The following is a 72,089-nucleotide window of genomic DNA, read 5'->3' on the forward strand; positions in this document are numbered from 1 at the left end:
GACTCCATGCTGCAAGACAATGGGGTAGCTGAAGCCAGGAAGTAATTAATTTGAAGCACTGATATGCTTCAGAGACTACATCTCCCAGCTGCCCCAGGAGCTCAGGGGAACACCAGAAGGAGGAAGTAGGAGGCTGCTGGAGGGAAATGTGAAAAGCATGTTGTAGTCATTTTAATTGGAGTGAACTGGCCAAAGTGGCGGTACTGAAAATCAAGAATACTGCAACATTATAAAGGTTTAAAAAGCTTGTTGAAATAAACAAAACAAACAGACTTATAGACAAGCAAATCCAAAGAGCACACCAATTCAGCTTGTGCCAGTCCTTAATCTGGATAAAAGTTTAATTGTATTAGGAAGGGTATTGTCAAACTCGGTTATAAACCACCCCGTATTTTGACATGAATTGGTGTGGTCAAGCTAAAAAGAAAGTTGGCAGAGCAATGCTTTATTTCTGACAAGTTTGGCAGAAATACATTTCTGAAGCTATTTCCAAAGAGTGTGAGAAGATCTCTGAGCAGGATCAACGTATGCAAACACCGGGTCCGGACAACATACCTGGTCGTGTACTGAAAGGTTGCGCTGATGAACTCACCAAAGTCTTCACAGACATTTTTCAGGCTGTGGTCCCAACGAGCAACCAAGATCATTCCGATGCCAAAGATGTCTCCAAAGTACGACTCAAACCTCTTCATCAAATTTACAGACGACACAACAGTGGTGGGTCTCATCAGCAACAGAGACGAGTCAAACTACAGGAGTGAGTGCACAGTCTGGCCACACAGAACAATCTCTCTCTAAATGTGGAGAAGACAAAAGAGATTGTTGTGGACTTCCGAAGAGCGCGGGTCCAGCATGCTCCTCTAACAATCAACGGTGCTGCAGTGGAGAGGGGGACCAACACTAACTACATCACCGGTCAAGAAAAGTAAACAGCGTTTCTACTTTCTCCGCAAGTTGAGAAGAGCCAGAGTCCCAGCCTCCGTTATGTGCAACTTGTACAGACAGAGAGCATCCTGACGAGCTCCATCACTGTGCGGCACAACGCCAGCACTCCCACCTGCCGAAGGAGCCTCCAGTGCATTGTGAGAGCAGTGGAAAAGATCTGCGGAGCCCCTCTCCCCATTAAGGACATGCACTCCCACCCTCAAAGCCTTCAGAATCGCCGGGAACCCTACCCACCCATCACACAGTCTCTGCAAGGTAATGCCTTCAAGGAGGAGAGTGTGGAATCCACGGGCCAGCAGTTTTATCCACCAGGCTATCAGGAAGCTGAACTTCCTCCCTTCCCTGCCCTCCCTGCACTCCCAACCCTCACTCCCATGCTCCACACCAAGAACTTGAGAGAATTACCATTTCGATTCACATCAATGAACTGACAATAAAGTCTTTGAATCTTGAATCTTTGAATCCCCTTATGTTGCTTGTTTTGAAATCATTGCTTGGCCCCAGACATTACCATTATTTGATAGGATACAAAGCAGTGTGGGCCACTCTGATCACCTTTCTGATAACAGTAATGCAATTATTAATACATTCTGCTCGCTGCATATTTGCCTAATATTGTTTATGCCTCAAATTGAATTCCAACATAATAAAAGCATCAATTTCTTTTGTTACTCCACCAATATAACTTAGAGTAATGAACTCATTTCGCTGTTGTATGGAAATTTTTCTCTCATTACAATAATTTTGCCTGATTCTCTCAGCGGTGCAATATTAAAAGTAAGGCCCTACAGTCATTCACCAGGTTATTATGCTATACATCACAAAGTGCATTAGGCTCATAAAACCTGTCAACAAAGAGGTTTGGAAAGTTTGTGGCCTGCCAGGTTAATTCGACCAACGGTGACTAGAGGTCCATACAGTGCGTTGCCGTGAACAGAATGTAATTTGGTGCTAGTTGGGAATACCCCTCCCCCAAACACACCATTAGTTATCCCTAATCAAAACAGATGCTCCAATAACATGGACCTTTCTCTGAAGGATGTGTTGTGAGGCAGATTTTGCGCAATCAGATTTCAATAGCTACAAGGTAAATCACAAGAGAACTACGCAAACACAATATTTTTCTACGAAGATTTGAACATTTGTATCAACAAAGTAATTAGTCATACGTTTTGTCATCGCGCGGTGTGTGCTGTTTCATTCGCAGACTGAAACCACCTGCAGGTTTGGTAAGATACCATGGGGACAGAACACCCTATCTCACTTTTTTATTGACCAGTACAATTTATTGGACATAGTTGAAGATGTGAAATGGGGTGAAGAGTGTGGAGAGGCAAATTGTCAAAGCCAGGACTTACAAAAATAAAAAACAAGAAGAATGCATTACTATCTTGTTCCTGTCTGTTGCTTCGAAAAAGCCACTCAAGCATCCGCTTTCCTCTTTTAAGAGTGCGCCTATAGACTAAAGTCGATTAATTTATCTGCAAAAGAGTTTTCTGTAGCTACCTGTAAGAAAACCATTGACATGCTCCATTTTACCGACATAGCTGAGAGAAAAACACATTCCATGTGAGTTAATGTTTAATGTCTGTGGGAACATACACTTTTCGGTAGCTCTCTGTAGACTTTGTATGTTACATCTCACTGTGCGCACTGCAGTGACAACAGCATTTTAGATTCACTTAAAAGAGGCCGGAGAAAGACAACGATTGAACAACATGGTAATCGTTTTGCAGAAGGAATGTCAGTGTGAGCGCGAAAAAAGAAAAAGCCTTTCTCGAGGAGACCAATCTTTTGTAACAATCAATTACAATACAATTCCATCCCTCTATGTAGGCACTAATAGCTCCCGTCTGCGCGCACGGCCGGGCCTGTCTTGTAAATATACACTGTTTTCCTTTTAAATGTCGTATAATATGCATGGGGAACACAGAAACACACTATGATAGAGGGGCTTGAAGCTGTGGAAGCAATTCAGCCCGGTTTCCCAGTCAAAGAATGGAGAATGGAGCCGTTTGTGGCTTTCTTCCCATTAGCCAGATTGAATTACTGTGTTTTACTTTTAAGGGCCATCTGTTCTGGTTTAAATCATATTTCTAAATCTGTTATGTCGGGTGGGAGTGTGTGCGTAGTGGAAGCCTTTTTTTTCTCCCTTTTTTTTTTTTTGCCAAGAATAAAATGATGTGTAAATTCTATTGTGACATCTGTGAAACGCTTTTCACACGTTGCAAATCGTCAAGACGTGGGGCTCCGTTCCGGCACAATTACAGGTAGTCAACAAATGATCTTCCTGAAGGATGTTAATTACAGGACGGCCATTGCGTTTAATTGATTCGGCGAAAGCTTTTGATCTAAATAGCTGACAGATAATTACACGTTGCCGGATTTATCACAGTTGAAGTGGTAAAATAAAAAGGCAGAGGACTTTCTAACGCTTTTCTGGGGAGGGGGGGGGCATAAAGTGCAGAGATGTTGATGAAGAAGGAAGCAGGAACAGCTGTGTGCGCAGACAGATAAAGAGATGGAGAGATGACTGATGTGGTTCACTCAAAGGCCGGAGTGGGAGAAGCCTCATATTGAATTGCAATATGAAAAAGATTATTCAAATGCCAGACGCTATCAGAGGGAACGGAGATCTGACGCCGCTCTATAGTCAATTACTATTTCCTTAATTGATAAGGAATCCGTCCCATCATTAATCAAGTCTTTCAGCTTTTCTGTTTCTCTTTTTTTTTTTGTAACTGAGCAACTGTTGTAGACGGTTCAATCATTAGTGAGAAGAAGCAACATTTTTGGTCGGAAAATGAACAACTGGACTTAACATCATTACAAAAGTGTCTTATTTTTGTGAAGTGTTATAATGTTGAAAATATGTCATGTACCATACTGTCAACTAAATTAATTGAATTCTTCTTTATTCTTTATTTAAGTCCCATGTCCTTCTATCCAGGCTTGGGACTGTATAAAACTGTCTGTCTGATGACTCCCCTTTGGCTGATTTCGGATGTCCCACATTATGTTCCCAGGATATTAATTTGAGATATAGCGAGCTTTTAATTTATTCAACACTGTCAGGCATAAATTGATGTCATGTCACATTCCACCATCTTTCCCATCTTGAAGTGCTGACATCGTCCTGTACAATTTGGGCCTGGAAGTGGCTCTAAAATGTCAGAGATCCAGCGTGGCGTCTCGAGATGGAGGTGCACCGCTTTAGGGGACACGCCATTTCCCCGGCAGCGGCAGAAGATGCTCCCTGTACATCCTTTCTGTAGCCCAGCAGGCCACAGCACTGTCACCCACTCCCACTATTGAATTGAATGGTCCACAGATTACTCAATTATTTCTATATACCAGCCTTCCATGGCAGACTAAAGGCCTATTATTGGAGCGACTGAGACCATAGGAACTTATTACACGTGTGACCTTTTAAAGCCTTTCACCGTGATGGATCTCAGGTGAGAATTTACTGGAATCAATTTTTATCTGAAAGCTTGATGCTTGCTCACTGCCCCAACCCTGCTCTGTGTGAACCGTCCGCTTTTTGAAAAAGCAGATCTGGGCTCAAACTGGGCGTCTACCAGTTCAAGGGCAAACGCTCTCTCTCGTGAGAAGAAAATGTGTAGCTCACAAGACCTTCAAATTGGATCGTGCTACTGGCCCCTTGTGTCTGGAGTCGTCATCTTTGTGGATGTTTTTTTGTGGGTTGTATGACTTGAGGACATTTTGTCTCCCATCTTCTTTTTGGCTTCTTTTTAAATCTGCCACCCTGTTTTTGAAAGCAAAGGTCATTGGGTCATTCAGGTTTCATTTGCATTTCCCTACTGTTTCTGTGACCTAGATCTGTGAGGACAGGTTCAGTAACAGATCATGCTGACCTCGTACAGCCCTGTCCAGTTGACCACTTTGAAAACCTCTACTATGATAAGAACACCTGCACGACTGAGAGCGTACACAAACATGTTACCTATGCATTGTGAAGCAAAGGTTGCAGGACAGTTGTTTCTCAAAGCATGATACAGTTTAGCCGGAATGGGATGGGATAAAAAAATAAATGTTTGTAGCTCTGAGTCAGGAGTTTTCCATCATAGACAAAGGTTCTTAATAAGTTCTTGTCATCAGTTCATTTAGCAGCAGGCAGAAAATATATATATATATATATATTTTTTTTTTTTCTTAGTTTATTTGAGTCCTGGGCAAGATGAAGATGGCCAGCAGCAAACAATACACAATACCAACAACAATCATCACATCACAATCAATATTCGACACAAGCACTACACATCATGCATCATCACCGCCATGGACAATTACACACAGGCAGAATTACACTGGCAGCTGCAGACAGCACAGAAGCAGCAAGAAATAAAGTACATTAATGGTGATGTACACAATTCGGATTTTGAATGCAAAGCCAGTCAGAGTGGGAGGGGTTTACCAACTTATAATCAGTGCCACCCAACTTTACTCTGAAAACGCTACTCTCAAAAACGTTTGTTTTGTGAGTAAAAAAAAGATTTAAAGTTGTCATAGTTGCTGACGAGGCTTCTTGGATGAGAGGCAGAACATCCTCAAAACAAGAATTTTTTTCTGTGTGTGCCGTACAACCTATTTTAGCACCAAACCACTGCTCCATCATTACATTGTGAAACATATAGCAGGAAATAATCTAACTCTCATTGATCAGAGATACTTTTGTGATCCATTCAAATCTATATCTTGTAGTGCATTTTTACATTATCGGGGAAAAAACAGATGGAAAGCAAATCTGGGGACAGACACACCCCTTGACTTCAGGAAATGGGCAGCATTATAAAGCAGCTCCATTGCCTTTGTGTCCTTTCCTCCCAAATTAAAGAGACTTTGAAACAGTGGGGCTGAGAGGAAGTGCGGCGGTATTGTGCTTAATCAAGGTAGAAAATACAAAGGCAGTGCTGGATCCCCAAAGGTTCACATCAAAAGGTGCATCCCACTTTGTGAGCTATTTAATCAGTTAAAACACAGATGGCAGCCCGCCGCAATTAATTAATCATATATGAGGCATGTGGTACCTGCAGCGGAAAGTATGTCAGCGCTGGAGAGATCTCATTTGGATTTCACTTGTGTTATATGCCACCAAAAAATCAGGCCGGGAATGTACACGAGGCATAGTGCTCCATCTGAACTGCACTGTAATGGAGGGAGTGCATGAGGCATTAAAATGCATTAGATGATATTTGTTAATGTTAAGTAAGTACCACTGCAATTTGAACATACTTGTCAGAGTGCAGCCTCAGCAATAGTACAAGAGAGCTGAATGTTCATGCTGCATTAGGATGACTGATTAGCTTGTTAAATTTGAAAGGGTACATGAATTTCAATGAAGTCTCCAAATGTGTGGGTATCAAAAATGTCTGATGTTCACTCATTGTATTTATTTCTTCATTTATTTCTTTATTTAAGATCCTGATTAGTTTTACTAAAGTAGTTTACTAAAATATTCTATTAGTATTTAGAAGGTGTTTCAAGCGGATGTTTCACAGACATTTGAAACATGTAAAGTTTGATCACAAATATGAGAACGTTTGTTGATTTGGAGTTTGTGCCTTCCTCTTTGACCTCCCATATGTGGGTATCAGTGTACATTATACTGTCTTTCTAAAAATGCAATGTTGGATTCTCACCCTTGTCATGTTTGAGAGCACCTTACGTATTGGTTAGATACACCAGGCCAAGATGTGGAGAAGGGTCCACTGCGCTCTTGACAAATGTGCTTTAACCTTTACACTATGGGAGGGTATAGAAGTGTCTTCTACAGTGGCGAGAAAAAGTAAGTAGACTGTTCTTTCTGCCTAAAATGGTCATAAAATGTGGTCTGATCTTCATCAAAATCACAGGAATGATTAAACAGTGTCTGCTTAAGCTACCACCCAAACATTTACATTTGATCATATGGGTTAGGGGCCACAACATGTAATCATTCACAGGAGAGCAAGTAAGTACAACTATTCAACTTTGGTTTGCGAAACTTGGATGCTCCACAGCACTACTGGAAAAATATTCAGTAAACTGTTGGACCCAAAGTTGAATAGTTTGGGAAAAACAAACAACGTCATGTGTGGAGGACAAATGGAACAGCACACCAACATCAAAACCCTATCCTTAATTTGAAGTATGGAGCAGGAGAATCATGGTGTGGGGCTGTTTTGTTGCCTCAGGGCCTGGACAACGTGCTATCATCAATAGAAAAATTAATTCACGTTTATCACGATATTTTGCGTGGAATTTAGTAGTAAGTAAGAAGTAAGTGAACCCCTGTATTAGATAGTTGGCTGATCCTTCTTTTGCAGCAATAACTGCTTTTCTGTAGTTACAGATTAGACGTTCACAATGATCAGGATGAATCTTGGATCATTCCTCTTTACAGAACTGCTGCAGTTCAGTGAGATTCAGACGGTGTACTTGCATATTCCACGCTCTCTTGTGAATGTTTACATGTTATGGACAATAAAAATATGATCAAATGTAAATGTTTGGGTGGTTTTAGTTTCAGCAGACACTGTTCTTGTGATTTTGATGAAGACCAGTTCACATTTAGTGACCAATTTAGGCAGAGATGTGAGAAATTCCTTACTTTTTCTCGCCACTGTATAAAGTGAAAAGACATTAACAAAAGCAATTGTCACATGTGTAGAATAACCATTTTTGTTTGGTTGGGATCAATAATACAATATCCAAGCAGAGCACTTTGTAGTGACTAAATTGCCCTGTGCTAAGAGCCACTATTGGTTGAAGGTGTAGAAGTTCTTTAAGCACACGTGTCTTCCAACATGCCAAGAGTGTCCAGACAGTGAAGTTATTAGAAAATTAATTTACTTGGCTCACATTTGCCTTAAATCATAACATACATAGAACATCTGACTATAGACCCGGTCAAATATCATGTAGCCTCTGCACCTTTTAACGCCTGGTGCCAATTTCCTGTCTTTTATGCCTGATATGTCTCTCTCAGTGGATGAGCCCTTCTCTTTGGTCCTCATGGCGGGGAGCTGACATTGCTGTAATACTGCCCCCTGGTGGCCAGGGGCGACTCCAAAAGACACTTGGTAAACAGGATTCCAATGGTGACTTCCCACCTCCCTAGCACTGCTTAAAAGCCTGGCTAAAAATTGCTATGACCCACCTGACAATGCTCGGACAGGTATAATATTTTTAGCATGAAATTAAAAAGTGGAAGCTTAAATCTATAATTGACAGGCTCTGGAGGAACTGGCTTCTTAGGAGGATATTGAGCAGCCATGTTAATTTCACAGACCACTCGGGATCTATGTATGTACTATGTATCTACTTACTATGAATGGGGCTGAATGAAACACCAGCTATCTCTTGTATACTATATCTCCCTACATGAAAGGTTAACCACAGTGAGGCACATAATACATAATGTACAGTCAAAATGGCTCCAACACACTTGTTTAAGGCCAAGAGGTACAGCTATCAATAAAATGTCACACATATCATAACTTTGGCGTGCAACTCCTGTGACATCCAGATTAATCCAGTGTGGCGTGGACCTTTTGATCGGCTTTTGTTTCCACTGGTCCCATCGCGTCTTCCAAGCAGCACAAAGACACTGCATCAAAACTGCAGATAATGGAGAGGAATATACAATATGCATCCTCTGTGGATCAGCTACTCAACAAGGTGATGTGCACGCTCTCGCTCTATTTTCATGAGGCGAAAATTGCACATGTAATAAAATCCAATTTTATATTTCATTCTGAGAACTACAATAAATACAAAACAAGCAGTAAATAAGCTTTTCAAAAAGCTGATTACCAAAGCAATTTAGTAGCAAGTCCAGGACTGAGCAGAGCTGGAGACGAGAGCTCTGCATTCCAAATCTTTTCTCTTTTGCTCTCCGTGTTATTAACTGAGGCTGCTCGGTGAGGGGCCAATCTGATCCACTTCTTTTACTATACAATAATGCCCCAGCAACAGTGAAAGCCGCTAAAGGAGGATGCTGATTGAGGTCATTCTTAGATGCAGTGGCTGACTCTGATATGTACATCAGTACTGCGTTTGCCGGTTGCTAAATGACTTTATTTATTTATGTATTTGTTTTTAAACTCACAAATTTACTCAACTTGATTTAAGTTTATGACTTTGTGTTAGACCGGGTATTTCCCATGATGGCCTGTTCACACAGTTGTAAGTGTTACTATACCCTGTACCCTCTCTTGCCATGTATTAAGAGAAATGAATCCAAGTGACACTTAATTAGCATCTGTTGGTGTACTATAGTGTAATAGAGTAAACATTTAAGTATATATTATATACTTACATGTTTTTTCTACAACAAAAGCAATTCTTCCTCGGTCAAGTGGAGTTGAGTAACTTTCCTTTTGTGTCTATAATAATCTCTGATCAGAATAATGCTACTAAATGAGCAGTAACTTTAGGTAGGAATCGAAGAATGAGGCAAAAGTGAAAGTCTGCATAATATTTTGAAATCTAAATTGAAGCGGTGATGGCACAGGAGAAGCGCTCTGTGCGGATTATTCACACTTATATAATGTGAGGAAGAAAACCCAGCGCTTCTCATTTTGGTCACTTATCCCTCATTGTAAAGGTCTGTATATTTCATTGCTGGTGCAGCAGCTTAGGGGATACATTTCAAAGCAGCAAATAAAAATTGGCTAAACTTCCAAAATTAGCACTTCAAAGTCCAACATGATTTGCGGCAAGGGAAGGGCCTGAAATGGTGTGACTGTGAAAGTGTTTGTGCGTGTGTGCAGTGCCGCTGATGTACGGAGTTCAGCATTAGGCCCGAGAACCAATTTCTAGGCAAATTGGTTTCATTTAAGAATGAGATCACAGAGTAAGCAAACCTCTTTTAGGGGAAGTTCATGCATCTGTAGACATTTATTTCAGTTTCATATGCATTGGCCGGCACAGACAGTGAGTAGGTAGAATATGTAGAAGCTTAGCCATGGGCACCACAATTTAGTTAACATGTTCACATTTACCTCTTATTACCATGAAGCTCGATACTCTCTTGCTTTTTATTGCTTTCTGTCAAAAAGTATCAAGAAGAGTAATTTACAAAGCTATTTTCTCTGGTCCTCCCAGCAGTTGTGGAATCAGGACTAATCAAAGTCACATGCCACTAATTGGCCTCTCCACTCTCTTTAGGCACAGACACTAGAGAGCGTTGGTCCATTAGCCATCAATGAAGCACACACTGGAGTTTTTAGTGCCGTGAAAAAGTGTTTATTCCATAATAGTCCTTGAAAAATAAGTATCTCCGGACATGTTTAAAAATGAATGCTGTTTTTAAAGGCTCTTGTCCACAAGTGAATACTCCAGCAGAAAAGTGGCATTGAATCGACTTTATGCATAAAATGTTTTGTTGCCAGCTTTAAAAGTGGCACAGCATTTATTGGTAGAAATTGCACAAAATGTTGACATCCATGTGCACTCGTATCATTCAACAAGCAACACATTTTAAAAAACTGACAATGAATTTTCATTGTCTGTATGACCTGCAGTAGTACTGACATGTACATTCAGCCATGGCTCCAAACACTGCAAAATAAAACGTTTGGGTTTGATGACATGGTTGCGAACTACAGTATATAGGACAACTCTCCTTTAGTTTTGTTGGTCACACGTTTCTATCACTTTTTATTCTAAGGTATAATACTAGTAATAATATTTTTTGATGACAAATGAGCAGTGTTGGGCAAGTTACTTTAAAATTACAATATATTCTATATTAGTGATTACAGCTTCTTCTTTTTTTATTTATTTATTTATTAACGACAATAACTACACACAACTGCAGATCTTATACACAAACTCCAACTTGATTTGGTGCTGCATTATATTTGGGGGGAGTTTTGTTTCCTACATTTAAATGCACTTGAACTCGAGTTACTTGAAATGTAATGACTAATATATTCCTGTATTTTGTGCAAGTAATATGTTATACCTTAGTTACTGAAACAACGTATACATTTTTGTAACTCATTACTTTTGTTACATGTCACCCCAACACTGCAAATGAGGCACAAAATTCATATCCTGGCCAGACTACATCCTTATCCTATTCTGTACATAGACGAGTTGTCTGGGACCAAGCATGATCTTCCTATGAGGATGATTGAAAAGTGGATTAACCAATCAGAGAAAGGCATTCGTACCTAAACAAACATGGCGGTTTGTGCGCATACAAAGAAACGAAAAAGAACTAATAAAACAAGCCCAGAGAAGACTGATAAACAGGGCCATGTTATGCCAAATTAAAGGCACTAAACAGGTGAGAGAAATTGTGCAGTTCGGGCTGAATGATGCAGGATTTGAGAGTCTTCCACAAAACTCAGTTCAGAGTAAATGATTTGAGGAAAAAGTATGACTTGGACTCTTCTTTAAACAATTTCCAAAACGTAAGCCATACCAAGTGGACACTTTATCATATGTGCTGATAGTTGTTAAATACACAATCATTAAGCTCATGCTGCAATAAAACTGTAGTTTACTTCATAAAACCCCTGCTGGAACTGCACTGATGCTCGCTTATCCGTGCCAAGCCTTAAAACTATATTACCTCACCTTATTAACAAGCCACAATTTTGTCCAAACTCTCTCTATCCCATCAAGAAAAAGTTGCAAATCGTGGGATAATCACCCAGAAGCACGTTGCAGATAATGATTCGATATTCCCGCATGGCAATAATGAGGTTGATATCTCGCCAAGAGTTGGACAGCAAACCAATTTACAAAACACACTGGCAGGAGGTTCTACTTTGAGCATTACCTGTAGTAATCAAAATGCACCCATCTCCCCCCAAAAAACCCTCATCCATAAAATTAAATCCAGAGTAATTAGAAGTGTTGCAGCATCGACAGATCCGAAATGAAGCACAGAGTTTTGAGTGAGGATTTTGGCTGCGTCTACACCTATGTGCCTTTTCCTTGCCTTTTTTTTTCTTCTTCTTCTTTTTTTTTTTCCTAATGTATTTATTTTGTGGGCACGCATCACTGACAGCTGTCCTCTATGTCAATACCGATGTCTGTCAGGAGAGATTATCCATCACATGAATCGAGGCAGATAATGAGCAGGAGGGAAGGGCATTTTTTACCACCCCCAAGTGTGCAACATACGACTCCAGCCAAGCTAATTAAGCAGATGCCATAATGCGGTAATCAGGAACACAGAGGAGGTTGGAGAATTCCACAAAACTTGAGTCGTAACGCTGCAACATTTGGTGCTTAAGAACTTCTCCACCAACACAAACAGATGGGCTGCCAGGCTATAACGGATGTGTGTCTGTATTTGTATGTGTGTTCCAGTAATTATTGGGCAATGTGTCTTAATAGACTCCTACCTGTTATATTTCTAAATGATTAGTGCTAAAACGTGGCTAACAGACAGGCATACTGGTGTGTGTTCATTTGCAGCAGGGGAACGGCGCTACCTGGTGAGGTGTTTTCCTCATTATTTTTCCGGAAAATGAGCAATCAGCCATATTGCATGCGGCCTGATTGTTTCCCCCTGTAAATCAATCCAGGAATTGCAATTAGGATGTTCTCTTATGTGGTATAATTGATGTCTAGCTAATCCTTTATTTGCACACCTGCCGCTGAGTCGGAATTTTTAATGAATTTCTAATTAATGCTCTTTGCACACTTGATTTATGTGTTAGCAAATTATATTTCTGTTCGGTGTCCTGCTGCTGGAGGATGCCTACACAGTGTCACACCTGGGTTAAAAATGGAAGTTAAATGTGTCTCTGGAAAAGGAAAAACACCCTTTATATATTTGACGATTATCACTGGCCGTATGTTTCATATATTTAGTGTATAATACTGCTATTGTTGTAGGCCTTTGTACCCCTGACGACTCATTTATTTATTCATAGTCTGGCCTGATGCCAACATACTGTTTTTGTTGTGACAAACCCCCTACTCTGGCCACCACATTTTTCTTTAATTATTTCTTTTGGCTTTTCCCTTCTGGGGTGGCCACAGCAAATCATCTGCCTCTTAGTGTGAAATAATTTGCATTTGTGAGTTTTATGCCTGGTGCCCTGACACAACTGCATCCTTTCACTCACTTACGCCCATCTGGCCATAATTTGGCCAGGTGCACTTCCTGTATTGAAGTAGTAGCAGTAGTCTATAGCACTTCATTTGATGTGTTCAAATCTCATCTTTGCCCTCTGATTTATAGTGTTTAGTGCTTTCCTGTTTCATCATCGGGTCATTGTGCTGAAGTCTGCTTTTTTCCTCATTCCAGTGTGACTCTTATTCATTCTGTTTGAAAAGTAATTAGACCACAGTGATCTGTGACCTAATGATGCCATTAAGATGTTTCCCAGGGTGTTTTATAGTAAAACTGGCAACAAAACTGTTTTGTTATTTCACCTGTGCTCAGCAAGGAGTCCAGATGTTTCATCGAGGCTATTCCCAGATAATCTTAACATTAATAACTTAATGCCTTTCATGGGACAAACTAGATATATAAATAAATCTAGATATATTATTGTTATATACAAATCCATACAGAGAGGACCAAAGTAAAGAGGCACTTTGGGTGAGAGGAATGGGTTGTATAAAAAGTTATAAGTGTTGAAAATATGAAAGAATTAGTCACATGATCGTATAGAAGTGATATGATATATTTCATAATGATATATTTTTAACGCAGGCCTAAATAACATTTGACAACACACAGTTTTGATTTTTTTTAATAAAACATTGTAATTCCACCATGTGTTACAACATCTGCTGTTTGGCTGCAGAAAAATCAAAGTTGACTCTGTGAAGTTTGGTACATGGCACTAATGTTGAAGAGATGTCCAGTGTCTTTGCTTTACACGGCCAACCATGACCAGCGTCTAACATCAGAGTTTGTTATTTCTGATTTCCACAGATTACCGCTTTCCGTCCCCAAAAAGCAGACGCTTCCATTTAAAGTGCTCAACACAGATCACATATGCACAGTTAAATTGATTCTGGGTAGGCTACTCTTTGTTGTAGCTTAGGACCAAAATGTGTTATTGATTCTCAGGTCAAAGCCAAGTCTTGACCAATTAACAAAGAAAACAGGCTTTTAGTGTAGAAGTTGCTCGGTGGCGATTGAAAAACACCTTTGTAAAAGACTTCTACTGCATCAACCTGATACTGGCACTGGGCACCTTCCCCAAATAATACCTCACCGAAACTTGATGTCGTCATAGTTTTAAAATGCAAAGGTAATGACATTATCAGTGCAGTCATCTCCATTGTGTGACAGCTCGGCTTGTGCTGGTTTATTATTTGTTTCGCTGCGTGTATCAGATCTAACCTCATCAGACAAACAGACAGTGTCAGACGGCTCCATTAACTCAATCTTTTGGGAGAAGGACTTTTGAATCCCGCATTGCACCCCTGACGCCTCGGAGTTTAAATGAATCCAAAACCGCACAAGCCTCTATTTTCTCTTTCATTTATTTGCTGTTGCATTTCATTTCCAGGCCAATTCACCCTCATAATCAGATGGCAATTAGTGACGCATGAATCACAGAACAGCTTGGCTCAGCTCACTGCCTTTTCATGACACCTGCTCAAAACAACACAGTTTGGTGAATCATTCTTTTATTCCAAATATTCTTATTTACTTCGGTTTAAACAGCATTTCAAATTCCATCAGAAGTCTGCAAAATGTAATAAAACATCTTCTGTTGCATCACGTCTTAAAAGAGCGACTTCAAATGCACTTTTTTTTTTTTTTTTTACTCCTGCTCGACTTTCATTGCAGTTTGAAGACATGATCACTTTTCAACACTTGGGTCCAACTTTGGTTTTTCTTACAAGAGAAAAAACTCACTATGAACATTTAAGAATCTTTTTAATTCACACTAGTAATAAAATTGCATTACATTTCATAAAATAAATGTTCCAGTTTATATATACAGAGAAAACTGACTGTACATACCCTCCAGTGACCCGCAGAAAGAATAATAAAAAAAAACAAGTCTTAAACAAACTTCACAAAAAACATACAAGCAATACAAGTGCTCAGCAAAGCAGGCACGACTGTACATCGAAAATTAGTAACTGCTCAGTGTTGGGGGGCGTGGGAGGGGCCAAAACATTTACAATAGAGTCCTCAGGGACCGATAAAGGGCTCTTCTTCAAAAGTATTGCAGGCAAGCCGACCAACGCTTGTCTATCCCAAGTGCAGCAGAACATCTGTGAGAGTGAAGTGCGGTTCCTACTATTGCACCTGTGTCTCGAAGCTGCCGTTCAGCTGCCCCTCCTCATAGTCCATTTGACACAAAATCATGTTGTTCTTTAGGAAAAACTTGTCGCCCACGCAAAACCTGTCGACACACACACAAAACACAACACAGAAGACGATTAGAGAAACTCAAATAATGATTGGCAACATGACAAGCGCTTCTCCACCAGCTTAGAATTCTACTTTATTAGTTTTGTTGTTTAGGTTTTAATCATTATTTCATTATTTAATCATTATTTTTAATTATTTTAAGTCATTATTTCATTATTTAATCATTATTTTTAATTATTTATAAGAATATATAGTAAAAAAAACAAAACTTCAATTGTTTCTTTATTATTAGGCATAGATACAGACGGCATTGCGTCATAGAAGGGGGTGTGTCATAGCTAGCGCTAGCTAACGTTAGAATTAGCACGATGCTAACACGGAGCATCATGTTAGCATTCTCCGTTATTTATGTAATTATGGGCTGTTGAACCACTTTGCCTGTCTTTGTATCTTTATTTAGCATAAAACTATATTCATAATTCAGCTTTTGTTAAAGTAGGCTAGTTTTTAAATAATTAGAGAAAGTATCGATTTTTCTCCAAATAGTTTTCCCCCTTAACTTTTTTCAAACATGACCATATATGGACAATTCCTAAGATGCCGTCTGTATCTATACAATAGCGTTCCAGTCATCCCCTTTATTGCCAATCACCGCCATAGACTGTATATATAAATGGACAGCTTCTGCTCACTCCTCCCCGTTTACCATAATGACCACGGTCGAGGGGGAAATCATGGCTGATTTACAGACTCCCCCTCCCCAGCTCTGACGAAGCATGTTCCTAAAAATGACATACGGGCGGGATCTTCACTGTAGACTCGGCCCTTGCGCGACGTGTAGCTCCAATGCTAACAGTCCGGCCCTCATTAACTACAAGATTTCTAAAATTCCGGCCTGGTTTCTTTAATTGTGACTAACCCAGCGTTATCTCAGGAGGAATATCTAGCCTAGTCTAGTGTTGAAAAAATAGAAACCAAGTTGTTTTTAATGTATCTAAAGTCCAATGCTTTTCAATGGGGAAATAGCGGCGATATGGAGGTACTACAGCAATGGCGGAGCAATGGCGGCCTCTAGGGTCATGGGCATAAAGCAGAGCAGCCAGCGGGCATTGATCACCGCTCACCTACTTTCTATCACATTTAAAACAGAAACTAAGTAACTCATGCCCCTAGAGGCCATAAGCGCCACTGCAGGTGTCGTAGCATGTTGCGTTTTTTATACTCATTAATTGTCCGTGAGAGTAAATACTACGCTGACAGAAAAGACAAAGGGAGAGAGGGATATTGTACATTGTGCCACAATCGAATTACACAATGGAGATCGTTTTTGTAAATACTGCTAAAGTGGTGCTGTTAGCTTTGCCTGTTAGCTTCTTGATGAAAGGCCATCCCAATCATCCCTTTAACAGTTGTATTACCCTCAGAGGGACTATGAAAATGATTTATTAAGGTTAACAAGTTACTTAGTTCTTCTTAAAGTAACCAGAACTCCAGGACCAGGAGCATAGCTAAAACTGCTAATGTTGCTTATATTGTATTTGAGTAGCCTATAAGGTGTGCCTTGGCTTGTACTTTTGTCCTTTTCAGTATGTATCCCTGAGACATTAGCATGTAACATGAAATACCTAAAACTTTTACATTAGATAAATGTCCTATGTTTTCCAACTATTTTGCGACACATTAACCTCGGTATAACCTGAAATATGATACATTTATAGACTTGGAGTCGTTTTTTTAATGAGGGGACAGGTTGAAAGATTTAAGTAATTTGACCATAATAAGGGCCCTTTAAGGAGGTAATTATGTAACTAGGGCAGAGTGTACATATCAGGCAGCGGGTAGAAGTCTTTAATAATGAGTGGTAATGGTGCAACAGTCAGGACACGGCAGGACTGTGCCAGATGAGTCCTGGTTTGAGGTCTGAGAGGAGACAGTGCGCTCATGATTTCCTTACAGCAGGTGTTCACTATGGAAACTGAACGTGGCCCGCACAAGGTTAATGGGCTTGTGCTGTGTGAGAGAGCAGGGTCACAGCACCCCTGACAGCCGCGCTCCCCGCTGCACCCATTACTGACACCGCATTAATGGCAAAAAGCAATATTTGGATATGTCAGATTCACTGTATTCCACATCATGGGGCATAGGCCTTAAACAATTTTATTAGGGCTGCATATAACAGTATAGTTCGAAATTGTTATTAGAGCAGACAGGGAAAAATGTAATATTCCTGTTGTTACATTTTGGAAAAATATCTATTAAATTTGCAATTTCTTTATCAAAATACACTTACTGGCCAATTTATTAGGTACACCAGTTAGAGTTCCTACTAAACGCACAAATGACATGAGTCACACAGTGCATTTAGGCACATGCTGAAGTCCAAACCAAGCTTTTGAACTGGGAGAAAGGTAGACGGTGACTTTGAAATGTGGCATGGACTGCCGTATTTCAGAAACTGCTGAGCGACACAAATTTCCACACACAACAATCAAAAAAAAATATCCTGTAATCGGCAGTTTTGGGAAGAAGATAGAAAGGCAACAGGAACTCAAAGAGCCACTTGGTACAAATAAGATCTGCAGAAAACCATCATACAATATGATCTACAGCAGGGGTCACCAACCTTATTTCAGCTGAGGGCTACTTTAAGAGCATTAAGTTGTTCGAGGGCTACCAGTTAAAAACAAATCCTAAAGACTTAAACGTACACTGTTCACTTATAGGATATTGACCCCATATTATATGAAAATAGCTTTATTTTAAACTCATACCGAGTCACAAGAACCGAAATAACTGTCATTTTAAGAATTAGATTCAAGAAAATGAAGTGTTTTACACTTTAGAAAAAGTCCCAAGGGCTACAGGACATGCCCCAAAGGGCCCCTGGGTGCCCGCGGGCACCACGTTGGTGACCCCTGATCTACAGTAAGTACAGAGGCATTCGCAAGTGTAGCACTAAAAAGTGGCAAGTTTAAACCAATGTAGTATTTTCATTTGTTTATTAATGACTCATTGTTTGCTGGATGCCTTTAACGCTTGTTGGTCCATAGTTTTATAGAGTGTTTTGTAGTTATTCTCACACTCACACTGAGCACATGAGCTCATTTAACACCGGCTTAACTGACTCAAACAGAGCCAAACTGACGGCAATACCTCCTCATGGTAAATATTTAGAATAATAACAGCTTTCACAAAACAAGAAGATGCTTTTTTACGGAGACTCCCCTTCCAAATATTTGAGGGATTGGATATTTTGTGCTTATGATTTTTTAACAAGGCAGTGTTTTTGTGGCGTTCTGATCTCCATTCTTACCTCTGGTTACAAAGCTGACAGGCAAAACAGTCCAAATGGTAAACATTATCTCGGGCTCTCATCACCATTTCAAAGGCGGGGATGAGTTTACTGCAGGCTGCGCAGTTCCCTGTTGTACCGAAGAGCCTGAAAGACACACAGACGCACACAGATTAACCCTCCGCACTCCCGCTCTACCTTCATTCAACGAAAGAGCAAAGAAAAATCAGCAAGAAACAACAATGGTAGAAAGACTAAAAATCCACACCAGTGTAGCACAAATATTTCCGTGGTAGGTATTACTGGTAATGAGTTGTTAAGACACAGAGCGTAATTCCCCACTAATGGCCTAATTAAAATGATCACATGGTTTTAATCTCCTTCAAAGGGAGAGCAAATCCAGAAACATTTGAGCAAAACCGTAATGAAGCTGTGCTCGTAAGGGCAAAAACAATGAGTGCATGAGTCTACGTCCAGCTGCAAGCAATGTCCACACAGCATAACACAGCTAACAGGTCAATAGTGCATTTGTGCCCGTCCCAAGCCTGGATTAACAAGGAGATCCGGCTTGGATGCAGAAATTTAAATATTGCTCCACATTATTGTTTGATGTGGCAGTCGTGATGTGGAAGTGCAAATGCCAAATGAAAATCAATGGCAATCCATACAGGTATTATATTATATTATGTTTAATGTGCAAATGACAAGTTTGACAAACAATTTCACAAGAACCTGGTTGACACAGTTAGCATTAAGATAACAAAAAGAACATTCACAGGCTTGATATATTTTGTGATATTATTTTACTTCCCTGTTGGAAATGGGCACAGGATGTAGCATAGGAAGAGGTAAATGTTTTAGAAATCAGGTATTACCACACACTGCTAATGGGCCATAAAAGAGTCCTCAATCCTTTTCCTTGGAATACGGGCCATACTGTTTCATTAATGCCCTGTAATTGCTGCAGTTTAAAGGGGCTAGATGCAAGTTCGCCATTTTATACTCACTACTGCCACCTGAGGTCATACGTGTAACTGCACCTTCTATATTAAGCTCGTGCATGATGGCACTTCGGACCCGAAGTAACACGCTTTTGAGTGACAGTGCTGGATTTTAGAGGCAGTTGTGGTGAACAGGTCTGGGCTCATTCTACACATTAGGACATTGTTGGAGGAAAATACATCATTTTAACATGTTTAAACTCTGTATAGTCCCTTTAAAAGAACCTGATCTCCTTAAGTTGCACATATTTAAAAAAAAAAAAAAAAATGTATAAAATGAAAAATGTATACTCACTGCTAATAGCATTACCTATTATCAGTTGCCATAATAATGCCAATCTTTTTCATATATTTCATTGCTCAGTGGGCATTGTCTGATTGTAATGTAGGCCTATTTCAGATGTTCGTATATCATAACTGTAACTTATAAATAACATGATCTAACTGCATCCTATTTGAAATGTGGCATATTTTCAATGTTTGCCGTTGCTGCCTGTCTTAAATTTACATGAATATATATATATATTTATACAGCATTTTGAGTACAAAAATGTTCATTGTTTTGCAAAAGCAGGTAGAAGTCAACAGCTCCTGCCATAACAATTTGTTCCCCAAACTTGTAGGGCTCAGACACAGTTGCACAGTGCTGATATGGTGCCTCGTTTGTGCCTGTCCCATTCAGTTGTATTTCACCTTGTTAAAGAAAAGCGTCTATCCAGCAGCCCTGCGTCTAATTAGGGTCCATGCCCAGTGGAGTCAGGGCGACAGAGGCTCAGGCACTGGGCTGTTATGTTTCATGAGAGAGATTCACAGGGTTTTAACACACACTCTGTACTCTGGTTACTGTTACAATAAAACATCGCTGTGCACAGGCTAGATACCTGCCACCTGATGGGCTATCTGCAACTTAAAGATGTTTTTTTTAATACTGCAGAGGAACATAAAACATGACAAATCAGTGCAAAAAAATATGAGGGAGATGAACTTGCAATGAGCGGCACAGTTAGCTTTGTGCTTCACAGTGAGAAGGTCCCGGGTTCGACCCCAGTGTGTTGTTTGCATGTTCTTTTCGTGTCGGTATAGGGTTCCCTTACCACTAAAAGCATGTTCAATAGGCCAGGATGAATGCTGTGTGTGAATGGTGGTCAGAGGGACCGTTGGCGCAGATGTGTGCAGTCGCGCTTCTGTCAGTCTACCCAAGAGGAAACTGTAGCCACAAACTTACCACCATGTGTAGAGTGTGTGAATGTATGAAGAGCAAATCCCCTACACAGTGTGTGGGTGACTTGTGTCATGTAAAAAGCGCTATACAAATAAGCTACCATTCCATTATCCTAATTTAATGTTTTTTCTATTCATGGGTTTCAGTCACTTGACTTTTATGGATGCCATTTTGAGGACCATTCAAAAGGTTGAATGTTTCATATTATTTGCTTTCCATCACTTGACGCTCTCTAATTCTCTGTACAATAGTGTCAAACATTCGCAAACGTTTTTTATGTCTATGTTGAACAACAAAATGTGTTTTCAAGGGACTTTTGGCCGGTGGGTTTTGTTGGATTAGACAGTACTGAGTGTTGAGAGATATTCTGCAAATTGTCAGAGCTGGATATGATGCTGTTTGGTATAAGCATCGGCCTTACCCACTAACGTCAAGGCGCGACTACAAAATGTCTGTACTTCACCACAGCTATTCGAAATTTCTTGATGTTATTTCTTCATGATATTTTAGTTTTATGTTGGTTACAAACTACTAAACAAGTTTGATTTACATCCCAAAAATCTACATATTTTGTCAGCAGTTATGCACAGCTGGTGTTTAACATTGAGAGTGAATTTAACGCGTGACAAACAATTGCATTACACCACTGGATCTAGCTCCCTCTAGTTGCTAGAGCGAACATGGCGAACACCTGGAACAGCCCCTGTGCTCCCAGGATGATTGTTACATCTCCATTACACCTGCTGGGTGGTGGACATGAGTGTACTTGATCTATACAGCTGGTGAATACACTCGGTGGGGAGTCGCAGCGTGCTCTTTCACTAATGTCTGCCCTCAGCCGAGCCGAGTCTGACACCTGTGGATAAGTTTCCCTTTTCAGCTCAGTGTCCCTCATGACCTAATGCTGCAGAGAGAAATGTGCCAAGGGCTGACCTTTACTACTCAAAGACATACACTGCATTGTGATTGTGAAAAAGGCAAGGGTTGTTTTAAAAACTTGGGTTTGAGTTTGTTTCTTATTTATTCATTTCCTTTATTTCATCAGGCAAAAACATTAAGAACAAATTTTGTATATTTACAATGTTCTATTACTATTATTATTATTATTATTATTATTATTATTATTATTATTATTATTATTATTATTATTATTATCTACAATTCTACAGTATCTGCATCCTCAATCACTCAAAGCATAGGGCGCTGACTTAGAAGAGTGGGTGGAATAGTAGATGACAGGTGCCGAATTATGACTTCCCAAAGTCAAAAACATTTCATTAATCATTTCATTATTTATTTAGCATCATCATATCTCCCAGACCTATTGCTGTGATGTAAAATATTTTTTTATACACGGACAGTAAAGACAAAGGGAGAGAGGGATATTGTACATCCAATTACACAGTGGAAACTGAATTTTTTTCCCACTCAAGCTTGGCTGTAAATACTGTTTAAATGGCACTAGCTCACAGTTAGCTTTGCCCGTTAGCCTGTTAGCTTCTTCTTCGTGATTCCATTAGTGTGTACTGGTGGCTCCGACCCGTAGGCAGGAAAGTTGCAATTGCGGTTTTCTGGACAGAGACACCAGGGGGAGATGAAAGACCCTCCAATCAACCCATTAACACTTGTATTACCCCAGAGGGACTACGAAAAGGATTTATTAAGGTTAACAAGTTACTTAGTTCTTTTTTAAAGCTGGAGTACCTGATTTTTCCTCTTGAAACTGAAATTTTTAGTTTTGACCCAAACTCGTTTCTAGCTGTCACTATCCCTCTGCACTAGGGCTGCACGATATTGAAGTGACTTGCGATATGCGATACGGCTGTGCAATATCGCGATAACGATATTATTGCGATATTTCACCAAACACGATATGTTCCTTTTTTTTAAAGAAAATTTTGTCTGAAGTTGTTGAACGACTTTAAAAACGCCCCATCAGGACCAAAACAAGGGTAGAATTTAACAAAGCTAGTAAATGTTAAACTAAAACTGAACTTTTACACATGACTTCAATGCATGAGTTTGAGTTTGCAAAAAAAATGGGTCGATCTCAGATGAAGACTATGGTAATGTTGCGATATATTGTGGCTTCTCGCGATACGATATTTTTCGCGATATATTGTGCAGCCCTACTCTGCACATCCAAATTGTTCAAGCAAATTAATTATATACACATTTCACACCCGTGCACAGCTTTGAGTGGTGCGTAAGTAAAGCAGGGGGATTACCCCCAAAATAAATTTAGATTTGACTTGACCTCCATCGCTCAATAAACATTTGGGTGAAGACAATGCAACAAATTAATTTGCTGTGTTTACAACATACTCTGTGGTGGCAAAAATAGTACATTTACTCTGCAACAACAAAAAGTCACGTACTCCAGCTTTAACTAAATGTATACGCGAGTAACAGATCAGAACACATTTCTGCAATAAGCTCTGGCTCAAGTCATTTAGATGTCTAAACTTGTTTTGTAAACAACATCAATAATTAATTAACTTTACAAATCAGTCCAAAAGTCGGTTCTGTAAAGCTGCCTATTCCCTTTAAAACGATGGATATTTAAATCATAAACCACTTCACCTGTTTTGACCTCATTTGATTTATCTGTTTTTCACATCACAGACACATTTGGCTCTGAGATGAGCTCTTTGTTCTGTCTTTATTAAAACATGAATGTGGAATGTACAAAGTGACTGCGAATGGGACGTTCACACAGTTCTTTAGCCAACGGTTGATTCGCCTGGGTTATAATGTGGCACCGCGTTCAGCTTAATTGGGCTCCTTGTGCTAAGAGCAGATTACAGCTGCAGAGAACTGTTCAAAGACATTACGATCTTCTCTGGCTCAGTCTACGAGGCTAAAGGCAACCCAAGATGAACTAAGGATGCAAAGCTGCTTTAGAATGCAGTGAAAGTTTATCATAAGTTTTGCTTTTATCATCCACAAAAGAGTTGGAAATGACATTGAACGAGCTGTATGCCCACGTAATTCTTCTGATTATGTCAAAAATATAGACCTACAGAGTCAGTTATTGCCATCACAACTTGTTTGCTTACCAAACAAATGTGACCGAATTGCCAGATACAAAATCCCATTATTGCAAGTGCCATGATGAAGAGATAAACCGTGAATCCTTTGCTATCATTAGTATGAGAAATTGCTGTGAATTTTCTGATCATAAAAACTATACACTTTGTCTACATTACTATACTGTTGAACCCATAATCCTTAAATCTCCCCATGATGTAAAATCTACAGCAATTCCTAAATGACATTGAGGGAAATATAACGATAAGATGACAGTGGTATTAACAAAGCCATACAGTATTACCTGTTTTCTTCATATTGTAGCAGCACTACCCCACATTAAGCCGCTGGTTTTAGTGTCTTTTATCTGAATACATGTACTGTAGGAGCAGGCTTTTAGCATAACACAATAATACAAAACCCGGTGTGACACGGTGGCTTTGGAGAGAGCGGAGAGAGAAACAGAACTCCATTAATTCATTTCATTTAGCTGACGTTTTTGATTGAATGGGCTATTTTGTGCTGAATTTCCAGGTATTGTTCCGACATATGTCATGTATTGTGAGAGTGCACTGGCTCATGCACTTCAATTTCCATGGCCATTAGGATTAAAGGAATCAATATTCTCTGACCCAAAGTGAAACAAAATCAACATAGCCACCATTTCTCACTGGTATAAAAGTATGGCTATAACCAAGCATTTATGTTACTATTGTCTTGGGCACAAAGGCTGAAAATTGTTTTTCTGACTGGTGACTGGTTGAATGATTCTAAATAATTTGAGGCCCAAACATATATAGGTACAAGTGATGTCAGTAAAGGAAATAGTCAGGGATTTTTTTTTTGTAATTCAATTAATAAAAAGTGACAAATATGTGGACATTCAAACACAAAAGTACACATTCCCTGCATTTCAAGTATGTGGGACTTCTTCTAGGTCTATTTCTTATATGTATTTTTGACTGACATGCTTTTTTCCCCATAATTATCTTTGGCAAAGCTAAATAATATATATATATATATTTTTTCCATCAATAGTAATGGACACAAAGTTGAAAACTGGAGCTGGAGCCTTTACAACTTTACGACAGAAGGAATCCAAATGATTTCCTTCACAGCGCACCTTACATGTACCTACCCTATGCATGCTGAAATCTTTTATTATTCTGGAGGAAGCATATCTACAATGGACTTTCAGAGGATTGAGTGAGTTGTTTTGAAGCACCGCTCTATAAAGTATTTCTCCTTTTCTGTTATTGAGTTATTACAATAGGTCTTTAGAGAAACCACGCTCTTCTTTAGTTCTTTCAACTCGGAGCTTTGCAGACTTCAAACCCTCAAAGCTCCTACGGTGGATCACGTGGCGCTCCGTACAGCCGAGATCGGGCCGGGCTGCGCCTCTTGAAGTTTTTTTACCTGTTCTCTGCGCTCTTTGAGGAGTCCCCGTCTGCAGCGGGTTTGTCAGATTTCATAAAAGGCTAAGCTGTTAATGCATGCATCCAGTGGTCCGACCTTCACCAACAGTGGTGTCTTTTTGAAAGTGCAAACCAGAGTGTTTAGATCTCCCATGCCCGACCACGAGGGAAGACGGAGGAACTTTTTCCCAGTAATGTAGTACTGACGGGACGTATTAGAAAATTATGTCGTTTTAACGTGTAAAATAAATTGTCACATTATTTGAGGTTTTTCAGTCAGTGACAATCACAGAATATGTCAACTCTCTGGCCAAGTTCTGACGCCACTGACATAATACTAGAGGTCTATATCTCGGGTTGATATTTCGGTACTTTACGATATCGGCTATCGGCCAATCTAACGCCAATAAAAGGAACCAAAAGGGAATGCACTGGACAGCTCAGTCAGTTGAAATTGGTCAACCGCTCCATAATACTTGGTACCACTTAAACAACGCAACACATGGGTACAAAATCATGAAATATGGGGCCTGTTGCTATAGGAAATAATAATCCAAAATGGTAACTGGTGGAAAGTTTATGTGACCGAAACCCATCCAAGTTATTTTACATTCAAATGACTTTATCTTACAGGGTAGCAGATGATTGTTTGTCTGTCTGTCCTGCTGCTAAATAGTGATTGCGTACCGCTTGAACCATAGAATAACTGAGGATACATACTGTATCTTTATGCCTTAACCTCTTAAGTCACTAAAATGAGATGAATGAGATGAGGATGAAAAAGTGGCAAAAATGTCAAAAAGGCCAAAAGAGAAGTGACAAAAAAGTGATGAAAAATGTGATGAAAAAGTGACAAAAAAGCCACAAAAGAGCAACAAAAGCAATGAAAATGTGACAAAAATCCAACAAAAAAGCGATGTGTAAAAATGTCAAAAAAGTGGCAACAACGCGAGGATAAAGCTCCATTTGCATGAGCTTTGTAGGTCTTACACTGGCCTATAGCCTGCAACCTTTTAGATTTGGGTAAAGCTGAATTGGAGAAAATGCACTTAAGGCGAGGGGGAGGTTAAAATAGCATACATTTATAGTAGCTAATACTGTAATATAAAACAAAAAGATTGATAACACAACTGACATAACTGCAATAGGCTGGACATATCACCGAGGACAGTGACAATAGAAGCTGAAGTAGTAAAAGCAGTCTGATCCCTGTCTGATCTTCAAGCTTCATTACTGCAGGTAACCTCCTCTCTGAAAAAAAACGAAGGTCCGGACGGAGACTGCATCGACTACTTTCAAACACTGCCTATTCGTGAGGCAAGGTTTTTAATTTGTTCCATAATAGAATTCATCTCAAGCATCTCTAGCCATTAAGTGTGCTGCATTTATGGCAGGCTGAAGAGCAGGCGAGTGGGATGGATTTCATTAGGCAGTCGGGGCCACCACAGGAGCACACAACTTTCTCTGCCTCTCCTCTTTTAGTCCTATTTTAGATATTGTAAAATCTGATTATACACGTCATTCACTTACTCTCATTCTCTCCCTGACCTCTTTGTCCCTCTGTCCTAATGTAGAAATAGTCTCAGCTCTAGTTTTGACACTTATTGCTTTGGGGTTGGTAAAGCTGTGCTTTCCGAGCATGTATTCTATCAAGTGAAAGTCTGAGCTTCATCATTTTTGCTTTCTCCTAGTCATTTGCCCATTTATGATTACCTCATCTGCTCTGTGAGGCCCTGCAGGGTGCAGGCCCAGGTCGGAGTGGACCTCTCACTGCATCTTAAAAGCATTAACAGTGGGTAGGAGCTGATGGATGGTAATGGCCAGCTCAACACAACGTCCCTAAGCGCCTCTCAAGTGGGATATGACTGCTTTTAGGTCACACACAGTGAGATGGGAGATGTGAAATGTCACAGACATCCATAAGTTAAATCATCTTCACTCAGGTCCGTAATGCACAGTTTGGGAAAGATTTAATATGAAGGGTTTATGATGTAGTGATTTCACTGAAGGAAAGATAAGGTATGTTTTGAAGTAATGTAGGGTTATTAAAAGTTGTTTGGGCGACTCAACAAGACTGTAGATCACTATGTAAAACACGGACAAACAAACACATTAACCTCCTAAAAATGTATGTATTAAAAACACCACTCTATATTTCTTATTACAAAAGCCTGGAGCAAACTAGTTGTTAGAGCGAAACACATCAACTTGAAGGTGGAGGGACACAGAGCGAAGGGAGAGGAGTGAGGGGGAGGGGGCAGAGTTTTAGGAGCATGGAGGCTTAGGACAGTGGCATCGCTAAGTCGTCCCTGAGGGACTTCTCTCTCAGATAAATGCTCAGATCTCATTGAAATTTGTGACTTAACGCCCAGGAAATGGTCATGTTTAATTTAACAAGCAGATGGTGGGGGCATTTGAAAGAGGGGATAACCAAAAAAAAAATACCCAGAGCTCTCTGTCAGTCTACAGACACAGGCGTGTGTACATGCAAACAACACACATGAGCATCAGAAATATCCCGGAAATCTGAACTGAGTTAACATTATCCAAACAAGTAATGATCTAGAGGGTAGTCTGTGCGCTAATGTAAGTCTTAATGGACTTGCATTTCATGTACTAAGAATGAGCACCCATACAGGGTTGAATCACAGTGTATATTTCTATCATATGGAACCCACTAGACTTGTACAGAAAATGCACTGTAGCTCTGTAACGAAATGAATCACATAATGATTTCTCAGAAACAAATGATGGAAGGGCTGCTGTGCACTAAACTGGCAAACAGCTTTAGTCTCCACTGAGACATTTGTATTGTACATTTTGAACAGCTGCAACTCAATTCTGCAGCAGCATGATGCCTGTTTTGATGGTTGAAAAAATATATTTTTCTTGTTATAATTTAAGACCTGCGACAATGTTGCTTCAGCTGTGTGGATGCTCTGACAGAGGTAAGTAAAATATTGTCAGTACTGAGTGAAACTGAGAGGACAGACAGACATTTAAAATGTGTCATGCTATCTATGCACCAGGGTCCCAGTAAACAAAATGTTCCATGTTACAGAACATGGACAATGACCGGGTGTCACAGAGCCCTGAGTGCTTGTGTGCGTGTGCTGTTACCTCAGGTAGTCCCTGCGACACAGGATGAGGTTGGCTTTGGTGTACAGGGTGGAGCCCACCTCCCCCAGGCGGCAGTCGCAGCAGGCACATTTCAGACAGTCCTCATGCCAGTATTTGTCCAGGGCCTTGAGCAGGTAGCGGTCTTTAATCTTGCGATTGCAGCCAGCACATCCCTTCTGTTTCCCTTTGGGCTGGACGGAGAGCATGGGCACACCTGTAGTGATAAGAGACAAACAGCCATGCGTGATTTACGGCCGGGAAACACGAGTGACTTTTCATGTTCTCTTTTTGATAAGCCACTGCTTCTTCAGGCACCTCAGGCCGCGCTCGCTCACGGCCACAGTGCAGCGCCTCGCCTGCTTCATATGCATTAAAGAAAACACTCTTCCATGTAGATAGGCACACAGGTCACATTGGACCATACAGCCCTGACTTACCTGTTCCACTAGAACATGCTGTAATACAAAAGTTACATGATCACTGGCATCCAGCATCACTAAAGGGCCCTGTCTAGAGCATGCACAAGATAAGAGCACAATGCTTATTCTGCTTACTGTAATATTTACAGCATACTCTGCACTACATTAGTTACCTACCATTTCATCAAAGCCATTTCACTCAACTGTCCACAGCTGTAAAAGCTCCTCATGGGCTTTGTTTGGTATAGATTAACATTAACCTTTTAAAAAGCCTCTGACCACAAAAACGCTGCTACCAGACCCCAGTGAGATATGTTATGGCCTAAGTGCCTTTTAGCATACACTCAGTGTGCTCTATGCACTCACAGTGGGACTCACTCAGGCTAACACACACACACACACAGCTCTGGTCCCAGCATTACAGCTTTCCTCCTTTTACACTTATCTGTACTCATGTGTCTGCAACCAGCAAACCTTAAGTTACCAAACTCGCAAATTGCTTTGCTGTCACACAGGTCCCCTTTAAGTGCGCCTTTTAGCCTCCTAAAGGACAAATAAAGTCCATTTAATAACTGCACTAAACACTAATAGTCTATGTGTGGTTGACATTTGTGTTTGGACTAAAAGCCCCCCTCAGGCCACTGCTGGTAGAGGCTGGGGCGCAGCGCTCCCCTCTGAAGCACTAACAGGTCTGCCACAGCTGAAAGCACAAGACAACAGCTCTTAAGACACTCTCTCACACACTGAGCTATTGATCCGGCTAAAAGAACACACAGTGGACGCCACTTGCCACTCTACTTTCAAAACACATTTCTCCCTCTCTTTTGCTCCGAAGAAAATACAACTAACTGGACACTTTGTATCGCGGGGGGGCGACGCCATGTTTAGTAAGTGTGGGCATCCATAAAAGAGCTCTGGCTGGAAAGTAATGTTGAATAATATGTTGAAATGTCACTACTGTAGTCTTGCACTGCACAATACAGTGTCTAAACTTAGTCCAGGGCCTGCAAACGCTATTTATTGGCAACTTTTATTTTCTTGCTGCATAACGTAGAGTGTCTCGACCTTACTTTCAAACAACCCCAGCTTTTTTTTCAGTACTAAACACTGCCTCACTGCTCCAGTCTGGGCTGGTCTCTGTGTACGCCCTATCAACTTTATTCACCTACACAAACCTTTCCTCAAGCACCTCTTTCAAACATGAGAACATACTTTCCCTGACAGACTAAAAACAAACCAGCAGAGTCCCCTATTGTATCCAGATCTTCATGTTTTTTTATCCAGAGCATCAATGATATGCTACATAATTAGCATTTTGCCCCGTTAAGAAGGAAGGGAGAGAAATCGCAGCTTGTTAGTCAAATTTATGGCTTTGTTTTATATGTCAGTGCATGCTCCGATGGTGTTAAGCAATCTTATTTCTTTATCAGGAGTGAGAAGGAGAGGCTAATTGGTGCGGTGTGCGTGATGGGAGCAATCAATTAGTGTTTGTGCCAGCCCTCCAGCTCACTCACCCTCTAGCCCTCAAAAACAAACCCCTGGAAGCTTGTGCATTAAGATCACAAAACCTGCTATAAATACCAATGTTGAGCGTAAATGAAGGTAAGGGGGGGAGAAGAAAAAAAAAGCCTGGAGTTAAAGGCACAGCGGCTAAGGACAGACTATACCTGCATTTCATGGCTTGTTAGGGGAGCTCTCTGCAGGTATGCCAACAGTGCTCTGCTGACAGCCTTCCACAGAACTAAAAACACTCTTAATGAGGAGAGAGAGGAAAGGGCTATAAGTGTGTCTGTATACATGTGTACGTGCAAGCGCTGGCACAGGGAGAAAGGGGACCGAGTCGCCGCCATTCCCTCGGGGATCACAAAAACCTTTAATTTGCCTTTTATGACACCTAATTAGTTATTGGACTGAAAATCTTCGCTTTAAATAAGAGAAACTAATTATACAAAAAGGTCGCTCTCTCACCTCCAAAAGAACCACTCCTAATTGGTCAAGACCACCAGTCACCGCGTGCTCCTTAAACATATCACGTGTGTGTTTTACATCAAGTTTGAAAAGGCCAGAGCTTAACCTATCCCAGAATAACAGCAGCCGTCTCCCCCAGCAGCCCCGCTTTGGAGGCGCACTTTACTTAAAGCTCCTGCTCAGCATCATTAAAATGACACACACTCTGCCTCCTACAGTCCATCCGCGGCATTGTGTTTGCTGTTAGCTTGACATTTATTTCTTCTTGCATATGTCCTGCTCCTTCAGGCCTGACTGTTGGATAGAGCCATCTCAATAAACATGGGAGTCAAGCTGTAGTTATTTCCCGGGAACAAATGTGTTTTTGATGTTTTCTACCAAAAGCGGCCTCAAGCTAACAGATTCAACAGTCGTGTTTGGAGCAACAGCTGAACAAAAAGCAGAGGTATTGTGTAAAGTAAACGCTACTTTGATTCCCTAAAGACATTTCGCCGCACCTGTCAGTGGCTCTTAGCGCTGGGTGAGGGGGGACAGAACTTTCTCGTGTTCGTCACCTCGCCACCCTCCCAAAAAGAAAAAAAAAGAAAAAGCAGCGCCGCATTATAAGAGGAAGCAGCATCCACTTAATCCGATCCATTTAACAGATACAAGTGCTGCTGACCTTCTAGTGTCATTCGGTGTCACCAAAGGCCTGTCCTGTCCACATCACGAACCAGCCTCCAACAGGGGTTATACATTTTAGCCCCTCGAAGTGAAGGAAACAGCACTTGTCCTGCCAAACATCCTCGGTGAGAGTGAATTTAATTTGCCATTAGCGCCCGTGTGTAAAGTGCTGTCATCGCCCTCTTCCTCGATCCATCAACATTCTCCACAGATGCTATCGCCCAGAATATGTACAGTTCTGCTCAGACCAAGGAGTCCGTCGGAGCATGTAGTTCCCATTATAGAGATAGCATCCAGTTTTTGTGCAGCCCCATTTAGGCTTCCATCTTTACAGCTATCAAACTTCACACGACTTCGCTGTAACCCCTTTTTGATCCTAAAGGATTAAAAGCAAAGGCGTACTGGAGCACTCAGGGAAGTGTTTAAAAGTAGACAGACGCAATGATCGCGCAAATACTTCCAACAATGTCTTCCAAGAATATTTAAAAGGGATGTTTTTTTTTTCATGGTATTATTTGCAAGTGCCTGTATCTTTTCCTTTTTTTTTTGTTAATTAATTTTGTTTTATCTTTTTTGAAGGAAATCCATACATGTCTTGTCCTACATCCGTCTTCTATCAAGTATAAATGCTACCGAAGTTCTTTAAAATGTGGACTGAATCTTTGTTTTAAAGCATGAATACTAAAAGTGACACCATCATATATATATTTTTTTTCCTCCAAAATCGTACAGCCCTAATCTGTATAGTGGTACATCCATGTTTCCACTGAGAGAAATGCATTGGTTTACCTTCTGCCATCTGTCCCGTAGCTTTCCTAGCACTTAAACCATACGATTGCTGTATAGCATCAGCCAAAGGGGCACTTAATCCTCTGTTTTACTTAAGGTATCGAGATGAACTAAAAGCCCTGATGGCCTGATGTGACATTGACTGGTGGTAAGGTGATCCTGACGCTCTCCCTGACACATGTGGAGACAGCAGGCTGCGGTGGCTCTGGGAGGGCCTCCTCTCGGGGGCCTCGTAAGTCTTTCTCACAACTGCAGCAAATGAGAGGGAAACCTTCTGGTAACTAACAAATGGACAATAGGGAAAAGGGGGAGTTAAAGGAGGAAAGATTGTGTTTCGCTTTCAATGTACAGCCATTTGATTGTTGATTTGGCATACATTTTATGCTAGATGCCACAACACAAAAGTGTCTCTAGCGAGGTTCGAGGAGTTCAGGGTTTTAGAGGGGGCTGGGTTGGACCAGCCCACTCCAGCCCCCTGCAACCTGGAGTCAGAAGAGTAACTATTTCTTTTCACTCGCAAGTATAGGAGCACATCAGGAGATATAATTACAATAAAACGTAACTTGAGTGCTACCCGCTGGTGTCTTTGCCTCTTCTCTAACTGTAAAGGCTGTGTCCATAGCGATCCCAAATAAAATGTGTCCCGGGGCCAAGGTGTCTGCCACAAAGGTTAATAGGACCTCATGCAGATGTTTTACCATTGTGTGCGCATGAATCAAGCCCTTTCATTCAGCTTCCGTCATCGCTGTAATTGAGCCCATAGACGTGATTCTCTATTGCCAAGACAAAACACAAGACATCTGGTTATAATAAGAGGAGCTGGAGATCTCGGGCAGCTGAAAGCCTGCTGATGAGTTTATTCTGAAAGATAAGCACAAAATCCCCTCATCTCATGCTCCAAAGTTAAGCACAGCCAAAAAATATTGTTGCTTCAAGATATTAGTCAAGTGCGATCTCTGACAATAATACACCAAATTGTATAATGGCTTTGAACAAAGTTTAGGTGTACTTTATTGTCCCCTTAGGACCCATCTTCAGATCTTGGGTTAGGCTCGTCGTCAGAATCACCTGACTGGAGGATACATTTGTTGTACATGTTTTGGGTTGAAGGGGGAAAGTGAAGCATGCCGTTTTCACACAGAAAGTCTCAAATTGTGCCGGAAGCAAAAAAATATCGTATTGCGATATTAGACGATGCAATATCCATATCACAAGAAGCCACAATCAATCGCAACATCATTAAAGTCTTCATCGGAGTGAGATCGACACATTTTTTTTTTAAACTCAGGCAAAAAATGCACTGAATTTATAAATGTGTAAAAGATGTTGGGCCCGATCTTGTGCATCAAAACGGAGACGATAGCGTGACATTTTGCGCTCAGTCGGAGCGCACTTTGTGATCTTGCCACTCCAGACTTAGCGCATTTAAGTGGGAGGAGACACAGATTTTCCTCCAACCAGATCGACTCCGCGTCCAGGAGAGTGGTTGTGGGGGGTGAACATGTGCTTTTGTTTTGCTTCGCGTTCACGCCGAGCGCGGCCGATCCGCGCCACAGCGGACGCTGTAGCTCTTTTTCTCTCGAGACGTGAACATCGTTTAGCTCACGATGGGGTAAATAAAGTTTTTAGTTTGAACTGTGAGAGCCTAAGGCTTAAGAAAGAACGCAAGACAGCGCAATGTAAATGAGGAAGTGAATGTCAGCCGTGTTTCCATCAGTGCAGTCACCTCCTCTTGTGACGCCCCCTCACAGGTGGCGGAGGCGAATGGCACATATAGCACCGCCACTCGGAAAATAATTCGCCAAGAGCCTGCGCCGCCCCGTGCGCCGCCACAAGATCTGGCCTGTTAAGTTTAAAGTCTTGGTTTGACACAATTTGCTGAAAAAATGAGTTACTTACAATTTGTGTTTGATTAGAATGAAACATGTCATTTTGAAATGAAGCTTCAGCGTGAATTCAACCTGGAAGACCTACCTGCGGCCTTCATTATCCAATCATCCAATCACGGCCCCAGCTCGAGGTGCCCCTTCGCATCAGGCAATCACAGCGGCTGCTCATCCTGCTTCAGCCAGTCACCGCACAGGAGCCCCTTCTTAAGCTCCCCGGTCAATCACTCGGCCGTTTCCCAATCGTGCTACGACCCTCCTCCACCCCTCCTCCGCCTGGCTCTGCTCGTTGTGTCAACTGACCACCACGGGTCTCTTCCTACCGCCACCAGTGTCCGGGCTCCGGGGAAAGATTCTGGCTATCATCCATCATCGCCATGTATTCTATATCATAATCGTAATCTTCCTACATTCTGTCTCTGTGAGTCTTAACAGTTTGAAATGGTTTTGTGACATAGCCCAATAATATCGTTATCGCGATATGGCACAGCGGTATCGCAGATCGCAAGTTACTCCAACATCGTGCAGCCCTAATATCCGCTATATGAATAAGAAAAAGCAGTGTTATTAATCAACTAAATATGATATTCCTATAATTTGTTTTTTTATATTTTCAAGATATTTTTCTATAAGAGCCCTCACTGTAGTGCTACATTTCCAGATGGCTGTGCATGAATGGCGCGGTCTGTTCGGTGACTCTGGGCCTATACTCCAGCTATGATTATGACATAATTAACACCCGCAGCCAAAGTGAGGGAGCAGACAGCCCTGGTGTGGAGGACCACTACCTCTCATTAACAAGATGCACTCTCTCTCAAAGTTTTCGCAGCTTGCCGCGGCTAATAAGGCCCGGTGAAACGCTGGCCAGTCCGTTCCCTTGCATTGACCCTGGCACTGTATGGGGATAAGGGAGGGTTTTGTCTCCTGGAATAATTGCTCTTTTCACATGTTACAAGTGTCCTGACCCCCACAGTCGGTAGGCAGACACTTTCCCTCCCATAATTACTGCTGATCCGCTCCAAATGAGTCGGCCGTATTAGGGGCTGCAATAACACTGGCTCAGCTTCAAGCGCAGCATAGGCATATAGGGAATCTCGGTAGAACAGCGCTGCCTTTTCTAGCAGCCCTCGGTCATTTCCATCGCGTCAGAGGTGCATTGCTAACACTTGAAGTCAGCACCAAGCCCTGGGCACTTTTTTCTAATACAGGAGCGGATTGTAAGCTCCCGGTGTTCTCCCTCTCTACCCTCTCGCTGTGGTTTGGCTTCCAGACACTATCCCAATTAACGGCAAACTTCATTAGGGTGTTTTTCCACACTTTTCAGCCCCCTATTATTTTTAATTTATTCACATGGGGTTAATTAAAAGAAATGTATCACAGAGATATGCAACAGCTTTCTAATTAAATTCATTGCCGCTTTTTTGTGAGACATGAAAACTGGCAGGGTTTTCCAAATTATTACAGGAGGAGACTTGTTCCAATGCTTGGGTTCTCAGTAGTGGGCCAGGATTAGAGCTCGGCAAGGTAAGCTGTCTGCAGTGGGAAAGCATGAATTCAAATAGAGAAATGAGAAACTGCAAGAGTAATGAAATAGGAAAACAAACTTGGCAATTCATGGTTTTATTATGCAAAATCATGCATGTAAAAATAAGATAAAGGCAATAACCCCAGAAATGCTGCTCAAGTGGTCCCGGACGAAGCTGTAGCATACAATCAGTGTGATGCTAACCGAAAGTAAAGACCAAAAAAACGTATGGTCAGGATCTAAATGAAAACCAACCATACTATATTTCAGTCATTTCGCACAGTCGAGCTCTCTGTCCCGTCTTATAGGGCAAACTGGGACAAATCCTAGAGCAGTTAATGATAGGGGCAGTATATTTATAGACTGTAGGCTTGTTTGTATAGCGCTTTTCACATGACACAAGTCACCCAAAGCGCTTCACACAGGTTTTAGGGCATTTGTACTTCATTCACTCCACACATGGATATGCAGACTGACAGAAGCTGACCACCACCATTCATTCACGCACACGCATCAGAATCATCGCACTTGTTTTTAGTGGTTATGGAAAAACCAGAGTGCCCAGAGGAAACCTTCGCAGAGAACATGCAAACTCCAATGTGCCTGTACTGGTTTGCACCTGTGCGAATGGCAATAAGTTCTATGCAGAAATTGAACCTGGGACCCAATAACAAATGTCTGACAATAATCACATAGACTGTCACAAACTGCAGCTCCCAGGTGTATATGCATGGTTTTCCTTAATTCTTTGGAACACGACGCCAGTCCCTGAACCTCCCCACAGTATCGCAATATATATTGTACCATGACATAAAAACCATGATGTCATTTCTGTATAAAATAAAATATATGGTGTTGAAAGTTTGCAAAGGCTATAGGTCATCAAGTAAATCTGGACAAACACTAATTGACAATAGCAAAGTTTTCAAAATGTACTCATCTGGACTGGGTTGCTTTTGATTGCACTTTTAATCTGGACATAGTTTTAAAGCTGCAATATACAACTTTTTATGTGGAAAACAAAGTTGATATTTGTGTGTATTTCACTTGTAGTGACCCAGCGGCTGTATGAGTGGTCAGTGTGGCGCCATTACTTTCCATCATGGTGGCCTCTAGGATGCTCCAGGATCATTTGTTCGGAAGGTTTTCAATGCTGACCGACCCTCTCACCAGAAAACCTACAAAATAATTGAGCCTGGAGCGTTGCAGAGACCACCGTGATGGAAAGTAAAGGCACCATGCTGATCATTCATACAGCCGTTGGGTCACTAAAAGGTGAAATACGCTCAAATATCAAGTTTTTTTTCACATAAAAAGTTGCATATTTCACCTTTAAGACATACGCTGCTTTTCCTCTCCCAAAAGACTTATGAGAAAGTGATCAGACTTTTCATTCGAGTGAAAGGATGTGGAGCTATCAGCCAATCAAACGTGAGCATGGTTTTGGACTGGGCCAGTAACCTGCCATTTTACAATCTTCTCTTAAGAGCTAACTGTCAATAGCCCATAAAGGTAAGTGGATCTTTCATCTGAGACATGGAGAAAATCCATCTTTTCCAAAACTTTTACAGTCAAAGCAATCTTATCTGGCACTTCTTCTTGATTCCTGACAATAAAAAAATTGAACCATTAGACCTGTCACAGCCACTTTCCGCACCATCCGGAACAGAGTAATGCGCAAACACTTTTATGTTCACATTAAAAATGCATTTGAAGAGAAATAAATGGTAGCCCTCGAAAGTTTCTGTCACTCATGAGGTCAGGAAGTGATGTACTAAAATCCCCCCACTCTCGGGCAATTACTGCACACTTATTATTTTAAAAGGATATGCCAGGAGACAGGTGTGCCATTCAAGGTCCTCAGTGTGTGGAAATGGAGGGGCAGAAGAAGGAGCAGCAGAGCACTGTGCACTGTGTGAAGCTCTTTAATCTTGAATAATGCAAATTCTCCACAGGGGGAGAGTTATTTGACAGCATGGGCCTCTAATGTCATTCGCGCACCCACTCCCACTCCTGATGGGGCACATCATCAGAGAGGTGAGTCTGCGGCACAAAAATTTGGAACTTCCACAAATCGGGAACGTTTTGTTAAGATGAATGAAGCCGTTCACTCGACAAACAGTATTAGAATGCTCAGGCAAGCGCTTGGCAAAAGAATACACTGTTCCACACTCAATCTACTGTGTTTGCATCAGTCCAGGACAATGGTCAAATGGAATGGGAAAGGTTGTCACATGACACACAAGTCACCCAGAAATGTAAACTTTAAAATGGCAGTACTGGATTAATTAACTTTGTAACCATTTTAACCGTTGCATAATATTTGAAAATTCTCAGTGTTTTCAAAATAACAATGAAGAATTTAATCCAAACATTTACATCTGTTAATCCACTAGAATGGCATGTATAAAGAAAACTTTAGAGAATGGTTCGGTCATAATGAGTTCATTAAAAGCGCTTTAGTCAAGGAGTCATTCTTGGTATTAGGGTGAATGAAATTGCAATCAGGCCATTTAGAACTGAATAAAATGAATGGGAATGACCGGGCTCGACCTTTGGTGTGATTTAAATATTACTTTAGAGGAAACATGTGAGTCATTTGTCTCATGTTTCTGCCTGCAGATAAACACAACTATGCAGAGATTTAATTTAGTGTATAAATACGAAAGCTTGTTGCTTTGAAAACAAATGCACTTTTAATTACAGCCTCCGTTAGCTGCTTAAATGTAATTTAGTGAAGGTCAGTCATGTTTTGTTGTACGATGCCAGTGACAGAATGCATAAGCTCTTTCTGTTTACTAGCAACAAAAAGAAAATGTCAGGGGAGAATAGAGCACCTGCCCTTGGATTATTAAGAACACAAACATGAAGCATGAGGTGATATTTCTTCTGTTACAACATGAATATGAACTCAGTAGCAGCCCCTGCAGGTCATAATCCAAAATATACCAAGACAAAAATCTCATTGATAGTACTCGAGATCAGGGGTTCCCAAAGTGGGGGTCAGGGGACACTTGTTTCCAAGACAATATTTTGCAATGTATTAATTCATTTGATGTATTTTTTATTGAAAATAGTATTTTTTTTAGTGAAATTTGAGTCAAATACAAAAAAAAACATGCTATCAAAACAAACATTACTAAACCAGAATTTAAATGTTAATAATTATATGTTACACTGGGGGTCTCGAGTTGTTGGTCTGGTGAGTTTGGGGGTCGTGGCCTGAATAATTTAGGAACGCCTGCTCTAGATCAGTGGTTCTCAACCTTATGGAGCCGCGACCCCCATCATAACAGGTAAAGGGGTTCGTGACCCCCCGCCCGGGTCACACCGTGAGAAATAGGAACATTAGCCTATATAATTCTTAAAAAATAAAGAGAAAAAACAAATGGCTGAAATAAAATTCATCAAATGATCTGGCGACCCCCCAAATTTGTCTCGCAACCCCCTTGGGGATCCCGACCCCCAGGTTGAGAACCACTGCTCTAGATGACCAGGAAGACTTGTTCTATATGAGTATTTACAATAAAGCAATTCATAAAAAAGTTTGTGACTTAAAAACATTTTTCTTCCCAAATGGAGTATATATTATGCTGTTGTTACAAAAGTTTATCATTTAATCAGTTATTACATTTGAAAGACTCTTTATATCATGACAAGTTAAACCACTGTATAACATTGGGCGAGACTGTTTTTAATGTCTTTTTAAACGTAAATAATAATAATGTATTAGTCTTATATAATGCTTTTCCAGACGCTCAAAGGCGCTTTACAATTTCGCATTATTCATTCACACCACATACTAAAGCACTTTGTGACGAAAAGCACTTTATAAATAATGTAACACTGAAGAAAATAAATTGATCTATCTATCTATCTATCTATCTATCTATCTATCTATCTATCTATCTATCTATCTATCTATCTATCTATCTATCTATCTATTCTATTCTATTAGGGCTCAGTTCTTAGCAAATTTCACCTATTTGAAGAATATTTTTCAAAACACTGTTTACCTGGGCTTGGACCATGTACTGTCAAATGATTGTTATTATAATATTAGGTACAATATCCATATCGTAAGAAGATGCAAAGTCTTCCATCTGACTGTGATTTATTTTTGAAAGAACAGACTGAAACAAACACACACACACACACACACACACACACACACACACACACACACACACACACACACACACACACACACACACACACACACACGATAACTTCAAAATGTGCAGAAGCTCAGTTATGTAAGTCCTAATTATTAGTTCCATTTTAGCCTTGTTTTGGTCCTGGTTTAGAATTGTTGTATTGTATTGTATTGAAATATCATTATGGCAATATCCAAGACAGTTTTCAAAAAATGGCACTGTTATCTCATATCGTGCACCCCTATTGTTGACATGATTTTAAAGAGCAAACAAACACAAATTTCAGCCATACGTTAAGAGTAAGAACGTCCATTCCCGGCGGAGATCTAAGTGGCAGTACGACCTATATAAACGTGTATGACATGATGGCCCTGTGGCTTCAGGCTACAAGAACAGAGAAGGTCTCCTGTACCAACGCCATTTACATAGAGAGAGCAGGTGAGCACGGTTGCTAACACGTGTCCGTTAAGTCTCTATTCAGCGCCTTTGAATTTGACAGAGAATAAGCTAAATGATAGGCTCCACACGTCTTGGCACTAACAGATGTAAAACGATGAGCGCTGATCAGGATCTGAGGGTTTAGTGGTGACAGACAAAATTGTCTCTGGTGAGAATTGTGCATTTGTATGATCAGATTAGACGGAATTAAACACACACTACTCGACATGTGAAAATGGGATTTTGAGCTCATTTCGTCCGTGTTTAGCTGAAGGGAAGCACAAGAACAGCCCTGCTAACAATAACGTGGGAATGATTACGGCTTTGAAACATTCACATTTTTTATGATTGTGATATCGACAATGAAACCAAGGGAACACTACGGGAATGGATGACACTATTGACAAGTAATGTGTCATTTTAGATTTCTAAGAAGGGAAAAACAGACAGCAAGGAAATAAGAGAGAGTCTATATCTCTGCCAAAGCACATGTCCGCCAAGTCCGGAGTCCAACTCAGAGGTCGAGGGGTAAATGCTCTTTACAAACAGCTACAAGATCCACTTTGTAAAGTTACTATTGGTCAGTCACTCAAAATGATGTTTATAAAAACATGCTAATGTTGTAACTAATACAGTACTGCTCAGTAAAGCTTTTCCCTAGTGCTTGGTTTTATTACTCTGGTTTATTGGCTTAATTTTTATCTTGGCCCCATGCAAGTATGAAGCCAAATCAAACTTTTAAACAGCTCTATCACAAGATAAACATCAGGAAAGTGCGCCAACTGCAGCAGAGGTCTCAAAGAAAACTCCTGCGACATTAGAAACATCAAACGAGGCAATGTGGTTTGTAATATTGCTGGGGCCGAGAGCACAAAAATGAGACGTAATTTCAATATTTGAAAAAGGCAAGTTTAATTTTGCGGTAAGAGCAAAGCAATAAGCTAAGAAAAATAGCAAATAGAGGAGAGCAAATTGCATTCCTTCAGAAATGCGGACGGACTTAAGGAACATATAAAAAGTAATCTCCAACTGGAAATTACAAATCAACCTTCAGAAACCAAATAACCGAAAAGAAATATTACTGTCCACTTTCTAAATCAATATAACGTCGCTACGAGATAGTATTACCATGGAAACGCCGGTAAAGAATGAAGCAATTCTTATTATTTCAAAATAAAAATCGCAGCCCCGAGCACAAGTTTTATTACACAGGCGACAGATCAGCGTCTGCATTCATTTGAGGCGGTGCTTTTCAATCACATGTTTTATGAATGTACAAATTTTACTGGACAGGAAGATAACAGGGTCATAAATTGCAAGCAAAGGTAACACCAAATTTATCAGGAGCTTGGGGATTTTTTTCATTCACTCAGACCGTTCCCCCCCCATGCTACTGCAGTGTTTAGGGAAAGAAATAAAATGCCTTTCTAGTAAGGTACCTTTTAAAATATTAGCCGTTAAAGTAACACTCGATTGTGGTATGAGTGAGTTGGGATGAAAAGAAAGCTATAGTATTATTAAAAGATAAAAGGCAGTATAATAGTGAGGGGGGAAAACATAAATCGTAGACATAAGAAACTCAGACACACTTTTGCTATAATAACTGATCAGGTACATAAACAGACAGAGAAGTGACTGACAAAAACAGTAAGCTACACCTCTCTGTGCCTTGTTTGCGCAGGCACTAATAGGATACATTAGACAAGAAGCCTTGAATTGACAAGACTATAACTTTAGTACCAATAAACCAACCCAATAAACGCTAAGAGGGGCACAGTGGAGGGAAAAAAACAGGCTCCAAACAGCTCTGTTGTTGAGCTAGAGACCAGCCACTAAAGGGTTAGGCTTTTAGGCAATGAGCAGCAGGTGATCTAAGCTTTTCTGCAAGTCCTAATGCTCCTAAAAGCCACTCTCCCTGGTTCTGTAATTGGGCATCAGTAGTTAATGTAGTATTGACTGCATTACATGCTCCTGTGCATCCTCTCCCGCTAATGCCATTTGCATCACCTTGTACATTTACCATATTGCTTGGCCAATAACTGTTAAAAGCAATCTGAATCATATGTAACTTAGAGCCAGACAGACATCTGAAGGATAAGACCATTTACAGTTGAGTTAATTTGGATACATTAGTGGTATAGGGCTATAGACGTACCAATTCATGTCTGTGCCACAAATCTTGTATTGCTTTTAGAAGTTGGAAAGAGACGCCCTATTGAGACATGTCGGTTATTAAATGTCAAACACCGGCCATAAGTGCACCTTTTAGTTTGAGGGGGGAGAACACAACCCCCCCTAAAAATCTGTCTTCCTTTAAAAGGAGGCACAAAGATATGGCTTTTATGCTTATGGAGGTTGTCACTGTGCGTGGCAGCAGGTGGTCTAGATTTCCGCGCAACAGCAGGCTCTTAGGGAAGTGTTAGAAACGGAGAATGACTGTAATTCAGAGCCTTTTAGCGTTGTAGAGCCTCTCCATTTGAATATTAAATCTTCCATAATGCACACACACGACCCCGCTCAACGCAGCGCACAACTCCGCATCAGCCTAATCCAAAATGGGACGTCATTAGTGGCGAGTTTGATTTAAATTAAAATTAATTAGATTGCCTCGCCCATTAACCTAAATACATTGGAAGAGATAATAAGTAATGCAATGAGGCCTATTTGGATCGAGGGGGGGTGGTGGGGGTGCGGGGGGGGGAGTGATGGGACTGAGGCAAATGGTCCTTGCGCTGCCCATAATTTGCAATCAAGTTAATAGCACAGCGCTGTCCTCTCCTATCCCGAAGTGATGTCAAAAGCTGTCCTGAACTTTGCAGAAGAAGACGCAGAACAGGACGAAGAAGAAGAAAAGAGCGAGCACATGCACAGCAGAGTCAAACTGAGATGAATGTGTCCGAAACACGTTTTTTCTTTTTTTTTTAAATAATAATGTGTTCAAATGTCAGCGCGCCTCCCCGTGTAGCGCATGCCAGGAAGAACACCAGGGGTGTTGCGTTAAACTTACCCTCTTCCTTGTCCAGCACCATCGTCCTGAGGAACGAGGAGTCCTTCCCCGGGCGATCCGTGGTCCTGGCTCCAGCAAGCGGCGCCGCTCGCTCCGCTCTGCAACTGCTCCTGGAAATCGCTTTGAAACGCGCGGCTGACTGACTACTAGACTACGCCTCGACCAGCCAACCACCGACACCGAGGAAGGGGGGGTACAAAAAAAAAAAAAAAAAAAAAAAAAAAAAAGGTTAAAGCACTGGCGTCTGCACGTTTTCTCTTCCTCCTTTACTATCAACAATAATTCACGCGATGGATCGAGAGCGACTCACGCCACGGAGCGAGCCCTGGCGAAGTCGAGCACACACAGCAGAGACCGTAACACCGCGCAGCTGCTGGCTCTGGATCAATTCCATGCGAGTGAAAAAGAGAAAGCACAAAAAAACAAACAAAAAAAACAATGTAAAGCGATACAAAAAGGAAGAGGGGGAAAAAAAATGTAGCTAACTGTGTCGGCGGCGCGCGGACTCAAACGACTCTCTCTCGCTGTTAATGCGCCGCTCTCTGGTTCTCATTTGCTCCTGAACAGCCAAGTGCATTCACAACAAATCCGGTTGCAAACGTGACAAATGCTAAAAGCGAACTCGCGCCGTGTGTCTCCTTCCCCTCTTTCGTCCTGCTTTATGTGTTCGCCCGCGCTGCGCTGCCACTGCCTCTGCTGCCGCCGCTGCCTGCTCCTGAATAAATGTGCGCAGTTTCCACCGAGCCTCGGATTCCCCTGTTAATTAAATCAATTCATTATGCTCAGATCTGATTAGCAGCCCTTCCCCCCTCTTTGAATCAATTATTCAATACACAAACATAATTGCTTGTGCCAGAGGTGTCTAAGTATTAGCTTATTTAACTCCAAGGACACTAATTACCCCTAGGGCAAGGGAACTTTTCTCATTAATTCTGACAAAACACAAAAGCACAGCTAAAGGAAGGCGCGTGCGTGACGTGTGTGCGTGCGTGCGTGCGTGCGTGTGTCTTCCTGACGGTCTCTGTGCGCGCGTGAGGGAGAGGAGGGTGGCGCGCGCGTATATGCACTTAATAGCTTCCCAACGACGCACGAGCGGCGGCCGTGCGTGTGAGGGAGAGAGATGGAGAGAAAGAGACATAGAGAAAGTGATGCTGCCCCACCAGTTGGAGTAAACAGAAAATACCAGCTCTGTTTTTTTTTCTTCTTCTTCCTCCATCGACTTTTTTTTTTTTTTGCTTGAATTTAATAGAAATAGAATCTAATTGCGGTCTGTTGAGCAGTTAATTAGTGTCCAGACTCAGTTATCATACGCGGCGCAGATAAACAGTCGTTTCAAAAAGAGGCAGCACAACAGATGGGCTGCGTTTTTGATTAGCGGGGAGATAGAAAGGTTCTCTTTCGAATCTGGTAATATAATTGTTGCCTGTTATTGCCAAGATGAAAGTGTTTCTGTTCCATGGTGCAGCCCTAAATAGCACCACTTTCACTTGCCCTGCGGAGACTGTTAACCAATTAAGGGTGAGATCCAACAAAGATTAGCCATTTAGGAGAGTGGAGAGGAGTGGAGAAAGCTACAGTGATGTGGGTTCATCAGCCGCCAGCAGGCTGTCTGGCTGGGTGTGAGCTTACTCAGTCTGTCCCTGCCTTCTGTCACTGTGTGCATCACATATTTGAGTCCTACATTATCATTAGTGCTTCTTATCCAAAGCACTGCCCCTGCAACATCTTACTTACAGCACTATTAGACTTGCCGTTGCGTGACTCCTGTTCATCCAAGTCCAGCGCCTAAGTCTCAGTAATGTTTCCACAAAACTATGGAGAACTCAACATAAGTCGAGAAGATGTGGTTAGCGTTACTGACTTTTGTAGATGATAACATAAACAGCTTCTGAAGAAAGCTACTGGCACACTCCCGCAAAAGCCTCACACATACAGATTAGCTAATGTAAGTACGGGCATGCGGTAAAAAAAACAGCCACACATACAGATTCTGACATTAAAAACCGCAGCTATCTGAACAAAGACCAAATGGGAAATGCCCTTAAAATACCATTAGTGCAGGTTCCAAATGAAACACATATCGTATTAGTATTAGGTGGACTGTATATGGCCCATGGGGATAATTTCAGTTAGGGGAACAGGCTGCTGGTGAGATTGGGTTGGCCCTGAAATCAATGGTCTGATCCCTCGCTGTCCAGCTCTCTGGCTGACATGCTTGACTTTTCATCTCCATGGTCACAGAGATTGATGACTTATGACCAAGAATGTATGTCCACTGACCTCTAGCAAAGTGACTGACACATAATTAATCCAATCACACTGAAAACTGAGAAGGAAACGCCACGGTATCAACTTGAAGTAGGCCATTTGACAGTTGACTGCGGAGGAATAACATGCTATGGAGCACGGTGGAGAAAGAATGCACACTTTTCTGGTGTAGATGTAAGGGCTTAAAGAAATTTCCAATATTGTGCACAGGTGTGGAGCACTTATGAAGATGAAAATGATCTGCCTTGTATCTGTTTCTGTGCAGGTAATGGTGCACTCCTCGGCGGGCCTCGATGCCTTTGGTGTAGACCTCTCCCTCTCCTCATCCAACAGCAGGTCAGTACATCCTGGAAACACACTCCTGAGTGAGCCTGTCTGATACACAGTTAATTAAAATTCATTTCAGAGCATGCATTAGCCATGCCCATCTATTTATGGGCGGCTCTCAAATGCAGCCACTACAAAACAGTGCTCTGTAATTAACCCCACCTAATCAGATAGCACACTAGTGTTGTGTTCCCATTCGTCCTCGGGCGCAGCCATTGGACAGAGGTTTGAGGAAAGGGATGAGCCCATTCTATAGTTGAGAATGGCTAAGCAGATTAAAAGCCCATATCAAACATGATATTTACAGGCTAGGCTCAGTGGAGAGTGCTCCTTTTATGTGCAATAGGCTTTTAGAGCCATGTCCCTTAATTGTATTCCGCCTAAGTCACATGAACGAGGCTTTTTAATCAGAAAAGTGACAATGCCGTATGTTGTTATAGCATAGAGGAGGCCTTTGGCAATGTAAAAGGCATGCAGTGCCTGTGCACAGGTGTCAGACTATCAGTGATGTGTAGACATGACATTACTGCATTAACTGTGCATGATCTGTATTCCTGTATTATCTGTTTCTTCATTTTAAAAGACTTCAAGTGGAAACACTGTCACAACATAGATTTCAGTGCTGCTCCTCCTAGTGGCTGCATCCTGCCATGATTCTCCACCCAGAGGAGAGAGTGCAGGGCATTAGTAAAGCACAATCCTGTTTTATTGTTAAAATGAATGTATCTGGGTGTATTTGTGTGTCCAGACAAGCTCCATGTATAGAAAGTATTAAAAAAAAAAAAAAAAAACGGAGCCCCGCTGCTCACCTAGTCAATTTGAATTTCATGACCAATCACACGGAGACAAGGTGTCATTTGGGGGGTAGAGAGGAGCGGAGAGTGAATCCCTTTCCCAAACAGTTAATCCAACTTTAATCCTAGTCATTAGGAATTAGACATGCAGAGCTGTCCGGCCGTGCCTCTAAATTACAATCAAACGGTTACCAATTACACAAATTATTGATGGTAGATTCTCCTTTCAACTGCAAATTAAGGCTATTAAGGAAGGCTCCTTTTTAATGCAAAAGTGACTAATTAACTAGCGGATGGGAAATCTGCTGCCCAGATATCAAAAAAGTTCTCAGCACACATTGCAGAAACACAAGGGAACCAATTAGTTTAATTATCAAAACAGCTAATTAAAATTGCACAGTTCCTAATTAGTTCTTTGCTTTTGCCTCTAATTGACAGCATGGAGATAAATGGGCTGCCGATGAAAATGGGGAGAGGAGAAAAACAGGGGAAACTTCGGCGGAATATTTATGCTGACTTTATCTCAGTCTGTGTGGCAGCCCTTGAAAGTGGAAAATTAATGACCTTAATTCCCAAACTGTTTTCCTTCTAACGGTGCTCCCCTCTGCGCTCCTGGTGCACGCTCCTTTGTATGGGCCTGCCACCCTGCCAACTGCTGCAGTGGGAAAAAGGCGAACTTGGGGGTGGGAAGAAGCCACGATTCTCCTCCTAATGTGACAGCTTCCACCTAACAATGGAGCCAGATGAAAGAATGGAGCAGATGTAACCACTGGGAGCATTGCATCATGGGACTGCAACACTGCTGTACTTATTTAAGCACTTCTATCATCTACGGGGGCGTTAATTTGTCCAGTCAAAAGACAAAAGCCTGCAGGGACACTGATGAAAGATGTGTGACAAATTCACTGTAAATTAAGTTCAGATTGAACATTTGTGGAGCTTGACCAAAGATCACAAACACAACTTAACCGTAGCTGTACGGACTGTTGTGCGTGTGTGTTGCACAGCTGACACTTGGACCTGCTTTATCTGGGCCCAGTCTGTCACAGAGACTCGTGTCCCTCTGCGAGCATACATGTGACATGTGGCTCCTCTCGGCACATTAGGAGATAACTATCCACTAATCAGTTTACTTTTGGGGCTGTGTTAAAATGTAAATTACATTAATGCTGGAATTATGCATCAAAGTAGGCAGATAGGCCGGGCCAGAGGCCACATAATGCTGAGATCATTCAGTTAGTGTGCTCCACATGCAGTGTTAATGCACTGCTCTGGTTCAGATCAGCAGATGTGTCAGCTGCAGGAGAGCAACCAGTTCAAACACATGGCAACAATATGTTTGCATTCAGTGTCTAATTAAGTGAAGTTTCAGGATTATTTTGCGTCTTAAAGCAGTTTTGTGAAGCACCGTTGCCCCAAAAAACAGAGATTTGATTTATCTAAACACACTTCTTTTTAAATGACCCCCATAGAGAGATCAGGCCTTTTGCAGAGCCATGGCCTGGAGGACCCTGTGTCCATGACTAACAAACGCACGTCTACACTAATTGATTGTCTTGTGTTTTATTTATGGTGCAGTAGTAATTAGCGGACAGCATAATGTAAGCCATTCATTAGCACCTGGCTACTGCTATGGATTTCAACGCTTTGTCTCCGATGCACACATCATTAGGGAGAAACAAAGAGTCGAATTTATTAGTGTGCAATCTTATAAATATTCTTAAAGTCGGTGTGCCTTTAAGGAAGAACACAGGCCTGTAAAACTTTTGTCAGCATTTGTTTCACTGATTCCATTTGCGGTGGAATATGTTAGGGAAAAGCAGTATAAATTTAATTTTAATTGTTTTGTACACACGCCAGTGGAAAGGAACTGATTGGATACAGTTCAGAGACAGTATATTAATACGTTATTTTCATATGTTAATTGGTTTGCATAATCTCTCCCTTTGCTTGGGTTGGAAGTACCTGGCATTGAGAAGAGAATAGAAGAGACTCTCATTTACATAAAACTAGCTCCTCTGAACATTAAATAATAATGCATGTGCAAGCCGAAGGTGTGTTCAGTTAGCAGAAAGCACATTTTTATAATTTATAGTCCAGCTGTTTCAGTGCTTTCCACTCCATTTTCCTCCCTGTCTACTCTTAATGAAATCTTGTTACTGGAGAATTGACTGGACTGAATTGAGATTTTAATCCCATTGATGCTGTGCCGCTGAAATGCACACTAGTGGGAACTTTAAATGGTGGTCGCAGTAATCAGAAGACACTTGTATTCAGTTGCCCACAATAATGAATCTCATCAAATGTTAAAGCTCAGGCTGTGGCGGCGAAGCTCAAATTTCAAGCTTTTTGACCATCCCCATTTGAGAAATTCCCGGGGGAGTGTGTGATTACTCAAGTTTAGCAGTTTATTGCCTCATCTTTCAATAGCCACTGAAGCACAAAATTCTCATCTAGGTTGCGCTTTTTTCTGCACTTGAAGAACAGGCCAATATAGAGTGCAGAACAGCTAGTCAGATCCCCGGGAACTGCTGTTGGCACCGCGCTGTTATTAACTGCCACCATCATTGTCCACTCACTGTGTCATTTAAAGAATGAAAACTACATCCACGGCACAAAGTGGCATAGTGATTTTAGACATTAGGAAAGGGCTATAGAGACTCAGTTATATAGATAGACGCCAATGTCATTCTAAATGAGTTAGTTCACAGTACAATTTCAAAATGAATAAAAACAATGCATTTATTTTACGATTAAATGATTATTACAATAGAGAATACTAGGCTATACCTTCATATTTTACCAGCCCATTAACTGCCAATTTGACAGCAGTAACAAAGGTACATGGGACATGGTGAGCCAACCAGCTTTTGATCGAATTAGTTTAGTGAACAAAATACAGTACTCTCATACAGTAGCCTGATGCATATATTTATCAAATTGAACTGAAATAAAACACGTCCTCAGTGTTGAGCTGAAACAGCTGGCCACAGAGTGATGCTGTTTTAGTATATTTGAATGAGTAAAGTGACCTCTGAGATTAGAGGAGGAGTAGCTGAAGAGAGCTCCTGCTGTTCTCAAGCTCAGGTCCCTTTGATCTGACTGTAATGAGACTAACACAGGACACTCACTGGACACACACACGCACACAGGCACACACACACACACACACACGCACATGAACACACACACACACACACACACACACGCACACACATGAACACACACACACGCACACACATGAACACACACACACGCACATGAACACACACACACACACATGAACACACACACACACATGCACAAACGCACACATGCAGGCACACACACAGTACTGAAGCTGCAACTCTGGCACTGGTCAGTAGCATGTCGCTACTATGGGTATCGTGAAGGTTTCATTGATATTACTCTGATTATTGATCCAGTCTTTGTAACACTTACTGGGCCCGCTCTTATTGGTGTATATAATAATAGTAATTTCTTGCATTTATATTGTGCGATACAACCCTGTGTACACTGTAGTAATTATTCATTCACTCTGTGGTTGTAAGTTACCATTGTAGCCATAGCTGCCCAGGAGTAGACTGACAGAAGTGAGGCTGTCATTCTACGACATTCATTCACACACTACGTAGTACATACAGGCAGTGGATGAAGTGTCTTGCCCATGGACACAACAACGTCAGCACCTCTGAGCCGTGATCAAACTGCCAATCTCTTGGTTATTTGGTATCACTCACAGAAAATGAGATTACAATGATTTCATTATTATTTGCCCAATGAACACGAAACAAAAAGTGTGATACCCATCGTCCTTTCTCTGAGCCTACATCTGAGTTGTCATTGTGAAAGATCTGAAGAACTCTGCATGAAGTTGGTGGGGACAACATGGCCATCACGAAATATTGATGGGAACATGGAAAAGTCAGAAAATGTCCAAGGCACTCTGTTTCAGATGAGAGAATTAAAAAAATCTCTCTGTCAAAGTGAAAGTACTGAAGTATTTGCTGGAGAAAATAGCTAGAGCCACTTCAGGTAACATTTCACTCAATAAAAAATAAATAAAATAAATGCTTGTATTTTATTCTACCATAACACATTTTCATTTTTGGAAAAATACCCCAAAAATGAACAAATCAGCGTGTGTTTGAGCGGCTCACCTCTCCTCAGACCTGACTTTACTGATGTTGAGATGTTGTCTAAAGGCATGTGTAAATAAGGTCTATCCAAATCCATTCTTTGATTAGCCACTGCAAAAATAGCATTATGTGTGTCTAACTGGTCACTAGGAGCATGCTTTGTATCGCTGGCATCAGTATAGTTCAAAATGTTACACTGTGTGCCTTTAAGTCTAAGTGGAAAGTAAAACTACAGAAGTGTTCTGAAAAACAACTGTGCGCCTTAAAAAACATGCAAATTCTGCCTGAATCCCCCACCTCTATGGCAACACCACAGGGACAAACCTTCTTCATTGCTTTGAGTCACTGACATTTGACCGTACAGCTGCCCAGCGCCACCTTCTGTTCATAGAGTTTGCATTATAAGGCTTTTAATCTTTTTCCATACTAATAATGAATAAAATGCAATATATTATTTTTGTATTCTATCATCTTCATATCTGGGATTGTTTAAGCCAATATGTTTAAATATACATTGGTTTTGTTTCAGTACCCAGAATGCCATACGTTTTAAGTGAAATCAAATGCCCGCTCTGCAAAGCTGTTCACAAAATAGTGCACTTTATGCCACATGACAAAAATAACTTCTCATATAGATTTGTCAACCAAGCAGAAAAGCCAAAGTGCAGTAACACAATTTAAAACGCTTTGTGCTTGGTGACTCATGAGTGTAACTAGATACACAGAAACGCTGCCATAAAAGCCTGAAGCTAAAGTTTGTCTATTGATTAAGGATTCCATTGACTTAATGAACCTTCAACCCTCCGTCAGATGACTAGCCAATATATGTTCTAATCTCTAAAACGGATGTCTGGCCGTGGCTCCTTTTAAATGAATTGATCTACTCAGCTTGGCCCAAATGGGGAAATGGGCAAGTATTGATATGATTCTTGACTGTGTGATGGATGTGTGTGATGGTAAAACACAGGCAGTACGGGGCCAGAGTGCAGTGGGTAAGCAGAAATTCACTCAACAACAACTTTAGGCCCGCTCTCAGGCAAACCAATATCATTTGTGCCCTTATGCAGTCCACCTATGTCAGGACCTTATTTAATCACACAAAGCCCTTTCAGATTAAAATGCCTCCTAATGACTTCAGTGTTTTTTTATGGAAGCATGACAAATACAGTGATGTCCCAGGACAGCAACAATACTCATGAAAGTACCACTGCTGTTAACTTGTATCACTTACTTCCCAAGTAGTTGAGTTTCTTAATTAACTTAATAAAGCATATGGTCATGAACATTGAGCCTTCTCCTCAGAGCTGTTGGTCCATAAGCTGATGCTGAGGAGGGTGACTTGGTTCGACAGCTAATCACATTTGAAGTCTCTCTTTACCGTGAGCAAATTTCAGTTCACTTCAACACTGAGCTGTCCTGCCTAATTTGGTACTATATATTGAGCAAAAAAAGACACAATTGTGAAAGACCAGTTTTCAAAATACTTGGCCCCTGTCAAGATGCAAATTAAAGTTGGGGTACCTGAATTTTTAAAGCTGTACTAAGTCACTCATGCCCCTAGAGGCCATAAGCGCCACTGCAGCTGTCATAGCATGTTACGGTTATTTACACATTAATTGTCCGTGAGAGTAAATACTACCCTGACAGAAAAGACAAAAGGAGAGAGGGATATTGTACATCCAATTACATAATGGAGATAATTTTTTTCACTCAAACTTGCTGTAAATACTGTTTAAGTGGTGCTAGCCCGCACTTAGCTTTGCCCCGTTAGCCTGTTAGCTTCTTCTTCATGATTCCAGTTTAGTGTTTATTGGTGGCTCTGACCCGGTGCAGGGAAGTTGCAAGCATGGTTTTCTGGCAAGAGACACCAGGAGGAGATGAAAGACCCCCCCAATCATCCCATTAACACTTGTATTGCCTCCAGAGGGACTACAGAAAGGATTTATTAAGGTAAACAAGTTACTTAGTTCTGCTTTAAATTGCTTGCTGCACTGTCTTCACCAAAATGTTTTTGGAGCGATGGAAGATAGAAGTGGAATCTAAACTAGTGCCATTTATTTTGGGGGTGGTCCTCTCTGCTTCACTTTACCACCGTTCAAAGCTGTGCGCAGGCGTGAAACGAGCTTAGAATTAATTTGCCTGAACAATTTGAGTGTGCAGGAGGGGTTGTGAGAGCTAGAAACGAGTTTGGACCCAAACTAAAAAATGTCACAGTTTGAACAGGAAAAAGCAGGTACTCCAGCTGTCAGAGGGAGGAAATATATTTATTTGGTTTAATTTGGACAGTTCTAGTCCTAAACTACAAATTCAATGATGCGAGCAAACTAACCTTGAAGTGCACTCAACAGGAAGTCACGAGCCCCACACCGGCCTCACAGTGATTTTCTGTGATAGTGTAACATCACTGCAAATATTTATCTGTGTCTGCTAACACCGTAGCAGCAGGAGATGCATTCTCCTCCACTGTCTCCTCAGAGGACGCTTTCCTCAGTGAATGTGCTTGAAAGCCAACTTAGAACATCTCGGCGTTCACTTACCACAACAAAGGCACACTGTTGGTCCCTCTGAAGGATAATGAGCGTGAGACCCATGAATAATCAGCGGCGTGTCAGGCAGCTGTATTCTGGTGAGTCTCAGATGGCATCAGATCATTGTATGAGAATGCTTCCAGACTGTTTGAAGTCTGCACACTTCATTTCAGCAGCAGAACGGCTTTTGGGGAAAATTGAAACAAACTACTGCATCCTGTGATCCTTCTTGACTGTACATGCTTGTCACAAACGCTCAGCTTTACTTTGACATTAAGTAATGAGGCGGAGGCGCGGGTCAAAAGGCCCCGATTACTTAAGCTCCCATTTCATGAAGTCATTCCTGCAGGATACATTACCTGCTGTGATGGGGTTGAAATTAGAAATCAGAAATTCAAAGATGAGAAGATTTCATTGTAAACACCCTATTAGAAGGGAATTGTAATTATGGAGAGGAAATGGTTTTGCTGATGCTAGTCTTGAATTCTGAAATGAAGGAAAATGGACTTATGTAAATATTTAATCGTCTTGTCCCTAATGCTGGCCACAGGAAGATGAGCCTGAGATGAACCTGTCTTGGAGTGCATCTCACTGAAGAATAAAGTTGAATGGAAATGCGTGAAATAGTGAGTCTAATCAGCTCATAACTGTCCCCTACAGAGGTGTTTTGGGGGAAATTCAATCATATTTTTCCTCTTCTCTCCAGAGAGCACTTTAACCTTTCTGCAACCTCACTGTTGCCCCTCTCAATTGTGTTCTATCAGTTGGAGCACATAAAAAGGTTAGACATGTGTTCTGAAGGCGTTCCCCTCATCAGGACCAGGAGCCATGTGGGGAGGGGGGTCTTTGGGGTAATTGACATTTCAGGTTCAAGCCCACATGCACAGTGGGGGACTCATACGCGCAGGACCCCTGGGAGCCACCGGGGGAGCTACTGATGCCAATAAACCTAAAAGATGCATGAGATTCAGTGCCATCTTTGAGCGTCATGAATTACAGGATCGTCACAAGGGTGTTTAATTGGCTAGACCGCCTGGTTAAGCTTCTGACATGGCTGAGAATCCTTTATGTTTTCAAGATGATGTAAATGTTGATTTAGGTCTCTGAGATTGGGCAATAGGTTGCATTTCACATGATGTCATGATTGTTAGTGAATTATATTTTTTCAAACATAAGCATATGGATAGTGCATTTATGTTCTAATGGAAACAGAGAGTTATAAACCTCTAAATGATCAAAAACCTCTATAAAATACAATGTTGACCTTGTATCGTCAACAGGAATCGAGATAAAGAAATAATCATAACCTTGCCATGACTAAGCCATGACGACCTATTGTCTTAAGAGATGCAGGAATGGGGTAAATTACACATTGATATGGGATGCAAATATGCAACATTTAAACAATATACAATTCATGTTTTTTGCTTGACAAAATTATTCACTCATAATTTCTGCATATCCTCATCTGGAAAAATGAACCCTTATCTGGCCTTTAGTAAGAGAAACCAAACCATGAATTCAAACAAGGGATTTATTTTGGTCCAATTTAAGACCCGCCCACTCAAGTGATTGGTCCAAAACTCTAGTGGATTTGAGAATGCACATTTCCTTTCAAAATCCTCTTCATGAGATGGAAAATTCAGATTCTTGCTTGCAGCACACAGTTATTGGTGGTTATTGGCATTTTTTTTTAAATATAATTTTTAGGGCTTTAACTAGTAGTTAAAGCCCTAAAGATTATGTAGTTAAAAACTACACATGCATGGGGCTGATTGTTTTATAATAATCAACTACATTATATCATTTTATATACCTTACTTCAGGACTTAGACTGCTGTACTTGACACCAGGCCTTCAGAAGACAATGGATGTTTGCATAATTTCAGGGGCTAATGTTTGTTTATTAAAGATGGATTTGGTTCTGCTTATGGCACCATTGTTGATGCTATATTATTTATAAGCACTGTTAATGGTACATGACTGCATGATGTATGATGTAGATCCCCATTTATACCTGGTGTTTTCACAAATAAGGGGCTTTAAAAAGTAATTAACAGCGATTTGAGCGATGTGCATTCTCCCTTTGTCCACGTAGGCCACGGGGTCCAACCCTGTTCACAGTTATGTCACGCGCCTCTCCACAGACTGGCTCTGTAAAAGGAACAACAGAATTTCAACTGGAGAGATCAATTATAGATATAAGAAAATGAATGGGAAAAGTAATTTAATAAATTATTGACTTGATGTCTTATATCATGTACAAAAGCAATGGGAAAATTAGATTGTACATTGGGGTGAAGTTGTATTTAAAGAGCTTCAGAATAATATTTAATTAGACAATGGGAAAGTGCCATGGGTGCATGGTTTCTTGGGAAGGTTATACAGTATTAATGATGGCGTGTGCCACAGTGGTAAATGATGTGCCAGGCAGGACTGAGGCCATGTGGAGCGATGGGGAGGCTCTTTGAAAGCGTCACTGTGGTCATCTGTCTTCACACTCTCTATTAGAGGGACAGATTGGTGGGAGTGTTTCTGTATTCTCTGTACTTAGATCACTTGCTCCCAACACACTGCACTCCAGAAAGAGATGAAAGACTAATTCGACCCGGATACACTGTACAAATGTTCAAATGAAATAAAGTGCAACAAATCACAAATACTGCACACCATTGACTCGATCAAGATTACAGTCAGTTTGTGGGGTCATCCCTTTTGACCGGGAGCAATAGGCCATCGACAGTCAGTAGCCGTATGGGCTTACAGTACATTTCACCATCCCCATCTGCTGTACACGCTCAACCTGAAAGATAAAGATATAACTCTGTAATGTCTAGTGTGTGTCAAAGGTCAATGTCACTGTCGATTGTATACACGTTGTTGCTTTTTTAGGGGTATTCCTTGTTTCGGTTTTCTCGAGCCATGGTTTAGTCTTTGGACATTTAGCCCTGGAGTTTTTACCAGGTTTAGTCCTGGGTAGGCCTGATGTAGACTTGGGTAAGATCTGCTTACACTGGGAGGGCCAAATATTTTCATACATGGTGTGAAAAAGCGTCAACGCTTTATAATAAGAGTACATGACATGATTCATGCCTGAATTCAACATGACTTCATGAATTAATTTGTTATGAATTCATGTGAGATCATGATGCTTTATGATGAAGTAATCATGAATTCACAAAGTTCATTCAGGCTATGAACTCATTAATGATAATGATTAATTTATCATGATCATGATGAATTCTTTGTTGTCATGACTTCATTATGAATGTAAACTGAAGCGTTGCAGCTTTGATAACTTAATAGATACAGAACGTTTTAGGATTTACACACAGAAGAGCTTAAATTAACATTCAAGACTCTTTTATTCATTTATTTAAAAGAAAACAGAAGTTTGTAGATACTTTTAAACATGAATAGACTTACAACTGCATGCTCAACTAACATAATAATAATTGATAATAATAATAATAATAATGCATTGGATTTACATAGTGTTTTTCTGGACACTCAAAGACATTACATTGCAATATTCATTCACTTCATACTCAGTGGTAGTAAACTACTGTTGCCTGCCCTGGGGTATACTGACAGAAGCAAGGCTGCCAATTTGCACCATCAGCCCATACAACCACCACCACACGTTCACTCTAAAACTACATTCTCACAGCAAGGTGGGTGTAGATCTTGCCCAGGGACACAACGACAGTGTGCACATTTGTTTCTTCCGCACAAGAATCCATCATGATCAATTAATCATTATCATTAATGAGTTCATTGCTTGAATTAACCGTGTGAATTCATGAGTATTTCATCATGAAGCATCATGAACTTACATGAATTCATAATGAATGAATTCATAAATTATGATGAATTCATGGACCCGTATTACAAAAGCGCTACCAAAAATGCTATCATCAAGACTCAGTCAATCAATCAATCAATCAATCAATCAATCAATCAATCAATCAATCAATCAATCAATCAATCAATCAATCAATCAATCAATCAATGACAATTTGACACTGATCATAAATAGTCTCAGCATACACCTATCTTTCAAACCATCATAGTATAATATTAAGTTTCAGAAAAGAAATAAAGAAATATTTTGCTTGTCTTTGACCAAGGAATTTTCATCCACATTCAATACATTCATGCATTAAACTGGTACAAACCTGATCCATTTTAGAGAAAACAACATTACACTATTTGGCCACCATGATTTCTTTAAAAAAAAAAAAATTGTGGCTGGATGAATGAACTGCAAAGCAAAACAAGGGGTTGAGATTTGAAGCTGCAGTGAGTGAGATTTGGAGTGGGGGAATAAAGACTAATTTATGTACGAGCTTTGCCATGCCATCTCTGGGACTGGCGCTCTCCCCTCAGACTGAGCTGGCTGAGTCTGGAGGCTCACAATGCAAATGGAGCAGGTCTCTAGGTGAGGGTGGGCACAGTCACAGCCCGAGTTGGAACCCGGGTTTTGCATTTGCCAAACAAGAGTTTCTTTGTCACACCGTGTCCCTGGGGCCGCGGCAAATCATCAGCAATACTGTTGCCTATGCAGAAAGAAACACTCCAGATTGCAGATACTATTTATAAGATGAAAGACCTTCTACAGAAAATATCATAATTACTTTCATAATTTTGTCGTGAGTAAAATCCAAGCACCAAGGATGTACAATGTGTCAGTCACAACCTTGAAGACGTGCCAGTAAACTCCTTCAAGTGCCAATCTAATGCCCATGTTGTGAGCTGAAAGTGCTATAGCTAACAACGGCGTCTGCAGTTGCCTTGGTTGTGTTAATGTTGCACAGGCACTAACTGTCTTAACTTCAGTCGGCCTATGCTAGAAAATGGGTTGTTAATTAACTACGAGGCTGATTTTGACTAAATATCCATCCATGTTGCCTGACGCCTGTTTCCCACCCTCCCCTTCTGTCTATTCTAATCTAATAAACGTACACTCATTAACTAATGCTAGCTGGAGCCGTCCTAGATGAATAAAACACAGTGCAAACTAATTGACAAAATCAGTGGAAAGAAAAGATAAAATTCTCACAGTAATTGAATGTGAAGCATCATTTGTCTATAGATTTGTGCCAGACCACTTTATTGGATTGCCTTCTCGCGCCTGAAATATGCAACATGCTGTAGGGACTGACCTAAATTTGGAGCATAACGCACAATCTTTCATAACTAACTTTCAATTCACAATTTTTCAGTGTGTTTCACCTTCTGATTGTGTGTCAACAAGGAGAAACGGCAACAAAAATGCACATAGTACAGTTTCTGTTATACTACAAGATCAGTCACATCTAACCTGCCTCACAACTGTGTGACGTTTACTCGCAGTGCATTTATTATTAGATGGTGGCGTTTCAATTCAATATATTTCTTAAATGAAGTCACACTTTTGAAGACAATTGGTTGCTCAGTTTTCCTGCTTTCATTGTGAAGTGAATTAAAAGGCGTCACATGTGAGGCGTCGCTGTAGCTCTGGAACATTTTAAAGTGTTAAAAAAAACTGTGTGATGCTTCTAATGAAATGGATTCCACAGATTAATAAGCACATAACTATCACAATGAAATCACTTACGCATGCATTCAAATGAGCAACACTTTAGGGCAAAATGCACCATTTGAGTTGAGAAAGGACAGCTCAAGTGTAGTTATGATAAATCAGTTAATATTCATGATGTATAGAATACCCATAATATCACCTAATGAGTGAATCTTGTGAAGAAAGAAGCGTATTGCTGACCGCTCAGGAAGTGATGTTACGCCGTTTTGTTCTGACATCTGTGCATGAATGAGAATTTACAAAATAGGAAATAACATGGTCTTTTCAGATGTGTCTGCGCCTCAGGTCAAAAATAGTGCTACTCCATCATCCGACATCAAAGTCAGTCATTATGTCTCATTATGTCTGTATATGATCCATGCATTAGCGGCTCACTCCTGTTGCATGGCCTTAATTGCTCTTTGTGTGAGTTTTCAGAGTGTGCATGCCTACACAGCCTCTTAGCCTGTTCACATGAGGAGAGGTGTAAAATTAAAGCACTCTGTGCTGGTGCATGCAGATGATGTGCTCCAATGGCCTAGCTGCTCTTTGCACCATAGTAATTGAATAACCTACAGAAAAGTCATCACATTCCCACTTTTCTATTCGCTCTCTATGTAACGTGTAAAAGTCCTCGTGTAACTACCTGAGAGAGCAGCCCATCAACAGCTGTTAGAGCTGACTTGAAGGTTAAATATTAGGAAGGAATCCAATTTCTCTTGTCTATTCAGCTCAGCGGTGTGTTAGATTGCAGCTGGACTGTGCTTACGGAGTGTGGGATATGAAGTGGGCTAATCAATCCCCTCTGCTTCATTCTCAAATTCCTCTCATATCAGGTCCCTGCCCCCCGGGCAGGCCTTCTGCTTTCCGAAAGCCAATTCCACACGAAATAAGCACTGTGACCTGCAGCTAGAGGGTGAAGTTGAGTTTTCCCTTCATGATTAATCTCTTCTTGGGTGGTTTTCAGAAAAAAGGAGAGGGGGAGGATAGAGCGAGGAGGTGAAAAAATAAGAAAACATGCAAGTCGCTGCCTTGTGACCTGCAAGTTTTTTCTCTGAATGAGCCCAGTGCACTGGAGCCTGCTTATCTCTGGAGAGAAAGACAGAATTCATTTTTTGACAAGGTTTCATGTTGACATTGAGAAAATGAACTGCCCGATTCTATGATTAAACCTAGGCTGTCATAATTGTCATCTGAACTGTGGCAATGCTGTAGGTATAAAAGTATTTCCCCTGTAGCTTCCCATTTCGAGGAGCTGTAGAGCTTATAAAGAGACTGTTTATATCAAATGTGGGGCACAATGTGGTCAATCATAATAATATAGATTTGACAACAACACTAGATTACAAATATTATTAATTATTAGTTTTTTCCCCGTCAGCTGACAAATGATAGTGTGATTTAAAACAACAGAGCTGGCCTTTAGAATGGAGCAGCTAAGTGGCAGAGTTAGAGGTAAAATGATCTAACCTGGCAGTGGCAGTATCACATTTGGAAAATATAATGGCATGTGTCCATGAGAGTGGTCCTGTCAGACACGACATTCATGCACTTAAATTGCTCCTAATGGCTTCCACGGCTGGCCCACCGTGCCTTTTGGTGGCAGAGTCCTGTCTGCTAAAGGTACAGTTTGAATAAAATGCTCTTAGTTTCAAACCTCTCTGTGTTGTGTGGCTAAGAAAGTGTCTCTTGAGCATTACTTAAATGGTCAATTGAAACCTGAGTGTATGAGACACACACTGGGAGCCTAAAAGGCATCTCCAAATCTTTACATATTTAATGCCATAATGACAATCCACATACAATGTACATGCTTTATTCAACCATCCGGTAAATGTTTTCAACGTGTAAAACATTCCATTTGTAAAGACAGCTACCACCTACCAACTAAAATGGCCTTGAACACCAAAGTTCAATTTAAAGTCTGAATATGTGGTTGTTTGTGCATTGTCCCTGTTCACGAGCACTTGTTTTGCATCGCAGATAAAGTCTTCAGGCCCACTGGGAGGCAGGTGAAAGTGGGTTTTCATCGTATATGGGAGACTGGATTTCTGCACTGAAGTGCCTCTGTGGCGGCTGAACAGTGGGTACAGACCTGAACACTAGGCCTAATGGAGAACTGGGAGGTTTGCACCGAAGTAAACAGGGCTCAGCTCATCACTAACTACTATGGCTACTAGGTAACTTCTAATCCTCCGTGACAGGCCTCACCTCTGTCATCTGTGTGGTGTTGTTTGCTGTCAGACATCTATGGAGAATAAGCTTATCCAAAAAAAAAGATCAAATCAATGGTTATGCTACATGATACCTGCTGACAATAGAGTAACTGATTGATCACATGGCCAATTAGACCACATTTAACTATTCTATGCAAACACGTATTGTCTGGGACCTGGCGGGGATTTCGTGGGTTCAAGGAGATTAATCAATCAGAAAAACACATCTCGGTCTTATCAAAGCTAACATGGCGGCTAACAAAGGAAGAAATTTAGGGAACTATCAAAATTCACAGAGAGGACTCAGGAACAGCAATGAGAGAAGTTATAAAACATCACTGAGTTGAGTGTTTTTAAATCACAGTTGAAGACACATCTTTTCAGAAAAGCTTTCGATACATAGCCACCAACTCGACTGCTGTTTTTATGTGTTTTTGTATTTATTGTTGTCTACTGTGATTCTTGTTTATCCTGGAAAGCGCTCTGGGCACCTTCTGGTTGTTGTTGGGCGCTATACAGATAAAATTTGATTGATTGAGTGATTGATTGATTATAAAGTTCACTCATGATTCAGATACTGTACGTACGGAATCTGCGAGTCTTCTGCATTTCAGTGTTACAATTTTACATTGGCGATTGGATCAACACAAAACTTTAAGGAGTAAAGGCTTTGCTTCGTGCTGGGCCCCAGACACTTCTGATTTTGAAAAGAAGGGAGGATTTTCTGGCCGGGGACGCTGAGATCATCACAAAAGTGAAACATTCAACTGTGATGATGATGGACAGACAATAGATATTATACAACAATGTTTTTGAGCAGGGAATTTCTTGGGGATTCGACTGTAAAAGTAGTTTACAGTGCATGTGTGCCTGTATGCCTGTGCAGTGGATAGCAAGGCTTTTCGGTTTGACCTTTTTTTTGTAAAGTGTGCCGGTGGTAGTTGTTAATGGCCCCGATGATGATGTGGAAGACTGACACTGTGTCACATGCACTTACAGGAGGGTTTGCCCGCACCTCTCCGTCTCTCTCTCGCTCTCTCTCCAGATTGTCCGTGTTCAGGTGCGACTATGGATCTGCGCTGCCCTCTTTCTACTCCAGCTCTAACTGTCATCCTGGACTCATTCCGAGGCGCGCAGCACTTAGGCCCCATTTGCTTTTAAGGATGTGTGACAGGACAGCAGCCACGTATGATCAAACTTTACTTTCGCCCTGCGCTGGTGACAGTTCATTGCGAGAGGCTCTAATGTGCTGTCAGCAGGCCTCTCCACTCAGCTGCCGTGATTTACCTGCCCCATCTGTCTCAGTCCAAGAGCACTAAACACAGGATGGGACAGAGGACACAAGGTGGCCCGTTAATTCCATCTTTAAAAAGGAGTTCACTTCTCTCAGTGCCCAATGTCGTGATATGTGGTCAAATAATAGAGAGAAAGTGAGGGTTGACGCAGCTTCACACATGATTTTGAGTAGGGATGTCTATGCGGTAAATAATCAGTCAGGACATTGTGGTGGTGGACAAAGAGGAGAGGAAAACCGGACACGGCAACATCAGGAAGAGCCCCTAGTATAGAGAAATACAAGGAACGAGCTGGAGAGGAGCTGGAGAAGGAGGGTGAAGGCCTCAGTGGTGCCCGTGGTCATCGGAGCACTCGGGGCAGTGACCCCCAAACAGGAGGGGTGGCTACTGCAGATCCCAGGAAAAACATCAGACATCTCAGTCCAGAAAAGTGCAGTTCTAGGAACAGTAAAGAAGCAAACAGCAGAGATTTGTAAACAATTTTGTAGCTGGAGTATATATACGTAATATAAAAACATTATAATAAATGTAAATGTAAAATGCTGAAGTCTCTCGTCTTTTGCCTTAGTTTGCACAAGCATCAAAAGACCTTAATGTGTCCACTCATTTGATATGAGTGTCTTTGTCATGCTGCATGATTAAGGCTCCTTTTTGGACGTGGTTTCATTTACATGCTGAAGTGCTCGTCTCCTGCAGGCTAATAAATATGAAACTGAATGATATACTCTTCTCTCAGCTTTGATCACGCCGTCCCATGACATATCCATCGCCAGCTTTTCAACTATTGCAGCAGAAGGCCGAGCCTAATTGGTGCTTCGAGGAACAAATCTAAGCAGGAAACACAACTTGCTCTGAACCGAAATCATAATGTTGTTTCTACTGTCCACTGGATTTACATAGCACCCTGTGTAATTGCTCCGGAGGTGTTTTTCTGCTGCTGCTGATGAATGCCAGGAGCACGGCAATGTCACAAGGCCATCCTGCGAGCTACCTGCGCCGCTTTCTGGTCTTTATTCTAATCTTATTTAACAGTCTCTGCCTGACACGCAATTCTATGCTGCCTCCCAGATTGGAGAGTTTCCAAACAATCCTGAGCTCACCCAAGCTTGGAATTGGTTTTCTGTGGAACATCTCCCTCCTCCCTTTGGGCACTTTACCAATTTGACCAAATTTGTTCCATCGCTGGTTCTAAGTACCACAAGTGTTTTCTGCCCACACTCGAGCTTGTTTCAGCAATTTGCACATTCTTTGCACAACATTAACAGCTTTGTCAAAGGCTGAGCAGTGTCTGCGGATGGCGGTCCAGTAGAGGGATACTGTGGATAATGTAGAACAGCTTGGATCAGGATATTTGCTAAACACATTATTATATTACAGTGCCGTGGTGCCGGTCTTACCTCATACTTAATCTCAACAGGAGCTATAGAAAAAGCTTGTTTTCAATGTTACTTTCATGGTAATATATAATAATATCTACTGTATGTCTAAATCCTGTACATCATCTTGTCTTGAGAGCACTCATCATTCGCTCTACCAAATGTAAATTGCAAAAAGTAAAGGAAGACATATTATGACTGGAACATTTAATTTGTTTATGTAAAAGGAAAGTGCACTCAAAATCTCTCTTTAAGGGCATTTGAAAAGGCTTATAACTCTGACCCCTGAAGTTGAAGTATCAGTGTTGATGTTATACAGGACGTGCAGTGGACCACTATACTATAATGGGTCTAGATAATTAGAAATATAAAATCCTTCGTAAATGCCTCATTGAGATTGGGTGTATCATTATAGGCCCAGCGTCCCAGACACCCACTGATGTTTTAATGGAAAATCTAAAGCAGAATCATCATTTAGAGCCATGTGATCAAACGGAGGTGCATAGATAAAAGGGATGCTTCATAAAGCTGGGCTGCATGATAAGTGCCTGAATTATAAGGCAGCTAATGTGACCGAGTGAGAGTAAACTTCTAAAGTGTTAGCTAGTGTGTCGAACTGCTTCGGGCTGCAAAAGTAATTAACAAAACTTAAAATAATTTGGGCTAATTCTTGTGGTGCTATCTGGCAGAAATGATGCATTACTGTATATGTTGATTAAGAGTGTAGGGCCTTTATCTGCTCAGCGAGTACCTAATGCTGAGGCGGCTTCTGCAGAGAGCTGCGGGGCGTGTTTGCAGCAAGCTTTTTCCTCCTTTTCATCCGGGACCAGCCTCTTTATGTCTTCATCACTAATGAAAACATTTAGTTATTATGATTCAGCCACCAATTAGTCAATACCATGTTTATATTCAGCTCAGTATCGTATTTTTCATTCTTTATTATTACATTATTATTCAAAAAGTTATAGACCTCTATTACATTTGCAGTAGCTGCAATGAAAGGCCCTTTCACACAACGCGATAATGGCAAGACAGTCCTGGTCGGGCAGGTTTTGGCCAACGTCAGGATGCGTGTGTTTGGTCTGTGGAGGTCGGTGAAGCCAGTTTGGGCTGATTTCGTTTGTCAAACCGGCATCTCTATGTCTCTATACCAGCGATGGTATAGAGCGAAGAAATTTGGTCTCTATGTCACCACTCCGAGGCTGTGATTGGCCTAGTGTTACAGACTGAATCATATGGATATTAAATTAGAAGGAGAGCTTTTCTAGTGTGTTTTTAAGTTCTTGAACTCACTAAATTTGGCTCCCTCGCTCTAATTTTGTCATACGCTGAACACTGTTTTATCAACTAGCCGGATAAATGTATGAACTTCTTTGTGACATAAACAGAAATAAGAAGGCCACAGGACACACAGACGTATGCTACAAACATTATGGGCATGCGCACTGTGCGGCTGTCGGGCTTGGTCTGGAGTTCATGTCGCTTCAGTGAGACGGGGCAGACAAGAGGAAACCCCCCAAACATCCAGCTTAATGCTGGCTCTGAATTTTTATTACTCTAAAAATAAAACCAAAGCATTCTGCAGGTCGGAAGGTAAACTATGGACAAACCCCAGGCACATATTAAATTCTGAACGGTTATGGTACAGCCTCCACAAGAATCCAAACAATGTTAATAGCTCACATTAGCCATGTGAGCCCGAAGCCATAAGGCACAATGTACGGCCTTGGTCTTTGCCGGACACCGTAGAGGGCTGCAGCACTCTCTGATCAAGCTCAGGGAATTACACTAATTAAACAGGAAGTCAGGCCAGGGAAGAAAACCTTAAATCTTGTCTACCATGCATTGCGCCACTCTGCATGGTAGAGCAGTGGTTAGTGCTCTGGCACTAACCAGAGCACTAAGGTTCCCAGGTTCAATCCCCGGCCGGATGAGGCTTTTCTGTGTGGAGTTTGCCTGTTCTCTCTGTGCCAGTGTTGGTCTCCTCCAGGTGTCCCCTGCCACTAAAAACATGTACAATAGGCCAGGTTGAGTGAGTGTGAATGAGGGACAATGGATTGAAATTATGTGTGTTCATTAACATGCAATGCTCTGACCAAATAACTATTAAAATGAATGTAAAAAAGACAGGGAGTTGATTAGTTGGACTTCGAAGAGTTTGATTTGTCTTATTTACATGTGCTGTTTAGTATTTCTCTATGTACATAGTGGTTCAACTATTCATATGTACATGTACATGAAGCCCTGTGAACTCATGGTCTTGTGGTCGTATGCAAAACTGTAAGGTAAGGTAAGGTGATACTTTATTGATCTCACAGATGGAGAAATTGCATTCGATGAGAGAGCATCCGGCAGCAGCACCCATTCAGTGCGCACCACTCTTTTTTTCTTTGGTGAAAGATGGTTGTGTCGCGGCCGCCATCTTCACTGTTTTGGTCACAGGAGGAGCACTGGTTGATGGGAAATCCGTAGACGATGACCACGGCGGTGGAGCTCTTGCGCTTGGCCACGATGTTCTTGGCCACACAGGTGTAGTTGGCCGTGTGGGACAGACGCGCCTGCTTGATGGTCAATGGTAATGCTTGATGGTAATCAATGTGAGTCACAATTTACAACTCAGGCTAAACGTGTGCCAAGATAATAACTATTATCTTGATATTATTATTATCTTGATATTATTATCAAGATAATAACCGGCTAAATGCCAAGCTAAAGACAAAAGGAAAAAATCACTGGAAGAAGAACAATGACGGTGGCTAATGCTCGAAGTCGGTCAGCTATGAAAACCACTTACCACCATGTATATACTATCATCATGACCAGTTACCACAGTCAAATATTACAACGTGTATTCTATGAGTCCATCGATCAAGAAAGAAATGGATTTTGTAACACTCCAAATAGAAGTTAACAGTGCTTTATTTTAATGGCTTTTCGGCTGTGTGCAGCTTTCTTCAGGGCACAGAGGCAAGGCAAGTTTATTTGTAGAGCACATTTCATACACTAGGCAATTCAAAGTGTTTCACAGTTGCATAAAATTACAAGAAAGCGGATCAAATCAATCCATAAAACATCAACATAAAAACGGATTAATTACAGTAAAAAGCAAGAGTGCAGATAAAGTACTTTCAGTGTCATAAGGAAAAAGTACTGTTTTCAGCCTGGATTTGAACACCGTCGGAGTTGAGGTCTGTCTCACATCCTTGTGAAGACTGTTCCACATTTTAGCTGTGTTAAACTGAAGCGCAGGCTCACCGTGTTTAGTCCTGACTCTGGGATCCACCAGGGGACCCCAATACAGTTACTACCACTCAAATTTCTTCTCAACTTAAATGACTTGAATTAAAATGTTCCCTTTTGAGTGCTTCGGTTGAAATATTTTAGAAAATCCTATTGTGCCAAGGCGGGAAAAATTTTTACTTAAAATATTCAAATGCATTTACGCCAATACCGTAGTGGAGCTATTTCAAAGCTAGAGCACGGCGGTGTCTAATAAAGTTGGCTCTTAGCAGCAATGTCACTCAAGTTTAGTTGAGCCTACAGACTTCCATCAAAAACACAGCCAAGCCTTACTAAAAATGTGAGCATATTCAGGTCAGTGAGAGATAAAAGGACATGCACATGAGACCTGCTAATGTCTTCTGAAGGGCGTCGTGATAAACAGGCACTTGTTCACTTGTGCCGTCAAAGGAGAGTGGGGGGGTAATTTGGAGGAAAAGTGGAGACTGGGGAGGAGAGATAGCCAGACTGCCTCCCTATAGTCACAATCCACACAACTCCATTCCCTCTCATATTGTTTTGTATGAAGGCCAACGTCCTTATTTATGATTTTTTTTTTCTTCACCCCCCCGTTCAGAGTGTGCGCTTAGAGACTCTGCTGGTGGTAAAGTTGCCATGGCTTTCGAGGCCGGATGAAATATGGATGTGCAGGGAGTGAATTAGAGTGATGGAATGGGCCAAATATTGCCTCTTCTGGTGTCTCGGCAATACTGTCTTAAGGGGATAGATACTCAGGCCAGACGGAAGCTGAAAAAATTATCGCGAGTTCAGAGGATTCATCAGCAGGCAGAGAAGTTTACCTCCTTGCAATGTTGACGACTGTCGTTCTCCCTGTATGTCTACCAATAATATATTGGTGTTTGAATCATGGAAATACGGTACACTACAACCTAGTGTGGCGTGTTTACCTGCATGAGTCTCACGAGTTCACAAACATGCACTGTGCTGAACAAAAATCTAAATAATGAAATAAAATAAAATCTAATTGGACATCATTTATTCAATAATGGACCTACTTTTCTTAATCTATTGTATTTTGAAGTATATTTGTAATAGTTCTAACCGTCTTTATTTGCCAGAGTAAACAAGAACTAGTGTTGGCCAGTCGAGGCCCACTGATGTGGGTTTTTGTCAGGCCGATGCCGATATTTTGGGAATTTGAATCGGCCGTTGCTGGCCGATATTTTTTCCACATTTCTTATCGATAATCCTATATGAGGCTTCTAAACTGTAAAATGTGTTGAACTGTGACAGGAGGGGGCGTTTTATTAGGGGCATAAGGCTGATTTACAGGACATTCCTGTCCTGGTTTTCTCACTGGTTTGAGTGAAAAAGTCCTCTTTTCTCCAGTGTGACATCAACGGTCTTCATCTTTTATTGCAAAAGAGATGACATCTATCATTAGTATCAATTGATAGAATAATGTAAAAACATTAAACAAGGATAACTGGACTATTTCCTTGGGTATCTGACAGGTTTAGATTGCCCTAATATTAACAACTTACATTAGTGATTAGATGATATTATGTTAGATCTGTTATTTCATAAAATAAAATACACTTGGCCACTGCAGCAGTTTATTTCTTTACGTGATCCAATCATAGTCTCTGTCCCAATCTTGCCTAGTTGATGTCAGCAGGCCCACCTTAATGCACCCATAAACCCTGGGGCTTAAACAGAATAGTAGGCCCCCACCCCCTAGCGCAAACCCTAGCGCTAACCTATTACCCTAACCCTAAATCCCACAAAAACCCTAACCCTGCTACTCCTATACATGCATCCCTCTGGGCCAGGTAGGGCGGGCTTCTCCAGGTAGTCAGGTACACACAGAAAATGCAGCGCAATCATCGAATGCGGTTAGTCATGTGAAGTGACTGACATGAAAAAATCAACGAATCACCTTTTTAATAATTATTTTCCTTAATTCACACCCACACCCACTCACTCTAACCCGAGATGGCTCCAGTACACGTTCAACTGACTCATTAATGTAAGTGATCAGAGCCACTGTTACTGTTTTCATGCTCAGTGATACTCACAGAGGTGGAGAAAAAATGTCTGCTCCTGGGCCCCTGGGTTCCAGCCAAGGCGAGCCCAGTGGTTAAGGCGGCCCTGGATGTCAGCATTAGCTGCATTAGATACATGTCTTGCTGTGTGGAAGATTGTGGTGTTTTGTGTTTTGTCACTTTCTGATCTTTTATCTGTGAATTTACCTATTTTTTTTACATTTTTAATGTTATCATTCATCATTCACTGTCTTTTTATGTCTCTGTGATGGTGTTTTTGCTGTATGTTTGTCCTGTCATGACATCAACCTGCCATGGGACTACAGATGAAAATTAGCCTATATGGCTAACTCCGGCACATTTACATGTTGAAGAAACACATGTTGATTAATGTGCACTGTCCCAATTCAAATAAAGATATATAAAAAAAAAAAAAAAAAGCTGCCGCTAGCTTTAACAAACTGATGCTAGCGCAGCATTTTCGTGATCAAAAATACAATTGTGGAGGTTAAAACTAACTCAGCGATTGAATTCTCCAGCTTCTGAGCTTCAAAATGAGCTGCAGCATTCACTGAGGTTTAGTTGGTAGAACTTGTGTTTAACAGGGTTTTTTTTTAAACCGCTTTTCAATGTGATGTTTTTCAGTCCCCTTGAAGCCTAAGAGGGTGTTGTTGAGCTACTAAAGCTCTGACTGAGCTCTTTCCAGTGCAAAAAACGGGATGTCTCTATCACTTTCGGTGATCGATATCAGTGTTTATCAGCATTAGATCGGCCGATAGCCGATATAGAAAAATTCCCAAATATCGGCCTCTATTGGCCATGGCAGTTTTGTAGTGCTCTCAGAAGGAGAGTTTTAAAACCAGCTTTGATTATCTAAGTTTGATTTAGTTGAGCAAAAGAAACTTCTCGGAGGCAACCCCTCAACTCAAACAACCCGATCAACCAAATTCAGTGACAGTGACCGAGAACCTACACTAACATCTTGGAAAATAATATGGTAATAGCTTCTGAGATTCGCTTCCCTATAAAAACTATGGATTAAAAAAGAGAAGATAAAACTAATTCTTGAAGCGTTAAATGGTAAATACAGTGAGTTACCGAGCTAAGGAATAAACACTACACTGTATTAAAATTATTCAGCAACAAGCTTCAGAAATTGAATGTGATAAACTTGGTTTGATTGAGACATAAAGGACACCCACTTCATCCATTGGAGTCAGCAGTCTAAGTAAAATAAAAAAGAAGTTTAGCAAAAGCAGTATTCTCTTGGCCATGCTGCGTGGGGAGCCCACAGTGCAAAGGGAAAAGAAAGCTTAATTGAACAAACTAATGAGTAGCTCTTATTTCCATTGGGGATGTGCCAGAGAGATTGTTTGACAGTTTATCTGTGATAAATAAATGCTTTTGGTGCTAATTAGCTTCTTATCCCCAGAGGGAGGGGACTGTGTGTGGTGTCCGAGTGTCTGTATAGGCTGTCTGTCTGGATTTGTTGAAGCTGACAACATTCAAGTTTGATTTCTGTTTTGTGTGTTGCCATGTGCCTCTTCTTTTATGGCTGGCTTTAATGTTGCCAAACGTTTTAGATTGAATGTGCATGAATAACTTGTTATTTATTTACTTTATTTAGTTTCCTTTAGATTGGTGGCATACTGTATGCATGGTCCATAGATAAAGATAGAGCGTATCTGCCTGTGGGACCATTGAGGCAGAGGTGGCCCTATCTCAGAATGCCCTGGTAGCTCGGATCAGAATGCCGTCCCTCTGGATTGAAGTTCTTGCATTAAGATCTTATTCCACAACTCTGGTGATTTACTTACTCTGTGGATTATATTTGTATACTATGTGGACAACATTTTGAGAATGATCATTAAGTTAAGTTTCTAGTTCCAGGCCCCACATGCCCCTTGAAGTATTTAACTTTGTGTCACAAAAGTCTGTGGAAGTCTGTATGAAACATTTCTCGGGTGGAGAAGCACACTTGAAATGCCATTAACCGTCGAAAAAACAGTTAAAAGGAATGTGTTAAATGTTCCATTACATGTTAGTAGGAATGTTACCAGTTGTAATATTTCCAATTCTTTGCGGGGAGCAACGGTCTTTAGTAAGTTTCTGCATACTTTAAATACAAAACTTCTGCATAGATCAAGCACCGTTTCAACAAATGGACTACATTCTTCTTCTTTTGTTGTGGAGTTCACAATGGTCTGATACATAAAACGAGGGATAAGAATTTGTGCACTTTCAAAGAGAGGTAAAGTAAATATTAGAGTAATAGAAGGTGGGACACAATTACAGCGCAGTAAAAAGGAGGTACAAAGAAATGATTTAAGTGTAGCTGACGTGTGTCACCCCTAAATTTCTTTGAACAAATGGAGAGAAATAAACAGGACGTGGCTCTGTTGTGAATGGATGTAATCCTCTTGCCTCCCTGCTCTCCTTTCTTTTCTCCACACAATCATAATTACACGTTTTTGTTGGATGGCTTTCAAGGATTTATCTCATTTTTTGTATTAATGACTTTCTGCAGCTTTTAAATCCCCAAAGTTTAATTCCTTGCTTCTGGGCCGCAATTGTCATTTTCTTGTACTTTTGTTTAAAATACCTTTATGTTATTTGCATTTGAATGTTTTGTATTAAAACCCATTACCCCTGCGCAGCCAATAGTCAAGAGGTTAAGGCTGCTGCCATGCACATAGAACACTGATCTAACCGTAGCACCACGAGTTCAAGTCTCACCTCTGACAACTTGCTGAATGTCTCTCCCGCACGTCAACCCCTTTCTGCTTAGGTTTAGCTGCATCTGCTATCAGAAGCGCTGAACTGTCCCTGTAAGTAAGAGGGGTCAAAGATAAAGAACTGAGTTTGTGGGACTGTTATTGCATAACATAAAGCCAATGAGTGGGATTCTTCAAATGAAACTAACTAAAAAACAAACAAAATATAATTAGAAGCAAAAAAAATGTCACTAGCTAAGACTAAGAACATGTTTTAAAAGTGGATGACCTTTAAAATGCGAGTCTAGCCCCGTACAGTGTTCAGCGGGACCATCTCGTCAGCACTGGAGCCCGAGAGGCCACTATACCTTCATTAGGATCGCTGGTTCT

At 41.0% G+C, this 72,089-nt stretch overlaps 1 protein-coding gene across 1 annotated transcript; it reads right to left on the minus strand.

Annotated features, from left to right (window-relative positions):
- Positions 1 to 13,672: 13,672 nt before the first annotated feature.
- Positions 13,673 to 43,992, minus strand: lmo1 (LIM domain only 1). Its single transcript, XM_079555686.1, has 4 exons — positions 43,195 to 43,992; positions 28,343 to 28,556; positions 18,576 to 18,701; positions 13,673 to 15,293 (listed from the first exon to the last, which is right to left on the minus strand). The coding sequence occupies exons 1-4, from the start codon at positions 43,214 to 43,216 to the stop codon at positions 15,188 to 15,190; spliced, it is 468 nt and encodes a 155-aa protein (XP_079411812.1). The 5' UTR covers positions 43,217 to 43,992; the 3' UTR covers positions 13,673 to 15,187.
- Between the last annotated feature and the right edge of the window lie 28,097 nt (positions 43,993 to 72,089).

The sequence above is a fragment of the Gobius niger genome, assembly GCF_951799975.1.
Source record: "Gobius niger genome assembly, chromosome: 4".
NCBI classification, from domain to species: Eukaryota; Metazoa; Chordata; class Actinopteri; order Gobiiformes; family Gobiidae; genus Gobius; species Gobius niger.

Excerpts from the sequence above, each read along its gene's own strand:
- lmo1 (XM_079555686.1), bottom strand. The coding sequence starts at position 43,216 with ATGGTGCTGGACAAGGAAGAGG. Across the intron at positions 28,557-43,194 it reads GGTGCTGGACAAGGAAGAGG|GTGTGCCCATGCTCTCCGTC; the intron begins GTAAGTTTAACG and ends TTATCACTACAG. Across the intron at positions 18,702-28,342 it reads TGTCGCAGGGACTACCTGAG|GCTCTTCGGTACAACAGGGA; the intron begins GTAACAGCACAC and ends TGTGTCTTTCAG.